The sequence below is a fragment of the Mytilus californianus genome, unplaced genomic scaffold (assembly GCF_021869535.1).
Source record: "Mytilus californianus isolate M0D057914Y unplaced genomic scaffold, xbMytCali1.0.p SCAF_6, whole genome shotgun sequence".
Lineage (NCBI taxonomy): Eukaryota > Metazoa > Mollusca > Bivalvia > Mytilida > Mytilidae > Mytilus > Mytilus californianus.
Window position 1 is genome coordinate 622,639 of NW_026262712.1, and position 72,089 is coordinate 694,727.

General features: G+C 33.6%; 2 protein-coding genes across 2 annotated transcripts in view; one reads left to right on the plus strand and one right to left on the minus strand.

Annotated features, from left to right (window-relative positions):
- Positions 1–232: 232 nt before the first annotated feature.
- LOC127705093 (membrane-associated tyrosine- and threonine-specific cdc2-inhibitory kinase-like) lies at positions 233–43,810 on the minus strand. The gene is made up of 16 exons (XM_052209362.1): positions 43,622–43,810; positions 41,741–41,876; positions 33,695–33,789; positions 32,520–32,602; positions 30,702–30,827; positions 29,666–29,741; positions 27,656–27,778; positions 25,399–25,493; positions 20,540–20,646; positions 18,920–19,023; positions 12,949–12,990; positions 12,296–12,464; positions 10,200–10,305; positions 9,052–9,159; positions 7,699–7,843; positions 233–3,275 (listed from the first exon to the last, which is right to left on the minus strand). The coding sequence occupies exons 1-16, from the start codon at positions 43,712–43,714 to the stop codon at positions 3,246–3,248; spliced, it is 1,638 nt and encodes a 545-aa protein (XP_052065322.1). The 5' UTR covers positions 43,715–43,810; the 3' UTR covers positions 233–3,245.
- A 4,759-nt stretch (positions 43,811–48,569) lies between these two features.
- Positions 48,570–72,089, plus strand: part of LOC127705094 (microfibrillar-associated protein 1-like) — a 38,318-nt gene continuing 14,798 nt past the window's right edge. The window contains exons 1-6 of the mRNA XM_052209363.1: positions 48,570–48,812; positions 55,635–55,686; positions 57,055–57,237; positions 62,263–62,392; positions 63,203–63,262; positions 66,804–66,928. Of these exons, the coding sequence (XP_052065323.1) occupies positions 48,752–48,812; positions 55,635–55,686; positions 57,055–57,237; positions 62,263–62,392; positions 63,203–63,262; positions 66,804–66,928 (611 nt within the window). The 5' untranslated portion in view covers positions 48,570–48,751. The remainder of the gene's footprint in view (positions 48,813–55,634; positions 55,687–57,054; positions 57,238–62,262; positions 62,393–63,202; positions 63,263–66,803; positions 66,929–72,089) is intronic.

Genomic DNA, 72,089 nt, shown 5'->3' on the forward strand with positions numbered 1-72,089 from the left:
AATTAGAAAGCCAAACAAGTATAAAGATGGAAGAGCAGTGAGGACCCAAAATTCCAAAAAGTTGTGCCAAATACGGCTAAGGTAATCTATGCCTGGGATAAAAAAATCCTTAGTATTTCGAATAATTTATACTTTTGCAAACAGTTAATTTGTAAAAGTTAGTCAGAATGTATGATTAATATGTCTAGCCTCTGGCACTATTGTTGCAGGCTTAGCAAAAAGGAATACAATATATGGTTTTATTTTTTTTATTTCAACATCCTGTTCTGCTCTATAAGTAAGAACACAAAGTGGTTTTAGTGTTTACATGAAACAATATATCAATGGCTTGCCCTATTGCATTATAAGTTTTCTGTAATCAGATTAAGGAACCTTCGATGGTATTTTTTAACTCAGCATTTACCACTGAAGGTGTATCAAAACAAATTCTTACATTTTGACAACAAACTATTTAGCTTTACAAATTGTCAATATCTATGCTGCAACATAACTAAAATCTCACTTTCTGAAGTATAGTATAATCTACCAGTATGGAAAGTTCTGAAGTATAGTATAATCTACCAGTATGGAAAGTTCTGAAGTATAGTATAATCTACCAGTATGGAAAGTTCTGAAGTATAGTATAATCTACCAGTATGGAAAGTTCTGAAGTATAGTATAATCTACCAGTATGGAAAGTTCTGAAGTATAGTATAATCTACCAGTATGGAAAGTTCTGAAGTATAGTATAATCTACCAGTATGGAAAGTTCTGAAGTATAGTATAATCTACCAGTATGGAAAGTTCTGAAGTATAGTATAATCTACCAGTATGGAAAGTTCTGAAGTATAGTATAATCTACAAGTATGGAAAGTTCTGAAGTATAGTATAATCTACCAGTATGGAAAGTTCTGAAGTATAGTATAATCTACCAGTATGGAAAGTTCTGAAGTATAGTATAATCTACCAGTATGGAAAGTTCTGAAGTATAGTATAATCTACCAGTATGGAAAGTTCTGAAGTATAGTATAATCTACCAGTATGGAAAGTTCTGAAGTATAGTATAATCTACCAGTATGGAAAGTTCTGAAGTATAGTATAATCTACCAGTATGGAAAGTTCTGAAGTATAGTATAATCTATTAGTATGGAAAGTTAATGTACATCATTACTGAAAGTAACATAATTTCCTACATCTATTATATGCAATTAAATTTTTAAGCCTGAAGTGTTTGCAGATTTTTTAAATCAACAATTTTCTGTGCATGAAGTTTTGCAACTTACAATTCCTATAGAAAAACAACTTAATACTTTGTGAGAAACCTACATTGATTTGACAAAACCATAAAATTACTCAGGTCAATAGGACTTCTTTGATTCTCACAGCTTAAGAGGGTCCTATCATGAATCATATAACTTGTAAACATGGTCTCATTAGTATGTTTACTTAGATAAACACAACTTGTAAAGTATGGTTTGCTTATCTCCTCTTTAAAATACAAATATCATAGGTTCAAATTAGGAATACCAGTTATCTTCTTTTTTCCTTCACAGAACCATAAAACTAATTGAGTCAATAGAAATTCTTTGATTCTCTAAGTTTAAAAGGGTTCTATAATAAATCACAAATGAGCAAATATTAATTCTGTACAATAAGTCATTTTGGATCAAAAAGCAATTAACAAAATCTGTGAATCCTGAATGAACTGAAAGCACTATTACAAAAAAAAAAAGAAGCAAAAACAAGATTAACTGAAGTACATAATTGTTATAGAAAAAGCACTGTATATTGTTAAAATAACGTTACTATTTTAAGGTTTTATCATACTGGAGTCACACTAACCTCATGCATAATTTCTAAACATTTTTATACATTTCATAACAATAAACAATTTATAAGTAAATATGCACAAAGAATTATTACACATTTGTAATTTCTATTAATCTGATTATCGCTAAGCCATACCTGGTTGTTAGAAGTATCTGAGTGGAAACATACATTGTAGTTCATAGTTCATGTAGAGGGAAACATAGTTCATAAAGATGTATTCTTTAACAGCAGCATATAAGAACACATGTCATAACAAAATACACCAAGAAAATAATAAAGACATTTTAAACTGTTCATAAAAAACAATACAATATATATACAAATGGTGAGCACTTAAACAAGTTTATATAATCAGCAGTTAAAGGGAAGAGAGAGGAAAGGCAGTGATTAATACAATACACTTCATAACTTAGGGAGGACAAAAATATACTCATACAATTACCATAACATGTCTTATTTTAAGACAGGCGAGACCTTTGGTTATCATCTGCCTAGTGGAGTTTTATGTACTTGGTCGCAATTTATCAGATAAATTTTGTTAAAGTATGGCATAATGAGGTTTGAACTTAGTACACTAATAAAGGTCGTAAATAAGTCAGATGACTAAATTTTTTTGGGGGGTTGCTGTCAGGTAGTTGTTTATTTTAAGACCTTTTTTGGTCACACAGATCTTCATGTGTTTTTACACCTTGTACTACATATGTTATTCACCTGACTTTTCATGATGATGGTAATTCTGAATTGTATATAAATCACAACAAAATTAATAATTATATGTGATCAACCTCTTAGCCTAAAAACAGTAGATATATAACAATGTGCTGCCCTTAAAGAGTGTGTAAGTTGTATGTATTTGATCCCTTGTCTAGGGCAAAACAAAGTCTTTAAAATTGGTAAATCAGATTCAGCAGTTTTATTGATAGAAGGATCCATATTTGTATCATAAATAAAGAGCCTCCACCATTGGGTTGATTATACTTTTTATATGGAGTAGCCCTTATCAACTACATATTCTCAAAAATCTCACCCATTGCTAATTACAGCACTTCATGTGTTCAAGTAAAATGTATACTATGTCAAGCAGTTCAAGAATGATATTCATTACATTAAACTCTAATACAAAAAATTTCTATCATTACATATGATCAGTACATGAAAAATAACAGAACATTTATTAAAAAATACAAAATTTGCAAGAAATATACAATATAAGTGGTTTACAAAATAGTTGCTGCATCTGATGTCTTCCTGAATAACAATCACTTAAGTCATCTTTCCATTTCAGCAGAAATTCCACATTTCAACAATAAATTCTTTTGTCTTTGTCAAATATGGTGATGTGATTAACACTTCAACAATAAATTCTTTTGTCTTTGTCAAATATGGTGATGTGATTACAGAATTCATCATAAATCAACAAAACATCATTATTACCATCAGTCTTCATCACTGGCAGCTTCAAACATCTGAAATCAATTTTTCACAATCAGTACTTAAATTTTTTAATACTTAAAGCATTAACTGTCCAATTCATCTTCACCGATTTGACCTAAATTCTCATATTTGATTAATAACATACTAAAAGGTATATTCAAATTACAAAAAGTCTAAAATCCGTGTTTCACTTTCAATGTTGACATTCTTTTTTTTTAATAGCTGAATATATACGAAACCCATCTCCAGCTAAGGGGTTAAATTAAAGGTCACATGAATACAGATTCAATGAGGTCGAATTATTAGCATGCAAGTGAATAATTCATCAGCAGTGTTTTTTGTCTCATTTTGACAAAATTTAACCAAAATGGCTGCTAAGAGCGAATTAGTATTTCGCTAAATCACTTTCATTTATGATTGAACATAAAAACTATATTTTAATTTTCTTTACATCTCGTAGCTAATGCCCCTTTAACACGATGAACATTACTATACCTCAGTATATATGTTAGACTCATATCGTCGTCCGCTCTATAATTGACCTCCTTTCCTCAAATCGAAGTCCAAATCTGACGTCATATTCTCAAATCAGTTACCAATATTTTTACTCTCTAATCGACATCCAATGTGACGTCATGTATTGCCAAAACAACGTCTGATTGATTGTAGTCTTCTCTAATCGATGCCCAATATCAATAAATAACAAATTGCAGCACGTATACATGTACAGGAATAAGACTTTGATTGATTTTGGAACATTCAAATTCGAAATAAAAGATGAATTTTAGTCTGTTTTGTAGGGTTCTTATAACAACTTCATTTTCAAACAGTTACAGACATAGAGATGTTTTCAACCCGAAAAAGGTAACAGATGCATTGTTATTCTCTTGCAGAAGGTCAATTTCTATCCGGCACAGCATTATTGTTATTACATTGATCTTTATTTATATCATCTCTAACGTTTTGCTGTTTTAAGAAACTAATTGTCTTTATACATTACAAATCGTAATGACTAAGAAGACCTATTAAAAGGAACAACAAAGTCAGTTACATCTCTTTCCAATGAATCAACTAAAACAATATAAACACATGATCATGATAAAAGGACTTACATTGATATTTCAATAAAATATAACATGTCGGCCCAAGATGTCTCAGCATTTGGATCTTTGCTTATTCCTTTTTCTCTCCTAAACATATCCTGCATTATGTATTGTGTCTTGTTCAATTGTTGAAGCCACCAACGACGTCATTTAATAAAGTTATGAGGTCATTGCGGCAAATCCATAAAACGGACGTCGATTAGAGAACAAAAAAAAAAAACGTCGATTTGGAATATTATTTTATTGTGACGTCAGATTTGCACGTCGATTAGAGACAAGACGTCGATCTGAGCCTAACATATATATTATAACATTTACATTGGTTTTTGCATAACACCCAGTTAAGGATTAGACAATACAATTGTCTACCTGTAGCCAATACTATTGTCCCAATGAAGGAGGGGAAATCATTCAAAAACAGATTCACATTTTTTGGCACTGGAAGCTATTTGAAGCCAGTTTATTGTAATAAATTTCTCTGTTATTATTAAGTATGATTCTGATGTGTACAAAAGACTGATACATCTGGTATTTACATTTGATGACAGAAGCTTTACTTTGACGTCAGATGGTTAAGGTGCCAAAGATGAAAAAGTTTTATTGATTTTTCTACTTGAATGAATTTTACACCACTGTTTTGTTTATTTTGCATAAGAATGGAGATAACCATATTGTATTTCAAGCTTGTCCTACATTAAAACTTGGTTTTATAAAAACTCTCTGAAAAACAGTTTGTTTTGTTGTAATTTACAATTATTTTTAAAAGAGGTTTCGGTAAAATAATTGTATATTGTTACACATTAAACTTACAACTACTACAACTCATAATAAAAATTCTCAGTATATGACAAAATTTAGTTCACAAGTAAATATTATACCTGTTACATTTTTTGTTACAAGCAGCAAAACAGTTGTTAACATATAAAATAACATAAGGGCTCTATAGACATATTAAGTTTTCACAACTAACGACTGATCGACTTTCATGCATATTCAGCATGAGAACAGATTAAACAGATCAATCAGATAGATTCTGCTAAGAGGGAAATTTGTAATACCACTGAAAAATAGAGGGAGCAGAAACTCTGACTTGCAATAGGTCGCATCTCATGTTGCAGGAGTTCATAAAGCTGCATAGAAAAAGGCTCCTTTGAGCTTACAGATAGATTCTGTCTATGTTCAAATTACATATGTCAGAATTAAGTCATCAGATTCTGTCTACACTCAGATTACATATGTCAGAATTCAGGCATCAGATTCTGCCTACGCTCAGATTACATATGTCAGAATTCAGGCATCAGATTCTGTCTACGTTCAAATTACATATGTCAGAATTCAGGCATCAGATTCTGTCTACGCTCAGATTACATATGTCGGAATTCAGGCATCAGATTCTGCCTACGCTCAGATTACATATGTCAGAATTCAGGCATCAGATTCTGTCTACATTCAGATTACATATGTCAGAATTAAGGCATCAGATTCTGTCTACGTTCAGATTACATATGTCAGAATTAAGGCATCAGATTCTGTCTACGTTCAGATTACATATGTCAGAATTAAGGCATCAGATTCTGTCTACGTTCAGATTACATATGTCAGAATTCAGGCATCAGATTCTGTCTATGCTCAGATTACATATGGCAGAATTAAGGCATCAGATTCTGTCTATGTTCAAATTACATATGTCAGAATTAAGGCATCAGATTCTGTCTACACTCAGATTACATATGTCAGAATTCAGGCATCAGATTCTGCCTACGCTCAGATTACATATGTCAGAGTTCAGGCATCAGAATTTGTCTACGCTCAGATTACATATGTCGGAATTAAGGCATCAGATTCTGTCTATGTTCAAGTTATATTTTTTTTTAGCAAAGGGATACAACATCTTAGTAGGACAATCATTGGATTAAATTCTTATTTTTCATATTTGGGCAAAAAAATTAAAATATATGTGAAGGTTTTCCCTACTGACCCCAACATTTTATGAGAATTTCTTCAAAATCTTTTCACCAGAATACAATTATTGAAACCAGTTAATTATTGCACCAAAATATGTGACAGAATTGATCAAAATCATCATTATGTGTAGGACATTTTATATAAGTGACCAAAAACAAACAATGCTGGAAACAAAGTCTGCTTAACTGGTAATATGTTTATTATTCATACAATTATGAGCATCATTAGAAGTTAGAATGAAATTTGTTAGATGTTTTGACAAGAACTTTCTTTTTAAGAGCCTACACATTTGCTAAAGCAGCATATAAATGTCAACAAGATTTTTCTTTTACAACACCTAGTTCAGACCAACAGTTTTATGACATTGCCAGTAACATTGTTATTGCCAACATGGAATAATTCATCAATAAGCCTAAACTTTCTTACAATATAAAAAAATGTGCTTCGCCAAGCGCAGCTGGATACGATCAACAGAAGTCCAACCCTGAACAGTTGGGGCAAAAATGGACACAATATTCAAGCGTGATACAGGTCTGAATTTGGATTGTAATTAAATATTTGACACATTATAGGATTCTGACACAGAATAAATGTAGTCAAAGAACTTAAAATTGGTTATATGATTTGAATTTATATTCAATTGAAGATTTCTTGCTGTTGTGCAATACACTGTGCTGTTGCGCAATACTTAGTAAATCTGTTTTCAGACAATATACAAAGAATTAGCAAAATAAATTGTGACCCCCAATTCTTTTTTACCTCCCCCCCCTCCTTTCCAAAAAAAATAATATTTGAAGAAATTTGCTTTTAGTAAAATGTGGTACAATTTAAGAGACATCCATACACTTAAACACAAGTTATTGTCTGAAAACTAGAAAAATGCTTGGTTTGGCCCCTTTTTGGCCCCTAATTCCTGAACGGTTTGGGAAATTACCCCCAAAATGAATCCCAACCTTCTACTTGTGGTTTTGATCCTTGTGGTACAATTTCAGAGCAATCAAAATACTTAAACACAAGTTATTGTCCTGAAACTAGAAAAATGCTTGTTTTGGACCCCTTTTTGGCCCCTAATTCCTAAATGGTTGGGACCATCACCCCAAAAAAACAATCCCAACCTTCCTTTTGTGGTATTGAACCTTTTGGTTAAATTTCATAGAGATCCATACACTTAAACTTAAGTTATTGTCCGGAAACCAAATGTCTTTGGACGACGACGTGATAGCAATATACGAACGCAAATTTTTTGCGTTCCTATAATAAAGAGATTTGGTATGATTGCCCATGAGACGACTATCCGCTCAAGTTCAAATGACGAAGATGTAAGCAATCATAGGTCACCAATGTTTAATGATTTTGAGAATTGCCTTTTAAGTCATGAGTAACTTACATTCATTAGATTCCTTGGACCAATACAAGGTTTGGCTAGTTCTTCTGTATCTAGTAAGCCATCTTTACTACTGTTTAATGTTGGTGTTGTACATCTTTCTTCATCAAAACTAGACTCAAAACTGGTGTTTGGACTGGATAATTTCCTGTTAATACATGTCAAATTCATTTCAAGCTATTCAAGTCCTTAAATAACATAATAATGTAGAATTGCAAGAATAATAATATTTGTTTTAACTTCAACCTTTTATAAGTTGGAACCAGAAATAGGGACTGGACTGTTTTTCAGGCTTTTTAATCCTATAAATGATGTGTCTAAATATTGACATTGAAAGATGAAAGTGTGCGTATGGTCTGTTGTACAGTCCAATATTGTTGGGGATTCTTTGGATGGATTTTGCGAACCCCCCCACCATATCTTTTATTCCAATCTGAACTGGATTCTATTTATTAAGACAAGGGATGATTTAGACATTGATAAGTATAATCCTTATTATTTCTCCCATTATCAACCTCCTTCAATAAAAAGATAAGGGATGTGGAAGGCAATTGGGTTTTTTTTTCACTAGTATTCTTACTATTAGTACTATAAATTTCAGAAACAGTTTTTTAAATGTAAAATAAAACATAAAAAGAATTTGTAATCAATTAGTGAGATTATAATTGAAATTTAAAGATTATAATTGAAATTAACAAAAATGCACTTGTAAGTTGTTGTGCTATTATATATAGGTTATCTGCACTCCTTATTGAAAACAAGAAGTAGGTGTCTGACAGAGTTTTAGAAAACACTCACAGAATTTGATGTGACTGTCATACAAGTGAGAGGTTTAGCTAGCTATAAAACCAGGTTCAATCCACCATTTTCTACATAACAAAATGCCTGTACCAAGTCAGGAATATGACAGTTGTTATCCATTCATTTGATGTGTTTGAGCTTTTGATTTTGCCATTTGATTAGGGACTTTCCTTTTTGAATTTTCCTCTGAGTTCAGTATTTTTGTGATTTTACTTTTCACACTAAATCACTGCCTAGCTGCTGTCAAAATACTTAATATGAAGTCATTCTGGGTTGAAGCACTGGAGAAATTTGTGATGGAATTATGTTTTAGTACTTCCAACATACAGAAAAAATTAGTACCAGCACAAAGGAAGTATGTTTCTGCCATCAGAAAAATGCTCACCCTTTATAAAATCACTGTTAAACTGCAGATCAAATATGAAGACAATCAGTTCAGTAGTTCCTTATAAAAATTGACTAAAATATGGACAAACAAAAAAGGCAAGAGCAATATAGCCCCTTGAGTGGGAGTATAATAATTTGATAAGGTCTTAAATCATTTGATTAGCCTACCTAATTCTGCCTGGTAAAACTGGTGATGAACTCATTGGTGCAGACATAAAACCTATAGACCTATGGCGTATGGCTGGAGTGGTGAATGCATGTCTTGGCATTGGTCGACTGAAAATATATATACATAATTTATGATTATGCTGGGCTGACTAGATTGCTCTCCTCCAGGCTATTCCAGAAAACACTGAAGTTATAAAAGTCAGAAGGAATTTCATAATAGGCAAAAAAATAAATTTCCTTTCCCTGCATCACTCCTTACCTAAAGTTTCATGCACAATTGTTGGTGTATGTTGAAATTGCTTATTATAAAATTTGGAAATAATTTAAAATTAAAAGAATATGTCTCCCTCATTCAAAGCTCCAATTACTTGTCTGGATATGGTATGCATATATTCATAATAACACTATTATATGGAACCTGCCAGATCAAATAAATGCCAAAGTCTGTTCTTGTTTATATAATAAACAGGATTGCTCTTCATAGATGTGAATATGAATTTGAAATCAAATATGACTATCTTTAGACAAGGGAGACAATTGAAACCAAATATAACTATCTTTAGACAAGGGAGACAATTGAAATCAAATGTGACTATCTTTAGACAAGGGAGACAATTGAAATCAAATATAACTATCTTTAGACAAGGGAGACAATTGAAATCAAATATGACTATCTTTAGACAACAATGGAGACAATTGAAATCAAATATGACTATTTTTAGACAAGGGTGACAATTGAAATCAAATGTGACTATCTTTAGACAAGGGAGACAATTGAAATCAAATATGACTATTTTTAGACAAGGGTGACAATTGAAATCAAATATGACTATCTTTAGACAAGGGTGACAATTGAAATCGTTTTCCATTTGTTATTTCGGGGCCTTTAATAGCTGACTATGCGGTATGGTTTTTGCTCAATGTTGAAGGTCGTATGGTTACCTATAGTTGTTAACTTTTATGTCATTTGGTCTCAGGTGGAGAGTTGTCTCATTGGCAACTATACCACATCTTCTCATTTCTTTAAGTTCTATGCACAGATTCTCTTCAGCAAATAAAAAAAACTAAGGACAAAAAATTAAAATACTGACACCTTATCTCTCACAATTTACTAAGCCAAACTACCATCTTTTGAAGTAATTTCTCACCTTGGCACTATAAATTCTGATGAGAATCCATCACTTGATGAAGAACTATCTAATGGAGCACCAACTGAGTTGTTATGAATACTAATGTCATCCTCAAAACATTCATCTGAAAATAAAAACTAACTTTAAAGAAAATAGAGCCATGGTCAACCACCGCCAATACAGCAAATCACCATGTCTGTTATTTTATTATAATTTTTATACCAATCCTATATAAGGTCTAGGTAAACTCATTAAAGTGTTGATCTCACATCTGTTATTTCATTATATTTTTTAATATACCAATCCTATATAAGGTCTAGGTAACCTCATTAAAGTGTTGATCTCACATCTGTTATTTCATTATATTTTTTAATATACCAATCCTAAATAATGTCTAGGTAACCTCATTAAAGTGTTGATCTCACATCTGTTATTTCATTATATTTTTTAATATACCAATCCTATATCAGGTTTAGGTAACCTCATTAAAGTGTTGATCTCACATCAGTAATTTCATTATATTTTTTAATATACCAATCCTAAAGAAGGTCTAGGTAACCTCATTAAAGTGTTGATCTCACATCTGTAATTTCATTATATTTTTTAATATACCAATCCTATATAAGGTCTAGGTAACCTCATTAAAGTGTTGATCTCACATCTGTTATTTCATTATATTTTTTAATATACCAATCCTAAAGAAGGTCTAGGTAACCTCATTAAAGTGTTGATCTCACATCTGTTATTTCATTATATTTTTTAATATACCAATCCTAAAGAAGGTCTTGGTAACCTCATTAAAGTGTTGATCTCATATCTGTTATTTCATATTATTTTTTAATATACCAATCCTAAAGAAGGTCTAGGTAACCTCATTAAAGTGTTGATCATCATTTATGAGAGCATCAAAAGTAATATAAAAATCTGTTATTTGCATATGTTAGTGTACAAAATATTTCAAATAAAAAACAATATATTGATGAGAAATTTCAAATTCATAAGGTTGGAATATGTAAAACCTAAAATACCAACCACAAGAAATATTAGTATCTGAACATGTACTATGAGTTATTGTTCACACATTATATTACCCATCAATGTTTTATTTACCAAATGAAACAAATTTTCAAATGTGTGAAACAAAATTGATACAAGCAAACAGGAAACTTCGAAGGAAAAGAAAATGCTTCATATGGTATGCTATATGAACCAGATAATGTCTGGTTCTATGTTCAAGAAGCATGAGAAGATGTCTGGCAGTTGCTGAGAGAAAATGTAACATAAATATGTTATGTACAGACAGTAGATGGACAGGGGTAAACCAGTATATCCCTATTCTTTGAAAGTGGGTATAAAAAACCCTGAGCTATACCTGGTACTAATACATACTATCAGAAATATTGTAATCAAGAGAAAACCCTGGGTTATACCTGGTACTAATACATACTATCAGAAATATTGTAATCAAGAGAAAACCCTGGGTTATACCTGGTACTAATACATACTATCAGAAATATTGTAATCAAGAGAAAACCCTGGGTTATACCTGGTACTAATACATACTATCAGAAATATTGTAATCAAGAGAAAACCCTGGGTTATACCTGGTACTAATACATACTATCAGAAATATTGTAATCAAGAGAAAACCCTGGGTTATACCTGGTACTAATACATACTATCAGAAATATTGTAATCAAGAGAATACCCTGGGCTTTAACTGGTATCAATATAAAAATGAAAGATGTGGTATGATTGCCAATCGGCTATATATTTTGTGACAATTCTCCAACAGAGACCAAAGGCTAACAGCCTGATTGATGTACAAAACAATAAACAATAAACAAATATGATATACAGAAACAAACGAAAACCTCTGAATTGTGTAAACAGGCTCCAGACTTGAGACAAGCACATACAGAATATGGCAGGGTTAAACTAGTTTGCTGGCACCGAACTCTCCCCCTAACCTTGGACAGAGGTGTAACAGTCCAACATAAGATCAAACTTTTAAAAAATGCTGAAAATGGCATCAGATCGATACACAGCACTTTAATTTCTAACACCTACCATCAAAAATACTATGATCGAGCTATTACTGGTATTATACATACCATCAGAAATACTATGATCGAGAGGATACCCTGAGCTATAACTGGTATTATGACTGCTTGAACTAGGCACTTGTCTTTCCCTGATCTTCTTCACAGGGAAGCTGAACACACTGGTTATCATGAACACAAATTGTAAGAGACGAAAGAACATGGCTTTAATGGAGTTAATCTGAAAATATACAAAAGTAGCTATTGTTACAGACAAAAGAAACAAGGCTTTAATGGAGTTAATCTTATAATAAACAAAAGTACTAACAATTGTTAGAGATGAAAAAAAAACAAGGCTTTGATGGAGTAAATCTTTAAAAAAAATAATTAATAGATTGTTAGATATGAGCAGACATTCTCACTGTCTACCAGAAAACAAACAAAGCAGAATTGTGTGAGATAAAAAAAATTTTTTTTTAGACTAACTCTCATCTAAATTTTAAGGAAGATATTTTTTAAACAGGAAAAAAGCAAAAAAATAAAATGGTTTAATATAAATCCAAACAGACCAGGTTTTTATTTCAAAACAGGTAACAAAAGATTTAAGTTGGAGTTGAAGTGGGAGGGTCAGCATCTGAAAACATTGTATTTCTCAGAGGCCTTCAGCTCCTTTTCTCTGTAAGACATTTGTGTTATGCAGTTATGAATGTTAGTAAGATACTTACAACACTTTTCATCACATATTCTCTTCTTCGTCTTTTCCACATCTAGAAAAGAATACAATCAATACTTTTAATGATTTTGATTAACATTTGTAAAAAGGAACGTAACAATGGTTACTGTTCAGTGTCAACCTTTTTTTCAGTTTCTTCTTTGATTTATTACAATTTATTGACAATGATAAAACTCTGTAGAAGTAATTTGATGCTATTTAAAAGGCTGTTCCATTAAAACATACATGGTACACAAGGACGGCACCTTAAAATTGAAGTAACTACCCATAGAAGCAATTTTGGAGGCCTGCATAAACTTGTACAACATATTTCAGACCTACCCATAGTATTCATGTTGCCTTCTCTGGTCCAATGCATGATCTTCAGGAACAGTCTTTTTGATAAATTATGCATAATTAATTTGAAATTTCTTGAAGATATAAATTTGAAGGTTCAAATTAAAACATAAAAAGTTACAACAAATAAAACATGAATATTTAGATATCACTCTCTCTCTTTACCTAAGGAAATGATAATACTTGGTCGACTAAATGTAATGTCTGCTTACCCTTCTAACATAAGGAAATACTAATACTTGGTCGACTAAATGTAATGTCTGCTTACCCTTCTAACATAAAGAAATGCTAATACTTGGTCTACTTAATGTAACGTCTACTTACCCTTCTAACATAAGGAAATGTTAATACTTGACCTACTCATTGTAATGTCAGCTTACCCTTCTAACATAAGGAAATGTTAATACTTGGTCTACTTTATTTAATGTCTACTTACCCTTCTAACATAAGGAAATGATAATACTTGGTCGACTAAATGTAATGTCTGCTTACCCTTCTAACATAAGGAAATACTAATACTTGGTCGACTAAATGTAACGTCTACTTACCCTTCTTACATAAGGAAATGTTAATACTTGACCTACTCATTGTAATGTCAGCTTACCCTTCTAACATAAGGAAATGTTAATACTTGGTCTACTTTATTTAATGTCTACTTACCCTTCTAACATAAGGAAATGCTAATACTTGGTCTACTCAATGTAATGTCTGCTTACCCTTCTTACATAAGGAAATGCTAATACTTGGTCTACTTAATGTAATTTCTACTTACCCTTCTAACATAAGGAAATGCTAATACTTGACCTACTCATTGTAATGTCAGCTTACCCTTCTAACATAAGGAAATGCTAATACTTGGTCGACTAAATGTAATGTCTGCTTACCCTTCTAACATAAAGAAATGCTAATACTTGGTCGACTTTATGTAACGTCTACTTACCCTTCTAACATAAGGAAATGTTAATACTTGACCTACTCATTGTAATGTCAGCTTACCCTTCTAACATAAGGAAATGTTAATACTTGGTCTACTTTATTTAATGTCTACTTACCCTTCTAACATAAGGAAATGCTAATACTTGGTCTACTTAATGTAATGTCTGCTTACCCTTCTAACATAAGGAAATGCTAATACTTGATCTACTCAATGTAATGTCTGCTTACCCTTCTATCATAAGGAGATGCTAATACTTCATCTACTCAATGTAATGTCTACTTACCCTTCTAACATAAGGAAATACTAATACTTGGTCGACTAAATGTAATCTCTGCTTACCCTTCTAACATAAGGAAATGCTAATACTTGGTCTACTCAATGTAATGTCTGCTTACCCTTCTAACATAAGGAAATGCTAATACTTGACCTTCTCATTGTAATGTCAGCTTACCCTTCTAACATAAGGAAATGTTAATACTTGGTCAACTTTATTTAATGTCTACTTATCCTTCTAACATAAGGAAATGCTAATACTTGGTCTGCTCAATGTAATGTCTGCTTACCCTTCTAACATAAGGAAATGCTAATACTTGATCTTCTCAATGTAATGTCTGCTTACCCTTCTTTCATAAGGAGATGCTAATACTTCATCTACTCAATGTTATGTCTGCTTACCCTTCTAACATAAGGAAATGCTAATACTTGGTCTACTCAATGTAATGTCTGCTTACTCTTCTAACATAAGGAAATGCTAATACTTGGTCTACTCAATTTAATGTCGACTTACCCTTCTAACATTAGGAAATGCTAATACTTGGTCTACTCATTGTAATCTTTACTTACCTTTCTAACATAAGGAAATGCTAATACTTGGTCTACTCAATTTAATGTTGACTTACCCTTCTAACATAAGGAAATGCTAATACTTGGTCTACTCAATGTAATGTCTACTTATCCTTCTAACATAAGAAAATGCTAATACTTGGTCTACTCAATGTAATGTCTACTTACCCTTCTAACATAAGAAAATTCTTATACTTGGTCTACTTAATGTAATGTCTATTTACCCTTCTAACATACGGAAATGCTAATACTTGGTCTACTCATTGTAATGTCTACTTACCCTTTTAACATAAGGAAATGCTAATACTTGGTCTACTCATTGTAATGTCTACTTACCCTTCTAACATAAGGAAATGCTAATACTTGGTCTACTCAATGTAATGTCTGCTTACCCTACTAACATAAGGAAATGCTAATACTTGGTGTACTTAATCTAATGTCTACTTACCCTTCTAACATAAGGAAATTCTAATACCTGATCTACTCATTGTAATGTCTGCTTACCCTTCTAACATAAGGAAATGCTAATACTTGGTCATCTTAATGTAATGTCTGCTTACCCTTCTAACATAAGGAAATGCTAATACTTGGTCTACTCAAAGTATAGTTTACTTACCCTTCTAACATAAGGAAATAATACTTGTACTTAATCTAATGTCTACTTACCCTTCTAACATAAGGAAATTCTAATACCTGATCTACTCATTGTAATGTCTGCTTACCCTTCTAACATAAGGAAATGCTAATACTTGGTCATCTTAATGTAATGTCTGCTTACCCTTCTAACATAAGGAAATGCTAATACTTGGTCTACTCAAAGTATAGTTTACTTACCCTTCTAACATAAGGAAATGATAATACTTGGTCTACTTAATCTAATGTCTGCTTACTCTTCTAACGTAAGCAAATGCTAATACTTGGTCTACTCAATGTAATGTCTGCTTACCCTTCTTACATAAGGAAATGCTAATACTTGGTCTACTCAATGTAATGTCTGTTTACTCTTCTAACATAAGGAAATGCTAATACTTGGTCTACTCAATGTAATGTCTGCTTACCCTTCTTACATAAGGAAATACTAATACTTGGTCTACTCAATGTAATGTCTGCTAATTCTAACATCAGGAAATGCTAAAATTTGGTCTACTCAATGTAATGTCTACTTACCCTTCTAACATAAGGAAATGCTAATACTTGGTCTAATCAATGTAATCTCTGCTTACCCTTCTAACATAAGGAAATGCTAATACTTGGTCTACTCAATGTAATGTCTGCTTACCCTTCTAACATAAGGAAATGCTAATACTTGACCTTCTCATTGTAATGTCAGCTTACCCTTCTAACATAAGGAAATGTTAATACTTGGTCTACTTTATTTAATGTCTGCTTATCCTTCTAACATAAGGAAATGCTAATACTTGGTCTACTCACTGTAATGTCTGCTTACCCTTCTAACATAAGGAAATGCTAATACTTGATCTTCTTAATGTAATGTCTGCTTACCCTTCTTTCATAAGGAGATGCTAATACTTGGTCTACTCAATGTAATGTCTGCTTACCCTTCTAACATAAGGAAATGCTAATACTTGGTCTACTCAATGTAATGTCTGCTTACTCTTCTAACATAAGGAAATGCTAATACTTGGTCTACTCAATTTAATGTCGACTTACCCTTCTAACATTAGGAAATGCTAATACTTGGTCTACTCATTGTAATCTTTACTTACCCTTCTAACATAAGGAAATGCTAATACTTGGTCTACTCAATGTAATGTCTACTTACCCTTCTAACATAAGAAAATGCTAATACTTGGTCTACTCAATGTAATGTCTACTTACCCTTCTAACATAAGAAAATGCTTATACTTGGTCTACTTAATGTAATGTCTATTTACCCTTCTAACATAGGGAAATGCTAATACTTGGTCTACTCATTGTAATGTCTACTTACCCTTTTAACATAAGGAAATGCTAATACTTGGTCTACTCATTGTAATGTCTACTTACCCTTTTAACATAAGGAAATGCTAATACTTGGTCTACTCATTGTAATGTCTGCTTACCCTTCTAACATAAGGAAATGCTAATACTTGGTCTACTCAATGTAATGTCTGCTTACCCTTCTAACATCAGAAAATGGCAATACTTGGTCTACTTAATCTAATGTCTGCTTACCCTTCTAACATAAGGAAATGCTAATACTTGGTCTACTCAATGTAATTTCTACTTACCCTACTAACATAAGGAAATGCTAATACTTGGTGTACTTAATCTAATGTCTACTTACCCTTCTTACATAAGGAAATTCTAATACCTGATCTACTCATTGTAATGTCTGCTTACCCTTCTAACATAAGGAAATGCTAATACTTGGTCATCTTAATGTAATGTCTGCTTACCCTTCTAACATAAGGAAATGCTAATACTTGGTCTACTCAAAGTATAGTTTACTTACCCTTCTAACATAAGGAAATGATAATACTTGGTGTACTTAATCTAATGTCTACTTACCCTTTTAACATAAGGAAATGCTAATACTTGGTCATCTTAATGTAATGTCTGCTTACCCTTCTAACATAAGGAAATGCTAATACTTGGTCTACTCAAAGTGTAGTTTACTTACCCTTCTAACATAAGGAAATGATAATACTTGGTCTACTTAATCTAATGTCTGCTTACTCTTCTTACATAAGCAAATGCTAACACTTGGTCTACTCAATGTAATGTCTGCTTACCCTTCTTACATAAGGAAATGCTAATACTTGGTCTACTCAATGTAATGTCTGTTTACTCTTCTAACAAAAGGAAATGCTAATACTTGGTCTACTCAATGTAATGTCTGCTTACCCTTCTTACATAAGGAAATACTAATACTTGGTCTACTCAATGTAATGTCTGCTAATTCTAACATCAGGAAATGCTAATATTTGGTCTACTCAATGTAATGTCTACTTACCCTTCTAACATAAGGAAATGCTAATACTTGGTGTCCTTAATCTAATGTCTACTTACCCTTCTAACATAACGAAATGCTTATACTTGGTCTACTCAATGTAATGTCTACTTACCCTTCTAACATAAGGAAATGCTAATACTTGGTGTACTTAATCTAATGTCTGCTTACCCTTCTTACATAAGGAAATGCTAATACTTGATCTTCTTAATGTAATGTCTGCTAACCTTTCTAACATAAGGAAATGCTAATACTTGGTCTACTCAATGTAATGTTTACTTACCCTTCTTACATAAGGAAATGATAATATTTGGTCTACTTAATCTAATGTCTGCTTACTCGTCTAACATAAGCAAATGCTAATACTTGGTTCATCAATGTAATGTCTGCTTACCCTTCTAACATAAGGAAATGCTAATACTTGGTCTACTCAATGTAATGTCTGTTTACTCTTCTAACATAAGGAAATGCTAATACTTGGTCTACTCAATGTAATGTCTGCTTACCCTTCTTACATAAGGAAATGCTAATACTTGGTCTACTCAATGTAATGTCTGCTAATTCTAACATCAGGAAATGCTAATATTTGGTCTACTCATTGTAATGTCTACTTACCCTTCTAACATAAGGAAATGCTAATACTTGGTGTACTTAATCTAATGTCTACTTACCCTTCTAACATAACGAAATGCTTATACTTGGTCTACTCAATGTAATGTCTACTTACCCTTCTAACATAAGGAAATGCTAATACTTGGTGTACTTAATCTAATGTCTGCTTACCCTTCTAACATAAGGAATTGTTAATACTTGGTCTACTTAATTTAATGTCTACTTACCCTTCTAACATAAGGAAATGCTAATACCTGATCTACTAAATGTAAAGTTACTTACCCTTCTAACATAAGGAAAAGCTAATACTTGGTCTACTGTAGGACGACTTCTAGGATCAGGATCCAACATTTGACGTATCACATACTTCAGATCAAAAGATTTATCTGCAAGAAGATAATTTAATATATTGCCATCACAAATTTACCAAATCTATATTGAAAATATATATATATTTATGTCCTGTCATGTGTCTTCTATTCAATATCATGATGTCAACATAATGTATTAATGTCAACATTATAATATATTAATGTCAACATAATGTATTGATGTCAACATTACAATGTACTGACATCAACATTACAATGTATTGATGTCAACAATATAATGTATTGACGTCAACATTACAATGTATTGATGTCAACATTAAAATTTATTGATGTCAACATTAAAATGTATTGATGTCAACATTAAAATGTATTGATGTCTACATTAAAATGTATTGATGTCTACATTGTAATGTATTGATGTTAACATTAAAATTTATTGATGTCAACATTATAATGTATTGATGTCAACATTATAAGGCATTGATGCTGAGTTCTCCTGGTGGTTATCTTTCCACCATATAGAGCTAGGATTAGAACATGTTAATTTGATATAGTATGAACATTATTTATGGGGCCCTTTATAGCTTACTGTTCGGTGTGAGCCAAGGCTCCGTGTTGAAGACCGTACTTTGACCTATAATGGTTTACTTTTATAAATTTTGACTTGGATGGAGAGTTGTCTCATTGGCACTCATACCACATCTTCTTATATCTATTATCAGCAGCAAAGAATTATGTTTTAACTTGTACCATGGAGTCTTGAACTTGGCATGATTCAAGAGTTTTTGCTCCATGCTGAAGGCCTCACTGGGACTTTGAGATGAAGAACAGATATTAAACAAAGCACTGCTGCATTGACAGTCTTTTTATGAAGCAATTTTGTACGATAAATTGATAAACTAGATATATCCTTTCAATTCCATCATGTTTATTATTGAATAAATTAACTAAAACAAATTCTTAATGTGCTTTGTAAAAGACTATTCTCAGACTCCACACCAACCAGTGTAGGAAATACTTATTTTTGTTTGTTTGACCCAATGCTATGCCATACTCATAGCAAGCAAATTAATTATACACAACAAATAGGATTCCTCGGCTTAGTGATGATCTTAATCACTGCCACAATTTTTCAACCATCAAAAGTCCAAGATTTTTTAAGTAAGAGTATTTGAAGAACTTTTGTAGAGAGCTATAATTAGTCTGGGGAAAAAACATAATCTTAACAATACAATTTTAAAGATGAGAATTTCAACAACAATCTTGTCCTCCTTCTTCGTGATTTCTGTCTCCAATAGAATGCACATCCAAATCACTTGCCTTTACATCATGCAGTTTTTCCCATTTCATCACAATTTCCACAAATCTACAGCCCAATTGTTATAAACTATCAACCAAGAATTTTTTTCTAGCACCACTGCTTAAAACTAAAGGGTTTCTAATTTAACACAATGCATTTTTCTATGACACTGCTAAATTCTAAAATGTTGTTAAATATTTGTTAACTGTGCCTTAGTATGTGATAGAAAAGTTGTATGCATTTAGTAACCTTAGAATCATCTCTTTTTACCTCTTAGAAATTCTTCTGGAATTGTACCAGACCTGAGTAAGTGCCAGCCTTCCTCTCCTCTTGGGAGGTCCAGGTCACCAGCCAATTCTAGTGTAGCCATTCCTAAACTGAAATTAAAAGATTTTCTTTTCATTCATTGTTGTCATAATACATTAAAGTGGTAACAAGAATGGTCAAAAACATTTCATAGTCATGATAGTACAACCAGACAACATCTACCATTAAAACAAGACTCCTAAACTAGAGGCTCTAAAGAGCCTGTGTCGCTCACCTTGGTCTATGTGCATATTAAACAAAGGACACAGATGGATTCATGACAAAATTGTGTTTTGGTGATGGTGATGTGTTTGTAGATCTTACTTTACTGAACATTCTTGCTCCTTACTATTATCTCTATCTATAATGAACTTGGCCCGGTAGTTACAGTGGAAAATACTTTGTAAAAATTTACAAAAATTTACAAAATTTATGAAAATTGTAAAAATTGACTATACAGGGCAATAACTCCTTAAGGGGTCAATTGACAATTTTAGTCATTTTGCCTTATTTGTAGATCTAACTTTGCTGTACATTATTGCTGTTTACAGTTTATCTCTATCTATAATAATATTCAAGATAATAACCAAAAGCTGCAAAATTTTCTTAAAATTACCAATTCAGGGGCAGCAACCCAACAATGTGTTGCCTGATTGGTCTGAAAATTTCAGGGCAGATAGATCTTGACCTAATGAACAATTGTACCCCATGTCAGATTTGCTCTAAATGCTTTGGTTTCAGAGATATGAGCCAAAAACTGCATTTTACCCTATGTACTATTTTTTAGCCATGTCGGCCATCTTGGTTGGTTGGCGGGGTCATCGGACACATTTTTTAAACAAGATACCCTAATGATGATTGTGGACAAGTTTGGTTAAATCTGTCTTAGTAGTTTCAGAGGAGAAGATTTTTGTAAAAGATTACAAAAATTTACGAAAAAAGGTTAAAAATTGACTATAAAGGGCAATAACTCCTTAAGGGGTCAACTGACCATTTTGGTCAAGTTGACTTATTTGTAGATCTTACTTTGCTGAACATTATTGCTGTTTACAGTTTATCTCTATCTATAATAATATTCAAGATAATAACCAAAAACAGCAAAATTTCCTTAAAATGACCAATTCAGGGGCAGCAACCCAACAACGGGTTGCCTGATTGGTCTGAAAATTTCAGGGCAGATAGATCTTGACCTAATGAACAATTTTATACCGACAGATTTGCTCTAAATGCTTTGGTTTCAGAGATATAAGCCAAAAACTGCATTTTACCCTATGTACTATTTTTTAGCCATGTCGGCCATCTTGGTTTTGCGGGCGGGGTCATTGGACACATTTTTTAAACTAGATACCCTAATGATGATTGTGGACAAGTTTGGTTAAATTTGTCTAATTAGTTTCAGAGGAGAAGATTTTTGTAAAAAATTACAAAAATTTACGAAAAATGGTTAAAAATTGACTACAAAGGGCAATAACTCCTTAAGGGGTCAACTGACAATTTTGGTCAAATTGACTTATTTGTAGATCTTACTTTGCTGAACATTATTGCTGTTTACAGTTTATCTCTATCTATAATAATATTCAAGATAATAACCAAAAACGACAAAACTTCCTTAAAATTACCAATTCAGGGGCAGCAACCCAACAACGGGTTGCCTGATTGGTAAGAAAATTTCAGGGCAGATAGATCTTGACCTAATGAACAATTTTATACTCATCAGATTTGCTCTAAATGCTTTGGTTTCAGAGATATGAGCCAAAAACTGCATTTTACCCTATGTACTATTTTTTAGCCATGTCGGCCATCTTGGTTCACGGGCGGGGTCATCGGACACATTTTTTAAACAAGATACCCTAATGATGATTGTGGACAAGTTTGGTTAAATTTGTCTTAGTAGTTTCAGAGGAGAAGATTTTTGTAAAAGATTACAAAAATTTACGAAAAATGGTTAAAAATTGACTATAAAGGGCAATAACTCCTTAAGGGGTCAACTGACCATTTTGGTCAAGTTGACTTATTTGTAGATCTTACTTTGCTGAACATTATTGCTGTTTACAGTTTATCTCTATCTATAATAATATTCAAGATGATAACCAAAAACAGCAAAATTTCCTTAAAATTACCAATTCAGGGGCAGCAACCCAACAACAGGTTGTCAGATTCATCTGAAAATTTCAGGGCAGATAGATCTTGACCTAATAAACAATTTTACCCCATGTCAGATTTGCTCTAAATGCTTTGGTTTCAGAGATATAAGCCAAAATCTACATTTTACCCCTATGTTCTATTTTTAGCCATGGCGGCCATCTTGGTTGGTTGGCTGGGTCACCGGACACATTTTTTAAACTAGATACCCCAATATTGATTGTGGCCAAGTTTGGTCAAATTTGGCCCAGTAGTTTCAGAGGAGAAGATTTTTGTAAAAGTTTACGGACGACGGACGACGGACGAAGGACGACGGACACAGGACGACGGACGATGGACGCAAAGTGATGAGAAAAGCTCACTTGACCTTTCAGGTCAGGTGAGCTAAAAAAACAGACAAATGACAAGGCATGATAGTACAATGTACAACCAGACAACATCTACCATTAAAACAAGACTCCTAAAATATAACCAGACATACAAAGACAAACAACACACAGTAAAGATAGCCAGACTTGTAACATGCACATAATGTATATGTTGTCATCTGACACAAAAATGAATCCAAAAAACCATAAAAAAAAGACAGTCACAGCCACAAAACGTACCTGATTATATCTGCAGGTTTACCAAATTTACCCAAATATATCCCCAGGTTTACCAAATAAACCTATTAAAATATATCAGCAAGTTTACCTGCAAATACCAGCAGATTAACCAAATTTACCAAAATAAATCAGCAAGTTAACCAAAATTACCTTCATATATCAGTATGTTTACCAAATTTACCTGCAAACATCAACAGATTAACCAAATTTACCTGAATATATCAGCAAGTTGACCAAAATTACCTATATCAGCAGTTTACTAAATTTACCTGAATACATCAGCAGGTTTACTAAATTGACCTGAATATATATACCAGAAGGTTTACTAATTTACCTGAATACATCAACAGGTTTACTAAACTCAGTCTTCACGCTGAACCACAGGCCCAGCAACCCAGGCTTGTAAAATTGCTCTCGGGCCTGTAAAAATCATATTTACAGGCCAACAGAATCTAACTAAAATTTTCCAAAAATTGAGCTCCGGGCCTGTAGATTTTAAAGTTCATCGTGAAGACTGTACACTGACCTGAATACACCAGCAGGTTTACTCATTTACCTGAATACACCAGCAGGTTTACAAATTTATCTGAATACATCAACAGGTTTACTTATTTACCTGAATACACCAGCAGGTTTACTAATTTACCTGAATACATCAACAGGTTTACTAAACTGACCTGAATACACCAGCAGGTTTACTCATTTACCTGAATACACCAGCAGGTTTACTAATTTACCTGAATACATCAACAAGTTTACTAAACTGACCTGAATACACCAGCAGGTTTACTCATTTACCTGAATACATCAGCAGGTTTACTAATTTACCTGAATACATCAGCAGGCTTACTAATTTACCTGAATACATCAACAGGTTTACTCATTTACCTGAATACATCAACAGGTTTACTAAACTGACCTGAATACACCAGCAGGTTTACTCATTTACCTGAATAGACCAGCAGGCTTACTAAACTGACCTGAATACACCAGCAGGTTTACTCATTTACCTGAATACACCAGCAGGCTTACTAATTTACCTGAATACATCAACAGGTTTACTCATTTACCTGAATACATCAACAGGTTTACTAAACTGACCTGAATACACCAGCAGGTTTACTCATTTACCTGAATACACCAGCAGGTTTACTAATTTACCTGAATACACCAGCAGGTTTACTAATTTACCTGAATACATCAACAGGTTTACTAAACTGACCTGAATACACCAGAAGGTTTACTCATTTACATGAATACATCAACAGGTTTACTAAACTGACCTGAATACACCAGCAGGTTTACTCATTTACCTGAATACATCAACAGATTTACTAAACTGACCTGAATACACCAGCAGGTTTACTCATTTACCTGAATACACCAGCAGGTTTACTTATTTACCTGAATACACCAGAAGGTTTACTTATTTACCTGAATACATCAGCAGGCTTACTAACTTACCTGAATACATCAACAGGTTTACTAAACTGACCTGAATACACCAGCAGGTTTACTCATTTACCTGAATACACCAGCAGGTTTACTAATTTACCTGAATACATCAACAGGTTTACTAAACTGACCTGAATACACCAGAAGGTTTACTCATTTACCTGAATACATCAACAGGTTTACTAAACTGACCTGAATACACCAGCAGGTTCACTCATTTACCTGAATACATCAACAGATTTACTAAACTGACCTGAATACACCAGCAGGTTTACTCATTTACCTGAATACACCAGCAGGTTTACTTATTTACCTGAATACACCAGAAGGTTTACTTATTTACCTGAATACATCAGCAGGCTTACTAACTTACCTGAATACATCAACAGGTTTACTAAACTGACCTGAATACACCAGCAGGTTTACTCATTTACCTGAATACACCAGCAGGTTTACTAATTTACCTGAATACACCAGCAGGTTTACTAATTTACCTGAATACACCAGCAGGTTTACTTATTTACCTGAATACACCAGAAGGTTTACTAATTTGAATACCTGAATACACCAGCAGGTTTACTTATTTACCTGAATACACCAGCAGGTTTACTTATTTACCTGAATACATCAGCAGGTTTACCAAATTTTCCATCCATCAGCTCAGGTGCTATATACTTTGGATCCCCTTCCTGGGCCTCAGATAAATCACATCCCTGTAACAGAACAATTATCTTTAAAACGTGTGTATAAAATTAATCTCCTGATGTATTTAGGAATTAGCATACATATCAGATTAACCTACATTTTGTATCTCAAAAATGTGTTTGTTTACAAGTACCAGAAAATCAACTCTGAAGTACAGCCAAAAATATATATATTGAGAGTGCAAAGCAGCATCATTTCATTAGGGTTCGTGTTGCCCAGTCTTTAGTTTTCTATGTTGTGTTTTGTGTACTGTTGTTTGTCTGTCTGTCTTTTTCTTTTTTAGCCATGGCGTTGTCAGATTATTTTCGACTTATGAGTTTTAATGTCCCTTTGGTATTTTTCGCCTCTATTTTTCAAATTCAGAAGATGTATTTTGAGCTAGCTCTAAGGTACTATGAGAGTGCAGGACATCATCATTTAAATCTTCAGATGTACTGCGAGCTTGCTCTAATGTACTGGGAGCAATCTTTGATACAGTACAGTTTATCATTGCTTTACTTGTTATCTAACTTACCTTTATTGTAGAGTTTTTTTTCTTTTCATACATTGATTTTTATTGTATTTCTTTTAAGAACCTTTTGTTTGTCCAATGAACGAGATTAAAAAAGGGAGAGTTGAGATTTCAAAAACATGTTTAAACCTCATAGATATGTAGGATTAGGAGGTGTGATTGTCACACAGAAGTGCGATAATCTACGCCGAAGTGCGATGGTCCGTTCGCTGATGTGGGATGGTCTATTTGATGCATGACGTCTAGTTTAAAATCTACAGATGTGTAATTATTATGAGAAGTACATGTAGATTTTTTGTAATAGTAAATAAATTTATATTCATTATTGTATATGTCTGTCCTTAATTACAGGTGCATACTAAATGAGGGATCGTGGACATAATTCTGCATAAATATTTTATCTTTACTTTGTTCCTCTTATGAGTTCCTCATTTACAATAATATCCTAATATGAAGAGTCTGTCTGCAGACCCATATGTATTTAAAGAATGTTGCACTCCATCGTACATAAAAATTCGTAAGGGTTCCACGGAACCCAGTGTCGCGCCTACTTTTGCTGTTAATCGCAGGCTCAACAAAAATGAGATGAGGAAAAAATTTAATAAAAATATTCCTCTCGATACAATTTTTTTATTGTAAGAAGCTTCTGTCCAAGTTTGGTAAAAATCCAGGATTTAACTGCAGAATGTATGTAACGTTAACTTGAAGAAAAACTAAGTCCATTTATAAGTAAAATATGGATAAACAAGTACAAAATTTTAATAAAAATTTCCTTCTAGATACTAGCTTTTGATCATAAACAAACTTCTGTCCATGTTTGGTACAAATCCAGGATAGTTTAAGAAAGTTATTAAAATTTTAAAAACTTTAACCACAGAGTGAATGTAATGTTTCCTGGCAGAAAAACTAAGTCCATTTATAAGTAAAATACGGAAAAACAGGAATTTTTTTTTTCAAATTTACTTCTGGATACTATCTTATGATCATAAACAAGCTTCTATCCAAGTTTGGTAGAAATCCAGGATAGTTTGAGAAAGTTATTAAAATTTTAAAAACTTTAACCACAGAGTGAATATTTGTGGACGCCGCCGCCGACGGAATGTAGGATCGCTATGGCTTGCTTTTTCGACAAAAATCGAATGGTCGACAAAAAAGAGCCTTTTGTAGATTTTTCTTAAAAATTCGCTACAGAAGGTTAACTTTCCCTCATACACAAATCTTCCACGTTTCTCTTAGAACTTAAAGTCATTAAGCCCCTTTTTAACTTAAAAACCTTGAAAACTGCTTCTAACATGCAAATTTACTTCTACATCGACATGCAAAGCATTGAAAATGTAGTTTGTGTAGACCATCACACTTCAGTTTTACAACAATGGCACTTCAGCGTAGTATCAACAAGATAGCATCAAAATGCCACCATCGCACTTCAGCATGAACAAAGACGCACTTCAGCTTCAAACCATCGCAGTTCTTAGTACCATCTCGGTTCAGAGTCCTACAAATGTATATACATATACAAAATGTCATAAAACCCTTACATTAAATTAAAGGATACCAGCCAAAAATCCCTTGCAAGACACCATCATTAAAACAGAATAATGGAATAATCCTAGGAGACTAGGAACCAGAACACATATATCTGTAATACTATATAATTACCTTTGATACATCCAGAACCAGACCAAAGTCTCCAAGTTTACAAATATTATCATATGATATGAATATGTTTTCAGGTTTTATATCCATGTGAACCAGGTTATGATCATGTAAATGTTTTACTGCCTGAAAATATAGAAAATATGTTCATTTTACCATGTTTACTACCAGTCTGCTATGATATCACTGTTCTCTGATTTTAGATCCAAGTTTACCACAAAATCCTGAAAGATTATAAGTTTTCTTAGAACCAGATTTACACAACACATCCAGTTATGGATGCATGCAAGATAGTATATTTGTAATTCCCCATGGTCTGACAATTATTTCCCCCTATTTTGATCGATATTACAAATTTGACTGAATAATCAAGCTGAAATAGGATACATAGTCTACTGAATTACACAACAAAAAACGCTTATTTATTGGAAAAAATTTGGAAAGGCAATAAAATCTTTACAGGTCAATAATCAAAATAACAGTCAGTCAATGAGGTACAATGTAACAGACATACATATTTGGCCTAGAACCTAGCTATAATTAGTGTACATTTTATTTCTGTTCAATGTTGAGGACTTTTCAACAACCACCAAGATTTATCTAAAGCCAAGTAAATCTCTGTATTGTATAATTTCTTTGTATTTCAAACATTTTCACTTATAAGTAAAATTTTCAGCTTGACCAATTTATTGTTGCTTATGTCCAGTGGCAAACATTTGAAGACACAAACAATTAGCCAGGAGTACTCCTTCAATATTATACAGAATAACTAACTTATACAAAATATGTCTTGTTTTCTTGTGTCCTTCAGTTGCTATCTCAGCAATTTTAATGCCTAATGTACGTATTAAACTCCAGTCAAAATTGTAAAGGTGCTAGTCCAGTTCTTGCAATTTAAATGTTATATACATAAATATTTTGTTATTGGTTGCTGCATGTACATGCGAGAAAACTACCCTTACATTTAATCAGTTGGGGCTTCTTTTTTTCCAACTGAACAACATATCTTCAAATATTATCAGATACTGTTCAAAGGGGAATAATCCTTGCATATCAATTGATTAACTTTTCTCTTCTGGTACCAGTCTTGTATTACAACTCTAGTTTCCGGTGCATGTCAAAACATGGAGGGAAATAAAATAGACCATTTTTTTCTGAATTTTTTTCTGGACTCAATTTTTTCTGTTTGATTAATAGTTTATACTGAATTGAAACATATATATAGATTTAAAAAAATCTTGCATCTTTTTGGGGATATCAATCCAGGAAAGTGGAAGGATATCATGTTTACTGGAAGTGGTGCGGCCTAGTAAAAACAGCAAACAGAAAGTAGAAAAAAATAGTTTTGACTTCAGGGTTACATAACTTTTTATTCTTCGTGGCATGACCCACTTTTTTTTCGATTAAATCACAATTTCACATTAGTACATACATAATATGAACATGAAAAAAATTTTCTATGTAGCATTTTTTATTTTTCTATTTTCAAAGATCAGCTGTTTAGCATGTAAGCCTATGGATCAGTCAATTACAAGACTGGAACCTGCATAATGTGCATGCACTAACTATTCACTGTTCTATTAGGTCGCATTTTATTATTTCATTGTCAAAAAAAATATCATTGTAATCATAGTATGAAATTTAAAACCCGCAAGGGTCCATAATTGGTCAAATAAAGAATTTCTATTTCTATACCCCAGATCTCTCACACTACAACTATAATTTTCATATGCAAGAATTAAACACAATCTTCTTTCTTTATCTTTTATCAGTTTGTTTTACACCTGTTTCTGTATCTTTAGGCTGTAGACAATATATTGATGTCAAAATGTGACTTGGTTTGTTTGTGACATTGGATTAGTGTCACATTGAAGTATACCCAATATGATAACCTTTTATTCATATAAGGGTGAGTGTGTCTTGCTTATTAGCTATATATAGTCAATGTATTCCAGACAATAAATACAAAGTAAACATTGGAATTCCTAAAATATTGAAGTTAATAATTCTCACCATTAATAAATCCACTAAGAAGTTCCAGATTCCCTCTTCTAACATCTCATGGTGCTGATCTGTATATTCTGAAAAACTGCATCAGAAAAACTCAACATTAAATCAGGAAAAATGCATCATATGTCAACTTAAAATCTGACAGATGGATAGATATTTAAATAAGAACTCAATGCTGTGATAAATATTTAAATAAGAACGTGTGATAAAAGCGGTTCTATTAAATCATACACAGTACACAGGAAAGGCAACATTAGGTGACCAGGCAGCTATAGAGACACCTTGAACATTGAGGTACTTTTAGATTTCTTTACGATGTACACTGTACAAAAATGTCTTTACACCAAAAATGCAACCCATAGATAAGATTTCTAAGTGCCTTCCATGGGTTCAGTGTCTGGTTTTGAGGTACAGAATATATATCTAGCTTTGCCTCAATCTATAATATAACATTTATGTGTTGTTTAATTGTTATCTTGATGACTTATATTCCACATCTTTTTTTAAAAATTAATTCTTGTACAACCTTGTCAGTGACTTAGGCAACTTTTTTGTATCCAAAAATCCAATAATATTTACAGTTATGTTTGTTTACTCAATCATCTTACAATTCTTATATTCTATTTTTTTTTATACACAATTTGAGTAATACAATCTTCACAATAAACTTTAGCAGCCACAGGCCCAAAGTTGTTGTCGTAGGTTCATGTCTGTCATATTTATTTTTTGTAAATTGTTTTGTTATAAATAAGGCTGTTAGTTTTCTCAAATGAATTGTTTTATAATTTTGAGGTGCCTATAATTGCTTACATCCATTTCATTTGAACTTTGGTGGATAGTAGTCTCATTGGCAACCACACCACATCTCCTTATTCTTATATAAGAGTAACCCCTATAGACTTGTACCTTATTTTACAGAGTTCAGCCTGTATATATAATTGTTGTCGTTCCTCCCATGCCCTGTAGAATGTAACAGTTAGGATGAAGTGGAACCACACCTCCTTATTCTTATATAAGAGTAACCCCTATAGACTTGTACCTTATTTTACAGAGTTCAGCCTGTATATATAATCGTTGTCGTTCCTCCCATGCCCTGTAGAATGTAACACAGTTAGGATGAGGTGGAAGTGTCTCATGCTTGGCTACTTCTTCTAGCTTCCTCCTTCTACAAAATAGCAATGCTATCTTAATGTTTAGTAAATCATTGTAAACATTGGTAAGATGAGATACTGATCAATCATTGGTAAGGTCAGAAACTAATCAATCATTAGTATGACGAGATACTGATCAATCATTAGAAAATGAGATACTGATCAATCATTAGTAAGATGAGATACCGATCAATCATTGGTAAGATGAGACACCGATCAATCATTGGTAAGATGAGATACCGATCAATCATTGGTAAGATGAGATACTGATCAATCATTAGAAAATGAGATACCGATCAATCATTGGTAAGATGAGATACCGATCAATCATTGGTAAGATGAGATACTGATCAATCATTGGTAAGATGAGATACCGATCAATCATTGGTAAGGTGAGATACCGATCAATCATTGGTAAGGTGAGATACCGATCAATCATTGGTAAGGTGAGATACCGATCAATCATTGGTAAGGTGAGATACCGATCAATCATTAGTAAGATGAGACACCGATCAATCATTAGTAAGATGAGATACTGATCAATCATTAGTAAGATGAGACACCCATCAATCATTGGTAAGATGAGACACCCATCAATGATTGGTAAGATGAGATACTGATCAATCATTGGTAAGATGAGATACTGATCAATAATTCAGTGGTTATATTTGTAATTCTGTTCTCTTCCAAGGTCTTGAAAAGAAATTTGTTTTACAGGACATTTGGACTGACCAAGTCTGAAAATGTGTCAGTCCAAAATACATGAAATACATTTTCATCAGTCCAATTCTTTATTTCTATCTAAATATTCAATACCTTGTGTCAGACATTTGGACTGACATGGAATATATGTCAGACATTTCAAAGGAGTAGGGGCAATTAGGCCCTTATTTGGTCCAAATATTACTGCAAATTTAAAAGTTATACATATTCTGAAATTTGTCGTTACTAGACTAAGGTACCAAGCATCCAGAAAATAAAAACAAATTTCACCTTTAATATATGGGTCAATATCCCTAATACCCTCAAAGTGAGGAACTCAAAAAAGTTGTTTGTAAACAAAAAATCTCTGTGTAGTGATATTGGACATGTTTCTATTTTTAACAAGTGACTGAACTTAGCCAATTTTGTTGATTTGGAAAGTAGAGGATCACAGACATGACAGAATAAAAGTGTAAAAACTATAGAGTTATTGGATGTATGAAAAGTATTAAATTTCAAAAGAACTTATTGTGTGAAAAAAGGGATTTTTTACCATGAGGAGCTGCATCACAAAAGGATTTTCGGGGCGTGTTAATTTATGGAAAATGATTCTCACTTCATACCCAGAAAATTTAACCATATATCTGAAAATGTCTCAGCTTCGAAACTAGCCATCATACATAACCAAGTTTACGATATGGACTGAGCTACAGAAGAAACCGTTACCATTACCGGCTGTGGGAAATCCTAACCCATATGTCAGACATTTCAAAATTTATCAGTCAAATGATTCAAACTGACACTTTTCAAGAACTCTAACTGGGCATGTTATTTTTCACATTTTATTTTGCTTCAGCTTTCTTACCAAAAACTAAGCTCAAGATCACACATTCAAAATAAAGGTTAAAACTTCCTCGGGCAAAGTTGACCAGAAGATTACATGTCTTTTTTGTTATTTGATAGACGCATAAAACATGCTAAGTAGTCTATATCTAATATAATACCTGTCAGCATCACCCCTAAATCTTTCATGGGACCTCTTCACAGCATACAGTTTGCCATCTTCTTTACTTTTGACTTTATATACCTGTAATCACATATGAATAAAAGGACGGGTATGGTACATGTCAATAAGACAGAAAACTAACAACTCAATAAATACAAAAGACACCAATGTCAATTTTGTATAAAGAGATATGATTAAAAGCACCGTTTCTAAAAATGATAAACAAGATTTAAAAATACTGGTTATAACAAGCCAGAATATTCAACTACTTCTGTCCACCTCTTAATATTGATAGCAGACTTCATGAGATTTTTTTCCCTGGTGGACCTTGAAGAAAATCTGCTATTAACCTATCTATTATTTCTACAGCAAAATACCAAAATGGTATCTGTCCTGTGCAAAATGTCTGTGGTCAAATCCCTCGGACCACCTCTTTTCGGGAACTCTGATTGATAGTCGCTATTTGTGTTGTTAAAGTCACATTTGTTTATTACTTAACTGATTAAAGCATTGTAAAATGACTTACTAAATCTACTCAATATACAGCATTTTGTACAGAAGTTAATTGTATGAATTCAAATAACTCTTTAAATTGCCCAATAAAACGAACATTATATATGACATCACTCGTTTTCCATACCTGCATGTCTGTAAAATTCAACTCAAATTACCAGCATTTTGAACAGATATATCATGTTAAGGAGGGGTATTTACGAAAAATACCAGTCGAGAGAATGTTAAATTTCGCAAGCCGTAAGGCGAGGGAAATTCATTCTCAAGACTGGTATTTTTTGCAAATACCCCTCAAGAACATGCTATATCTGTTTAATTACACCGAATGTTAATGTTCAAAAACGCATTGATGATCGTGACGTTACAAGCGTCCAGTCGGATAGAGTATTTTTTGGCAAATACCATGGCAGAGAGGGTAAAAAAGGCATATCCTTTTTGCATATACACCGGCGGCGTTAAAAAATGAACGATATTCATTTGATAACAGTAAATTGGTGAAAAATACACTGGTTATCAACCAATCAAAACCCAGGATTCTTACATAAGGTGTAATTAAAAATGAAAGATACATTATTGCAGTGTCAAATCGTTTTATACTTCCTATGCAGATGACCAGATCTGATTTCTCACGTTTAGAAAGTGGACATCTGTATGACTTACCTCTCCAAATGATCCCATACCAATCTTGCATATAATTTCAAACTCTTGCTCAAAATACAGATTTCTGTCATTGTTACTTGATTTACCAAGGAAAGCTGTGGAAATGTTAAGGTTACCGTAATGTTCTAGTTGTAAAATAAGGGGGAGAACTGCAACAATGTGTCACGATTAACCAGACTGATGTAGACTTTATATTGATTTTACTATAAATAAAAAGTTAAGCAGTCTTAGATGCATGATTTTTTTTATTAGCTGTTAGTGGCTTTGAACTAGCTGTCAGTAACTGCGAGTACTCTCAGATCTGTACTAAGTGTCTTTTTGTTGTTTGGATGTACAAGTACCCGGCCACGTCCACTTTTATTTGTAGTATTTGTATTTTTATCCATAACAAATTAAACAAAACAAGTCAGCTGAAAAGGAATCATATCCAACTACACATTTATTTTTTTATTGAATATTTCTGGCCATTAACCCTTTAGCCCCCAATCCCGCCTGTAGGCGTGATGGCGACAACCATTCTTTGATGGCCCGTATGACCCTCCATACCTTTTTTGAACTGCCCCAGCTGAACTGTCATGATAGCAGGGACTTCAACCAAGCAGTTCATGGTCCATAAACTCTTCTCAGATGTCTGTTCATGAAAATATGGCACTTTGAAAGCCGTTTAAGAGTTCAAAATCGGAAAAACGTAAAAAGTAGCCAAAATCAGGTGGGGGTGGGCATCTTTTGATGGCCACTACGTAACTGGTAGTGACTGTAGGTATAAACTATTATCATAAATGCATGCATAGGTGGTAAAGGAACACAACGAGGTATAATATGGCCAATAGGAATCTAGTCTGTAAAATCTAGGTCACCGTTTTGTCAAAAATCCGTAAAAACGGACATTTAGGCACACCTGACTTGACAATAATAATTCCCCAGCAAGACACTTAAGTCCAATATACTCCCAGTTAGCATGAATGGACTGCTGTAACTATAGGGTAATACTTGAATGACAAAGAAAAACAGTCTGGTCAATGTTCACCTCTCAAGGTCGTTTAAAAATCGGAAAATAGACGGAAAATTTACATTTTTCAGTGGGGGTGGGTTCAAACCCACGAGAAAATATTCCACCTCCCACCCCACCCCCCACCCATGCCATCCGCCCCCAAATCTCAATACATAGTTTAATAGATGAGCATCAGTTACAGCATCAAGAGTCTGCTAATTTGCATATAATTTGCATATGATTGCAAATTTTCGAAAATGCCTGATTTTCCAGAAATCTCTTGGGGGCGAATGAGTTAAACTAAAAATATTTTTTTCCCGATTTTCAACCTCTAAAGAGTGTTTTGGTCAGTTTTACACCCCAAAACGACCCTCAAACCCAACAGAAGTCAAATTTAAAAATTTTGATCAAATCGTTTAACCCTTTAGCCCCCAATCCCGCCTGTAGGCGTGATGGCGACAACCATTCTTTGATGGCCCGTATGACCCTCCATACCTTTTTTGAACTGCCCCAGCTGAACTGTCATGATAGCAGGGACTTCAACCAAGCAGTTCATGGTCCATAAACTCTTCTCAGATGTCTGTTCATGAAAATATGGCACTTTGAAAGCCGTTTAAGAGTTCAAAATCGGAAAAACGTAAAAAGTAGCCAAAATCAGGTGGGGGTGGGCATCTTTTGATGGCCACTACGTAACTGGTAGTGACTGTAGGTATAAACTATTATCATAAATGCATGCATAGGTGGTAAAGGAACACAACGAGGTATAATATGGCCAATAGGAATCTAGTCTGTAAAATCTAGGTCACCGTTTTGTCAAAAATCCGTAAAAACGGACATTTAGGCACACCTGACTTGACAATAATAATTCCCCAGCAAGACACTTAAGTCCAATATACTCCCAGTTAGCATGAATGGACTGCTGTAACTATAGGGTAATACTTGAATGACAAAGAAAAACAGTCTGGTCAATGTTCACCTCTCAAGGTCGTTTAAAAATCGGAAAATAGACGGAAAATTTACATTTTTCAGTGGGGGTGGGTTCAAACCCACGAGAAAATATTCCACCTCCCACCCCACCCCCCACCCATGCCATCCGCCCCCAAATCTCAATACATAGTTTAATAGATGAGCATCAGTTACAGCATCAAGAGTCTGCTAATTTGCATATAATTTGCATATGATTGCAAATTTTCGAAAATGCCTGATTTTCCAGAAATCTCTTGGGGGCGAATGAGTTAAACTAAAAATATTTTTTTCCCGATTTTCAACCTCTAAAGAGTGTTTTGGTCAGTTTTACACCCCAAAACGACCCTCAAACCCAACAGAAGTCAAATTTAAAAATTTTGATCAAATCGTTTAACCCTTTAGCCCCCAATCCCGCCTGTAGGCGTGATGGCGACAACCATTCTTTGATGGCCCGTATGACCCTCCATACCTTTTTTGAACTGCCCCAGCTGAACTGTCATGATAGCAGGGACTTCAACCAAGCAGTTCATGGTCCATAAACTCTTCTCAGATGTCTGTTCATGAAAATATGGCACTTTGAAAGCCGTTTAAGAGTTCAAAATCGGAAAAAACGTAAAAAGTAGCCAAAATCAGGTGGGGGTGGGCATCTTTTGATGGCCACTACGTAACTGGTAGTGACTGTAGGTATAAACTATTATCATAAATGCATGCATAGGTGGTAAAGGAACACAACGAGGTATAATATGGCCAATAGGAATCTAGTCTGTAAAATCTAGGTCACCGTTTTGTCAAAAATCCGTAAAAACGGACATTTAGGCACACCTGACTTGACAATAATAATTCCCCAGCAAGACACTTAAGTCCAATATACTCCCAGTTAGCATGAATGGACTGCTGTAACTATAGGGTAATACTTGAATGACAAAGAAAAACAGTCTGGTCAATGTTCACCTCTCAAGGTCGTTTAAAAATCGGAAAATAGACGGAAAATTTACATTTTTCAGTGGGGGTGGGTTCAAACCCACGAGAAAATATTCCACCTCCCACCCCACCCCCCACCCATGCCATCCGCCCCCAAATCTCAATACATAGTTTAATAGATGAGCATCAGTTACAGCATCAAGAGTCTGCTAATTTGCATATAATTTGCATATGATTGCAAATTTTCGAAAATGCCTGATTTTCCAGAAATCTCTTGGGGGCGAATGAGTTAAACTAAAAATATTTTTTTCCCGATTTTCAACCTCTAAAGAGTGTTTTGGTCAGTTTTACACCCCAAAACGACCCTCAAACCCAACAGAAGTCAAATTTAAAAATTTTGATCAAATCGTTTAACCCTTTAGCCCCCAATCCCGCCTGTAGGCGTGATGGCGACAACCATTCTTTGATGGCCCGTATGACCCTCCATACCTTTTTTGAACTGCCCCAGCTGAACTGTCATGATAGCAGGGACTTCAACCAAGCAGTTCATGGTCCATAAACTCTTCTCAGATGTCTGTTCATGAAAATATGGCACTTTGAAAGCCGTTTAAGAGTTCAAAATCGGAAAAACGTAAAAAGTAGCCAAAATCAGGTGGGGGTGGGCATCTTTTGATGGCCACTACGTAACTGGTAGTGACTGTAGGTATAAACTATTATCATAAATGCATGCATAGGTGGTAAAGGAACACAACGAGGTATAATATGGCCAATAGGAATCTAGTCTGTAAAATCTAGGTCACCGTTTTGTCAAAAATCCGTAAAAACGGACATTTAGGCACACCTGACTTGACAATAATAATTCCCCAGCAAGACACTTAAGTCCAATATACTCCCAGTTAGCATGAATGGACTGCTGTAACTATAGGGTAATACTTGAATGACAAAGAAAAACAGTCTGGTCAATGTTCACCTCTCAAGGTCGTTTAAAAATCGGAAAATAGACGGAAAATTTACATTTTTCAGTGGGGGTGGGTTCAAACCCACGAGAAAATATTCCACCTCCCACCCCACCCCCCACCCATGCCATCCGCCCCCAAATCTCAATACATAGTTTAATAGATGAGCATCAGTTACAGCATCAAGAGTCTGCTAATTTGCATATAATTTGCATATGATTGCAAATTTTCGAAAATGCCTGATTTTCCAGAAATCTCTTGGGGGCGAATGAGTTAAACTAAAAATATTTTTTTCCCGATTTTCAACCTCTAAAGAGTGTTTTGGTCAGTTTTACACCCCAAAACGACCCTCAAACCCAACAGAAGTCAAATTTAAAAATTTTGATCAAATCGTTTAACCCTTTAGCCCCCAATCCCGCCTGTAGGCGTGATGGCGACAACCATTCTTTGATGGCCCGTATGACCCTCCATACCTTTTTTGAACTGCCCCAGCTGAACTGTCATGATAGCAGGGACTTCAACCAAGCAGTTCATGGTCCATAAACTCTTCTCAGATGTCTGTTCATGAAAATATGGCACTTTGAAAGCCGTTTAAGAGTTCAAAATCGGAAAAACGTAAAAAGTAGCCAAAATCAGGTGGGGGTGGGCATCTTTTGATGGCCACTACGTAACTGGTAGTGACTGTAGGTATAAACTATTATCATAAATGCATGCATAGGTGGTAAAGGAACACAACGAGGTATAATATGGCCAATAGGAATCTAGTCTGTAAAATCTAGGTCACCGTTTTGTCAAAAATCCGTAAAAACGGACATTTAGGCACACCTGACTTGACAATAATAATTCCCCAGCAAGACACTTAAGTCCAATATACTCCCAGTTAGCATGAATGGACTGCTGTAACTATAGGGTAATACTTGAATGACAAAGAAAAACAGTCTGGTCAATGTTCACCTCTCAAGGTCGTTTAAAAATCGGAAAATAGACGGAAAATTTACATTTTTCAGTGGGGGTGGGTTCAAACCCACGAGAAAATATTCCACCTCCCACCCCACCCCCCACCCATGCCATCCGCCCCCAAATCTCAATACATAGTTTAATAGATGAGCATCAGTTACAGCATCAAGAGTCTGCTAATTTGCATATAATTTGCATATGATTGCAAATTTTCGAAAATGCCTGATTTTCCAGAAATCTCTTGGGGGCGAATGAGTTAAACTAAAAATATTTTTTTCCCGATTTTCAACCTCTAAAGAGTGTTTTGGTCAGTTTTACACCCCAAAACGACCCTCAAACCCAACAGAAGTCAAATTTAAAAATTTTGATCAAATCGTTTAACCCTTTAGCCCCCAATCCCGCCTGTAGGCGTGATGGCGACAACCATTCTTTGATGGCCCGTATGACCCTCCATACCTTTTTTGAACTGCCCCAGCTGAACTGTCATGATAGCAGGGACTTCAACCAAGCAGTTCATGGTCCATAAACTCTTCTCAGATGTCTGTTCATGAAAATATGGCACTTTGAAAGCCGTTTAAGAGTTCAAAATCGGAAAAACGTAAAAAGTAGCCAAAATCAGGTGGGGGTGGGCATCTTTTGATGGCCACTACGTAACTGGTAGTGACTGTAGGTATAAACTATTATCATAAATGCATGCATAGGTGGTAAAGGAACACAACGAGGTATAATATGGCCAATAGGAATCTAGTCTGTAAAATCTAGGTCACCGTTTTGTCAAAAATCCGTAAAAACGGACATTTAGGCACACCTGACTTGACAATAATAATTCCCCAGCAAGACACTTAAGTCCAATATACTCCCAGTTAGCATGAATGGACTGCTGTAACTATAGGGTAATACTTGAATGACAAAGAAAAACAGTCTGGTCAATGTTCACCTCTCAAGGTCGTTTAAAAATCGGAAAATAGACGGAAAATTTACATTTTTCAGTGGGGGTGGGTTCAAACCCACGAGAAAATATTCCACCTCCCACCCCACCCCCCACCCATGCCATCCGCCCCCAAATCTCAATACATAGTTTAATAGATGAGCATCAGTTACAGCATCAAGAGTCTGCTAATTTGCATATAATTTGCATATGATTGCAAATTTTCGAAAATGCCTGATTTTCCAGAAATCTCTTGGGGGCGAATGAGTTAAACTAAAAATATTTTTTTCCCGATTTTCAACCTCTAAAGAGTGTTTTGGTCAGTTTTACACCCCAAAACGACCCTCAAACCCAACAGAAGTCAAATTTAAAAATTTTGATCAAATCGTTTAACCCTTTAGCCCCCAATCCCGCCTGTAGGCGTGATGGCGACAACCATTCTTTGATGGCCCGTATGACCCTCCATACCTTTTTTGAACTGCCCCAGCTGAACTGTCATGATAGCAGGGACTTCAACCAAGCAGTTCATGGTCCATAAACTCTTCTCAGATGTCTGTTCATGAAAATATGGCACTTTGAAAGCCGTTTAAGAGTTCAAAATCGGAAAAACGTAAAAAGTAGCCAAAATCAGGTGGGGGTGGGCATCTTTTGATGGCCACTACGTAACTGGTAGTGACTGTAGGTATAAACTATTATCATAAATGCATGCATAGGTGGTAAAGGAACACAACGAGGTATAATATGGCCAATAGGAATCTAGTCTGTAAAATCTAGGTCACCGTTTTGTCAAAAATCCGTAAAAACGGACATTTAGGCACACCTGACTTGACAATAATAATTCCCCAGCAAGACACTTAAGTCCAATATACTCCCAGTTAGCATGAATGGACTGCTGTAACTATAGGGTAATACTTGAATGACAAAGAAAAACAGTCTGGTCAATGTTCACCTCTCAAGGTCGTTTAAAAATCGGAAAATAGACGGAAAATTTACATTTTTCAGTGGGGGTGGGTTCAAACCCACGAGAAAATATTCCACCTCCCACCCCACCCCCCACCCATGCCATCCGCCCCCAAATCTCAATACATAGTTTAATAGATGAGCATCAGTTACAGCATCAAGAGTCTGCTAATTTGCATATAATTTGCATATGATTGCAAATTTTCGAAAATGCCTGATTTTCCAGAAATCTCTTGGGGGCGAATGAGTTAAACTAAAAATATTTTTTTCCCGATTTTCAACCTCTAAAGAGTGTTTTGGTCAGTTTTACACCCCAAAACGACCCTCAAACCCAACAGAAGTCAAATTTAAAAATTTTGATCAAATCGTTTAACCCTTTAGCCCCCAATCCCGCCTGTAGGCGTGATGGCGACAACCATTCTTTGATGGCCCGTATGACCCTCCATACCTTTTTTGAACTGCCCCAGCTGAACTGTCATGATAGCAGGGACTTCAACCAAGCAGTTCATGGTCCATAAACTCTTCTCAGATGTCTGTTCATGAAAATATGGCACTTTGAAAGCCGTTTAAGAGTTCAAAATCGGAAAAACGTAAAAAGTAGCCAAAATCAGGTGGGGGTGGGCATCTTTTGATGGCCACTACGTAACTGGTAGTGACTGTAGGTATAAACTATTATCATAAATGCATGCATAGGTGGTAAAGGAACACAACGAGGTATAATATGGCCAATAGGAATCTAGTCTGTAAAATCTAGGTCACCGTTTTGTCAAAAATCCGTAAAAACGGACATTTAGGCACACCTGACTTGACAATAATAATTCCCCAGCAAGACACTTAAGTCCAATATACTCCCAGTTAGCATGAATGGACTGCTGTAACTATAGGGTAATACTTGAATGACAAAGAAAAACAGTCTGGTCAATGTTCACCTCTCAAGGTCGTTTAAAAATCGGAAAATAGACGGAAAATTTACATTTTTCAGTGGGGGTGGGTTCAAACCCACGAGAAAATATTCCACCTCCCACCCCACCCCCCACCCATGCCATCCGCCCCCAAATCTCAATACATAGTTTAATAGATGAGCATCAGTTACAGCATCAAGAGTCTGCTAATTTGCATATAATTTGCATATGATTGCAAATTTTCGAAAATGCCTGATTTTCCAGAAATCTCTTGGGGGCGAATGAGTTAAAGCCAAAAAATGTGGAAAAAGGTCATCTATCAAAGGATCAGTTCAATGGGAAACAGACATCTATTTCTTTTTGGCTTTAGAATAACACTTTCACATTACATTTACAATATAAATAAAAATAAAACTTGTATAAATAACTCTGACCAATGTCTGACAAAGATTGTAAAAAGGATACATCCATTGCTGTCTTGGCTTCTGAATGAGACAATCTGAGCTCTCTCCACTGGCCTATGAGGGAATATCCTACTAACTGGAGGTGCACTCTTCACTGGAGGTCTTGGTGGCAAGGAATCTCTAGGAGTCCCCTTTGCCTACAAGATAATGTCAATGAACATTTATACTACAGCCACAGTGGATTCACCATAATTCACAGAATACAATTTTTGTGGACTTTGTGGGTAAAGGTAAACCATGAAATTTTAAATGTTCAACAAAGTACAAATTTTCTTCAAGCTTGAATACAACTTTGGCAAAACCCAGAAGTTTCCGAATGACAGACATGACAGAGTTATCTTCCACTTCTTCTATGTTGTTGAAAAACGACACGTTTGCCAGTTACGCAGCTTACCGTAGAAAGGCTTGTATAGTTCGCACTGGTACATAGTCCGCACCCCCTTCTCCCCACAAAATTTTAGGTAAAAAAACTTTTTGTAACTGTTAGAAAAGGTCTAATGAAACTCCGGTAATTTCAAATCCTGTGCAGTCGTTTGCAGTATTTTCTTGGAAAAACCTGTTTTCCATCATCAAACAAGCTGAAACTGCTTGTAAATGATTCTAGAACACTTCACGATTGTTAAAATAAGTTTAATTCACTTAAAAAACAATTTAGAAACTTGTGTATGTTTAAACAGGAAGTTTAAAAAGCACGTGTAAAAGAAGAAATTAACCGGTGAGAGTCGAAATCCGTACATAACAGTTATCACTATAATACGACTTTGAAAGTAAAACAGTTCCATCCTTTTGTAAAACAGTCTTTAATATGTTTCTCTTATTTCTTGCTTATTGTACTCTATAGTCCGCACCCCGTCTGGAAGGTCCAATTTTGGAGAATAAAACCGTGGACTATACAAGCCTTTCTACGGTACGCTGATTTCACCGGGAAATTTGAATATTTTGACCTGAATGAAACGTTAGCCTGTCACGAAATAGAAGTTCCTTCATAATATTAGTTCCAAATGGAAAAAATATTCTGGAATATTATTTCCACTGGAATAAATATTACAGTATATGTTCCCAACGGAATAAATGGTATAGAATATTTGTTCCAACAGGAACAAATATTATGACATTGATTATGACAAAGTTTCCAGTGGAACTTCTGTTAGGCGGAACAAATATACGTTGACAGGCCAAGTATGAGTGTTGTGGATTGGAAAATCAATGCATACTTCTGATAGAAGAATCATTTAGGAAGGAAATGAGTGTCTTTGTAAGGTATAAAGTCACATAGAAATATTTTTAATTATTTTTTATTTAAAGATGGGTAAGCATGTAAGCTATTCAAAATGGCAACTTGGAACCTTTTGGATTTTTCAGTATACAGATATGGATAGTAAACTGCACATTGCTAGTAAACAAAGAAATATTTATGCCAACGTTACAAACTTGAGCAAAGTAATACAAATAGACTATTAATTTTACTTATACGAAAAGATTTGAAAAACATTGATAAATAAAATTTTAACCTGCTAACCGCATCCCCAAAATTGTTGTCAAAATTATGTTGTTGTTAAGGAATGGACAAACCTGAGAGTTTAATTATTGTGATTTCAGGAAAATCTGCATGCAGATATATGTGACAACAGAATGAGAGTTCTTATTATTGGATACTCACAGATTCACACAAGTCATTGTTCGCATAAATTTATGAAAACCTCACAATAATTTCAAAATTTACAGTCATCGTTAAGATAAAGAAAGAGACATATTAAAACATTTGTTTCCTGGATAAGATGTATTTGACAATAACCTGAATAGGTTGCCAAATTTAAATTAAGATATAGTGCTAATGCTAGTGCCCAGTTGTGGCTACACTGCATTTTTATTATTGGGTCACCTTTTTAGTGGAGAACGTTTGGACATCTTGAAAGAATCTTGGCGTTGGCCTTGGACTCGAAAATGCGTCCATAACGCCCTCTTTCTTAACCATAGTCGTAAAAACTTGTCATAGTTGCATGTCGACAATCTCAAATTTTAACTGATAAACACTGCACTTTCACATCACATCAAAACATTTCGCGGTATTTTGGTTATTGCAATCTGAAACGAGCACACCGATTGGATATTCTAAAATGTCAAAATTTAGCCCAAAAAATCTGAAGAAACAAACAAGCATATAGAGTGATAGAATACATTAAAGTTTTTTAATAATACAGTTGTCTTATATCGTTCAGTACTGAATGTCTTTTTCACAATTTCATTTTGCGAAACAATGAATACATTTTCCAGTAAAACTATTTATCCAATCAACTGCTTGCTTGTGGATTGCTCTTGGCCGGAAAATGGAAACGTGCCAAAATCTAAAAATAATTTAGACATATTCTAAAATGTTGACAATATTAATGGATTGGAACCAATAAAGTTTGCTGCGTGTCAAATTCACTGTGAACTTTTCAGACAAGACCCAAAACACAATTTAAGCGTATAGCATTTTTGTTTCATGAAATGTTGATGCAGACTGAGCATTTATATGTTACAGATTTTCAAACAATTTATAAAACTATGATGAATGTATAAGGCTTTGACAGGCATTATATAAAATGAATGAAAATACCTAGTATTAATTTGTTAAATGACTGAATTTTTTCAACAAATTGCCACGCGCGTACAGTTTCAGTCGGTAATTTGTAGAAAAATTGATTGACTGTAAATATATTTCGTGCATAGTTTAGGAGGAGAACAAATTGATAATAAATCAAATAAGTAAGTTCTGAAATGGATACCAATTATGAGGGGGGGGGGGCAAGGGTTTTAACTGTTATGCTGTTTTGGGGCAATTTAATTCTTTGTTATCTGTTATTCTGAAAATATATTTGCTGGTTAAATAATAGCTGTTATTGTCTTATTCCTTGTTGGCTGTTATTGGACTATTCAGTAGTTTTTTTGTTATCTGTTATTGTGAGAATGTATTTTCTGTTAACTGTTATTGAAAATTGGAATGTTAGCATTTTGACAGCCAATCTTCAGTAGAAATTGAATTGGGATCTTTCCACTAGTAACATTGTGATCCCGTATTCGGAGAAGGATTCAATTAACTTATAGACATTTGAATGGGTTTACAGTACACTAGTCATTTTTGGGGCCCTTTATGGCTTGCTGTTCGGTGTGAGCCAAGGCTCCGTGTTGAAGACCGTACTTTGACCTATATTAATGGTTTACTTTTACAAATTGTGACTTGGATTGAGAGTTGTCTCATTGGCACTCATACCACATCTTCTTATATTTAATCACAGACTCATCACATAAACATTTTAATATTAGTTGGGTCCAGGACCATTACAGTATTTTTACAAAATTTCCTTCTAGATACAAGCTTTTGATCATAAACAAGCTTTGGTCCAAGTTTGGTAAAAATCCAGGATATTTTAAGAAAGTTATTCAAATTTTAAAAACATTAACCACAGAGTGAATATTTGTGGATGCCCCTGGTGACGACGCCGCCGACGGAATGTGTGATCACTATGTCTCGCTTTTGCGACAAAAGTCGCAGACTCGACAAAAAGGAAAACATATGGCCAGGGATACCTGATGAGGATGGCAATTAAGTCCTAGTTCCATACGACCAGTTAACCTAAACACCTTTTATATAATAAGGAACACAGACTCAGCTCTATGATTCTTTTCTAAGAATAAACTCACTATCTAAATTACAAGCATGTGTGAGCTTCTTTAAAAGTACAAAAATAAATGCTGAAAAAAGTATTCTATAACAAAAAAATATTATCATACATTGAGTAAACCAATTCTAGATATATAACTCTAAAAACATGTTCATAGAAAATGGAATTCATTACAAAGGATTATAATAAGATATATACTGGATTTGTCCTGGACTCGACTGATTTTAATTATTCATTTACTGTTATCTGTTTTTATCCCTTTTCAATTCCTTGTTATCAGTTATAAGCCAAATCAATTTGCTGTTTTGCTGTTTTTGGAAACCCCCTTGCCCCCCCCCCCCCCCCTCAATTATGAACCATGACTTAAGATTAAATACAATGATTGATTTATTAGAAAACACTCAGACACATTTAAACGTGTAACATGAGGTCAAATATATAATACAATATATGTAAATAACATGACAGAAGAACAATTAAACATATTAAAGTCAATACACATAGCTCATTAGCATCAAACAGTGTGAATGATTATGCAGAAAGACAACAACACATATGGATCGAAATGACATATATCAAAGAAATACATTAACTTTTCTGATGAACAAGGATAGCTTTTTAATAAAAACATACACACACGCCAATCATTAAAACACCATTTACCAATTAAAAAAATACTATCAAGCTGGGAACAGTATATCTGAGAGGGTGGACAGGGGGGTACCCTTCTCCCAAACATTTAAATTACAATGATTAAATTTGTTTATATCATCATCTGTGGATTAAACAACAGCTGTGGTAATGGCTTTTATGCTTAATTAAACTTTTTTTAATTATAAAACATCAAAAACTACCTGAAAATGGTTAAAACAACAAACTGGTTATTGTATATAATCTGAGAGACTCCCTGATATCTCGGCCCATAACAAACTCTGACTATAACATAATCGGCCTCACAAAATCGGAATATAGCAAACTCGGACTATAACAAACTCGGACTACTAGAAGAATATAAGTATGATGTTGGATGTTATTTTCTATATTTGAAATTACTTATCAGTACTTAATTTTAAATTAATTATGATTTAGAATAATTAAACAATTTATTTTGAAAATTTTAAAAGCGAGAAATATAAATAACATTAACAAGATATAAAAAAAAGTAAGAATAAATTCATTTAATAATGAAAATCTACCACTTATTTGTCTTTTCTGTTATATTATTTTTATGTCCCTTCAAAATTATTGGATTGAACTGGAAATATGACATCATACTGCCATGTGTACTGTTGACACCTTATTAATCACCTTACTGATTAAAACTAATAACTGGCACATGTACTGTTGACAACTTTTAAATCACCCAAGTGAGAACAAAACTACGAAATTGTAATTAACTAAATATCCAGTAACTTCACAGTACCAGCTTGGGTCGCTATGTGTTTAACTGCATGGCGTTTTATGCCCTTTTTTGTAAGCAGACAGGAGCTGATATGAACATCAAAATTTGATTGATAGTCGATTTCAATGCCTAATAATTTTACTGTTTTTTCACATGTAAGGTTCGAATTTTGAATATGTATAGATGGGTTTTTTTTCAAAGGTCTTTTTGCCAACAGCCAAAACTTGAAACTTGTCGGGAATTGCTTGCATTTTATTCACCCGGAACCACGTAAAAAGTTTTTTTGACTCAGATTCAAAAGTTGAAATTATTAAATCAAAATCTGGATTACAAAAAGACAAAATATTGTCATCTGCATAGTTATATAAACTACCATTTTTAACAAAAAGAAAAATCTCATTTATAAATACGTTAAACAACAAAGGTCCTAGTATAGAACCCTGTGGTACGTCAATGCTTTCGTCATTCAATAATATTTAATAAAATACGAATACATATTCTATAAGACATCATGCAGAAATGTTAGAATTAATCGTATTTGTAGTTGTTGTAAAATGAATAATATGCTTATGCAATTAAGATTCTTTCAATTCAATTGGTGAATCCATTAATAAAGAATTACAGATTAATGAAATTGTTAACAAGCCATTCACTGTCAATCAAATTTCTCTTTGTTTTTACCAATTATGAACACCAAGGATTAAACACAATACAAATACATACACACGCCAATCATTAAAACATCTGTAATCAATAAAAAACATAAAAATACAAACGAAAAAATCACAATAATATTTCAAATAGAAGTTAATCAACCTCATTTAAAAATATCAAATTGTAACTTATATATCCCTTAAACTGTATCCCATATAAACACATATTTTATATGATGGATCTAAGTTTATTGTATATATACATTTCTTATATATATTTTTTCAAAAATATCTCATAAATTCGTATAGAATTTTTATATAATAATTAAATCTTTTTTAAAAGTAAAAAAAAAAACAGTTAACAACACAATCTACTAATCGTAGTCCGAGTTTGTTTAATTTATTTCTGCATATATATACATAATGGTAGGCCGAGTTTGTTATAGTCCGAGTTTGTGATAGTCCGAGTTTGTGATATGCCGATTTAATTTTCGTTTTAGTCCGAGTTATCCAGCAGCGATCTGAGACTACTATAACACATATATGTGTTATAGTGATAACACATATATGTGTTATAGTGGCTTAGATATAATTGATATAAGTTCATAAGCTTTTAAAAAGAAAACCAATTAAAACATTATTAAAAAATATTGAGAAAACTTGAAAATAGATTGATAAGATGTGGTATGAGTGCCAATGAGACAACTCTCCATCCAAGTCAAAATTTATAAAAGTAAACCATTATAGGTCAAAGTACGGTCTTCAACACGGAGCCCGGAAGTTGGCTTACACCGAACAGCAAGCTATAAAGGGCCCCAAAAATTACTAGCGTAAAACCATTCAAACGGGAAAACCAACAGTCAAATCTATATAAAAAACGAGAAACGAGAAAAATTTATGAACCACATCAACAAACGACAACTACTGAACATCAGATTCCTGACAAGGTTTAAAAAAGATAATTGGGGTGGGCTAGGCAAATTAAAAACGAACCATATCTTTGGATGAGACCATATTTTAGTATAAACCGCATTTTCCGGATACTGTTTAGTGTTTACTTTTATAAACAACGCTCATTCGAAACTATGCATTGTAGCTCTGTTTAATGGACGGTTATTCATGCGTTTTATAGAATGGAGCAATTAAAGGTTCAAACAAAAAAATATTTAACCTAGAAAAAGAGAAGAAATTACTATTCTGTTACAATTTTACTCCAAATTTTAACCATGCTGTTGTTTTTCTGAGCACTCGAATGCTGTAAATCCGTTGGAAAATCAAGAAATTCAGTTGAGATGTCGAGCAATGTGCCGATCCAGTCGACTGCCGGAGCAGTCCCTCTAAAAAATGAAAAAGGCAAGTATCCCCACAAGAAACGCAAGGCCAAGGGACTTACTTGTCTGCAGTGCAAATATATAGACTTTAAACGTCTACGTGCATTTCTAATTTCCAATAAATAAAACATGTACCACTGCTACTATGACTACTAATATGAGGCAGGCATTACCTGTGAAAGGGGACGAAGTCTGTATGATTTTTTTTTTTTTAATTCAAACATATTTTTACTTCAAAATCTGTTAAAAAAGAAACGGAAATACTGTAACGTTTCCGATTTCCGTTCTGTTGTGAGGGATTTTAGTTGTGACGTTATTTATGTTATAACGTCATATTCCAATGTAAACAAAGAAACGCTATCATCAGGTAACAGTTTTTCATATCAAGCCATAATTTCAAGGAATTAATATGAGGCAGGCATTATCTGTGAAAGGGGACGAAGTCTATATAAATTATTTTTTTTAATTCAAACATATTTTATGTTCTAAATCTGTTAAAAAAGAAACGGAAATACCGTAACGTTTCCGATTTTGGTACTGTTGTTAGGGATTTTAGTTGTGACGTTATTTTAGTTATGACGTCATATTTAATGTAAACAAAGAAACGCTATCATCAGGTAACGTTTTTTCATGTCAAAGAATAATTAGAAATGAAATTGTTATTGTGTTCCTTCCTATATTTTACTGGACTGATAAATATATACAGGGTTTAAGCTAGGATTTTGAGGGCTTTAGTCACTTTAGTGCGAGATTAAAATCAACATTATTTTGGGTAACAGCAAGGGACCAAGGATGTATGTTTATTACTAGCTATACATCTTTGTCAGACTTTGAAGGACTAAGGCATCAAATTACTAGGCAGTAATTGCATGATTTGACTGATGTGTCACTTAAATATGAAGATTAGGAAATAAGATCTGAAAATCTAGTTCAAAATTTTACTTGAATTAGTTTCAGGTGACATTCCTGTTCAACAAAAGTTGGGTTCTTATTGTTTAAAACAAGGAATAACTGAAAAAAAAGTCAGTATAAACAGGAACATATATAGACTAGATATACTGTTCCCAGGTATAAATGAACTTGTTGAACTTTGTAAGACTATTACACTGCATAATCATTATCCTTATAAGACATTTAAATCGATAATTTTGAAATAATTTCTATAAAGTTGGAACCAAGGATATGTACAAATTCACATGGGACGATTCAAATAAGTTAACTGTAAATTGTAAATTAATCAAGAATTTATCACATTTACTTTTGATTTCCAAATGAAATGTAAACGGGAAGTGACAAGTAGATAATAAATTCAGAATGAAACCGGATTCATCTATGGATTGGTTCGTTTTTAAAAAAAGGCAGGAAATAATCATTTTTTTATTTCAATTTGCTTAGTAAGAACTATATTTGTCTCTCTCATTAATATTGGCACTAAATTTATTTCGTATTTTATGTTTTAGCGTCTATAAATTCATAGGAAAACTTTCACGCATGCGCAGTATATCGTGAAGGAAGCACCTGTTTGACTCGTTGATGATGATGAAGTCTTTGACGTGAAAACATTTCTGAACGTTTTGAATAAAAGTTGTATCTTTTTAATCGAAATTGAACGTTTTATATTAAAGATGACGAAAATACGATCATTTGACGAAACTACGACAAACGAACTGCAAATTATGATTGTTTAAGAAATATTTGAAATTAAAAAGCGAACTGTCCGGGGGAAAACAATTCTGTTGAAATGACGAAATTACGACAAGCGAACTGCAAACTGTGGTCGTTGGACTTGAGAAATATTGAAATTAAAATGCGGACTGACTAATTTTACTGGGGAAAATAATTAACCGGATTAGTGACCCATCCGATGGTGATAAGCGGATTAGCTGTAATCACAACTTTATAACACCTGTTTTAAATGTTAATTAGCTGAGGGTCATAAACTTGTCAGAAACATGTAGACAGGTAGAATTATAGTATTTTCATGCGAAAATATTTTTACACTTTCAAAATTTAAGTGACGAAATTGATTTGAAATACTTTCGTCATTATGAAAACAGTTTCGTAAATTACGAAAGTGACGAGCGCTAGCAAAATCACTGAATATATATTTCACTCAAAGTCTAATGACAAACGAGACCGGAAGAAGGAAGTAGATTTCTGCGCAAATGCGGGAATTAAAAAAAGTTACAAAAGAAAAGTTAACAATTTTGAGTTCGTTAGTACAATGAAAATTTCGGGAAATTTTCCCGATTTTTTTTTTTTATTGATTTTTCTACTGTAATAGGGGACTTTGTCCCCTTATTAAAACTGAAACTGGTATTGCGTTCCTTCCTATATTTTACTAGACTGATAAATATATATTTTACTCAAAGACTCATACAAACGAGACCGGAAAAAGGAAGTAGATTTCTGCGCAAATGCGGGAAAACAAAAAAGTCTGAAAATAAAAAAGTTAACGATTTTGAGTTCATTAGTAGAATGAAAATTGATTTTTTTTTTTTTTTTTAATTTTATTGATTTTTCTACCGTAATAGGGGGACTTCGTCCCCTTATGAAACATCCACAAATTATGGTGGAAAGCTGATAATATTGAATCGGGACCCTGACTTAGTTCGCCCTGCCCTAAATTATAAGAGTGTTGCTTAAATTTTAGTTTTCCATGAAGACTAAAGTGTTAATACCTGCCAACTTTCAAAATCTACTGTTGATATATTTAGCACTTTTCAAAATATGTTTATAATGAAGAAGAAAAAAACAAGTAACTGTGAACAACTCTAACAATTCATGATTGATTGATTGATGTTGGTGTTAAACCCAACTTTCAGCACACTTGACTAAAATTTTGGTGGCCAGTATTTTTTTCATACGAAGGTAGTCCATGTAGTCGGAATATCCAAAGTGAAATATCTACCTTGACTGGTAAACTTTCAAGTGATTCCTAATCCATTCCATCAAGTTGACCATGCTGAGACAAATGTATGGAATTATAATAAATTTGATTTGGATCATCAGTTTTAGTAGATTTTTATGTTTTGGAAGAAAAAAATACATCGAAAGTAATAATGGCAGAGAGCATGCTGGGTTGGTGTGGCCTGTTTTCATTGTCATTCAATTTATCCTTTTATGTATCTTCTTCCACCTCAGAGCTATCAGCTCTTTGATTATTTTATTTTGTTGTCTTGTTGTGTAATGTAAATTATTTGAATAAAGTATGCGAAAGTTTGTTGAAAATTTCACCCAATATTTATTTTGTATTAGGGCACCTAAGACTTTTGGCTTCACTTTTGTAAACTCATGAAACCAATAATCTGATAATATTGTGTGAACAAATTCATAACACTTTAATTTCATGAAATCTTCTTTATGTATGGTTTCACCTTTGTGTAATGCGTGTCCAAACTAGGGAAACCTCTGTTTTGACAGTTCTTCAAATGTCAGGTGATTTCGTGCATGCCTTCTTAAAATAGCTAATTTGAATAAAGGATAGATTTTACACTACAAAATATAGTTCAGTTTGAACCAAACGGACTGCCAAGAATGCGGAGCAAATTGTATTTCATTTTGATTAAATTTGACTTAAAATGAAACCAATTTTATCTGTTGATAAAAGTTTTTGTAAAAAAAATGTCAAAATATGGTTAATCATGGTATTGCAAGATTTCATAAATTTATGCTTGAACTTATCAATGGAAATCTTTTCAGTCCGTTCGATGACAAACAATTACAAGAACGATTTTTCTTGTGTTACATTGCAGATTTGACGAAATCAGGTAATGCACGATATCACTGTACGCCTGGTCACAGGGTTGAACGCCTGGTCAGTGTGGTCACCATTGATTTTCCTACAAGAAATTGGTTTCTTCTGTTTGATAAACAGCTTGGTTTATTGCCTTCAGATGTTCAACTTTACACAACTAAGAACTTACATGTAGTAGAAGTAAATGAAGTTCTTGTAGATATGCAAATTCATGTCAATCTTACATCAGGAGAACAGGCCAACCTTGTTCTTTTTTTCTCATCACTTGGCTTCCATCGTCATCGTCAGTTAACTTTTACAAAAAAATTCTTCTCTGAAACTACTGGACCAAATTTAACCAAACTTGGCAGCAAGCATCATTGGGGTATCTAGTTTAAAAAATATGTCAGATGACCCAGCCTGCCAACCAAGATGGCTGTAATGGCTAAAAATAGAACAATAGGGTAAAATGCAAGTTTTGTCTATTATTTTGAAAATCGTTATAAATAGAGAAAATCTGACAGTAGCAAAAATGTTCAGAATGTTGAGTTCTACCTATTGTCCATATATATCAAAACTGTCAGACGACTTCTTATAGGAGTTATTGCCCATAAATGACAAATTTGACCATTTTTGTCTATTATCTTGAAAACAATAATAGATAGAGAGAAACTTTAAAGTGCAAAAATGATCAGCAAGACAGGTTCTACAAATAGGTTCCATGGACGAAATCATCAGTCGACTCCTTATTAGAGTTATTGCCCTTTGAAGACGATTTTTACCAATTTTTTGCTTTTTGCCTTATATCTTAAAAATTATAATAGATAGATAGAAACTTAAATAAGCAAAAATGATCAACAAGACAAGATCTACAATAAAGACAATATGGAGGAAATCATCCAACAACTCCTTATTGGAGTCATTGCCCTTTAATGACGATTTTTGCCATTTTTTTTGCGTTTTGTCATATATGAAAAAAATTATAATAGATAAACATGATAAATAGACACTTTTAAATAAAAAAAATTATCAGCGAGGCAAGATCTACTAACAAGTCAAATTTTGCTGATTTAATTAGTAGACTGTCACTCTTTATAGGAGTGATTGTCCTTAAATGAGGATTTTTTTACCCTCTTTTGTGTTTTGAGCAAAAACTAAAGAAGATATAGAGAAACTAAACAGACTAAACATGCTAAATGATCAGCAATACAAGATCATCAAAACAAAGATTTTTGTAATGAATTCTATTCTCGTCTATAATGTTGGAGAGTGTCCTTTGTTGAATATGCACATAGACCAAGGTGAGCAACACAGACTCTTTAGAGCCTCTAGTTTTGAATAGCTTTGACATTTAACATTACCCTTTCAAAGGAGCTGTAGACACACCTTTGATATCTGCATTTTTTGCGTCGTGAGATTTACAAAAAAATGCATAACACTATGAATTATGAAGATGTAACAGGCATTTGTTAATAAAGGTTAACAAAACACTAGCTGGTACATGTAACAAGCTTACATTTCCTCCCTAATAACAACTGTCTGATATATTATTTGTTATTTATCAACTCTAACTGTGTGTTCATGTACATAGGGTAATTGGAAGGTATAATATATATCAGTCTGGGGAATTACTGAAATAAGTAAATATAAATCACTCATTTAAGTAGCAAATAAGAGATTCTGTGATTTTGTAGTTTTACCAAAATTTTAAACATACAGGTTTAGATTATATCTAATAATTAGTAAAATAAAAAAAAAAAGAATCTTTTGCTTCTTTTACATTGTTTTAGTAGCAAGGTTTATGCCTTTGATGCAATCATTCATCTGTGAATCCAATATTTGTTGAAAAAAATGCTATAATGGAGGCTTTACATAATGAATTAATACTTTCTTATTTAAACAGATTTTTACTAGCAGTGGGAGTATTTTTCCTGTAAAATTCAAGGTTTCATATGCATCTTACAGATTATGTAATAAGATTTTACTGTTTGCGACCAAAATTTTACTGTTCAAGGGTGTTGAAATTAGTGGGGGTAATCAAAATAATAATTCTTAAACTCATTCTTAAAGAAGTGATTTTTTGGAAGAAAATAGAGGTATGATACATGTACTTAAGCAAGTGATTTTCATGTCATTATCCCAGATTCAGTACAAGGTCATCACCTGACATGACCTGTCATCCTATAAACATAGATGTTGGTTCTGATAATTTTAGCATCATAATTTGTCCTAGGATCATTAGTCATGTTAGTATTATAAATCAAATCAAATCTAATCAAATATTTTATTATTCCAATCAGGGTCCCACAGGGGGCATTTACAATTAACAATTATGATAGTATAAGCAACAAACATGAGACATTGTACAGTATATAACGTGACAGATATTATAATAGACAAATGGAAATAGCATTTATAACAAAAATACATTAAAAGTACTCTTGAGTATTTTTTTCCTTCCTTCCTTATTACCATTATCATTTCTATGTCCAGCAGTGTAAAAAAAAAAAAAAAAAAAAATGAATTCCACTTAACTTAGACCAGATAATTCTACAGGATATGAAGTTTTGCATCTGGCTGCTATTTTATTTTTTTATCTGCCTGAATTTGTGGTTTATTATACCTAAACATGACTTCACCATTTTTATGACCCCTCCGTTGGTAACGGGGGCATTTTAAGTGTTACCCTTGACCATCTGTCCATCCTCCTTTCCGTCCATCCCATTTTCGTTTCCACACTCCAACTTTAGATTGCCTCATGCAAATTTTATGAAACTCATGTACAATGCTAAGAACCACAACAGGCACACACATTTCGAATTTGGGTTGTGAGTCATTTACCGTTCTAGAGTTATGTCTCTTTTTAACTTCGAAAATTGCAAAGCTAGAATGGGGGCATTCATGTCCTCAGACACATTCTTCTTTTATTGTTAATATTATTTGGAGGCAGCATGCCACATATTTGAAAAATTCAGTTGACCCTTTTGCTGAAAAAAATCAGGAATAAGATCCTGTCAGGGCAAAAAAAGTATGGTGGCTTCCCAAAGAAGAAATATTGACATAATTGAATTTCATAAAAATGATTTAAATCATGAATACTTTTTACAGGTCAAGTTTATATGCAAAAGGTCAAAGTTAACAGATATGTAACCGGTAAAAGGTAAGTTAAATCAGAGGCAAAGTTTTCTAAATTTAATTTAAATTTGAATAATGTAGATATCTTTTTGAGCATTTATCTATGCATTGAGTGGTTATCCCAATCTTTTTTAAATCCATAATAGAAATAGAAATTCTTTATTCCCTCATCATGGACCCTTGCCAGTTTGAAATTTTGTTCTATGACAATACAGAATTATAGAACAATGAATAGTCAGTGTATGCACAGTCATGGGAGAGAAAATTTAATAGGGGAGACAATCATTTAATATTGTATGGATTATTTCCCTTTTAACAGTATCTAATAAAATTTCAAGATCTTGTATTTCAATTGCAAACATGTTATTGTTTGTTGCCCTGAAGTTTTATGACAAAAGATTAAAACAGTTTTCTTTTTGTTGATGTAAAGATATTTATCTCCCTGTTGTTTCCCTATAAATCTTCGTGTTTATATACGATTAATCTCTCTGTTAATGCACTCTTTATCTCTCTATTGACATAAAGTATCTCTATTGATACACTATTTACATGATTCATCTGCCTGATGATTTAGAGATAACTGTAATGTATTTGAAGCTTTGCGGACGTCCATCGGTAGTTTTACTGTCGCAAATTTAGTTTACCTGGTGACACGTAGCGGAGACAGGTAAACAGGTATTTGCGACAGTAAAACTACAGATGGACGTCCGCAAAGCTTCAAATACAATACAGTTATCTCTATTCTAATGCAAATTAAACAAATCATTCAATTTTAGTCATTATTTCAATGTAAATTTTTCATTCAACAAAAATTCCACGAAATGATGTTATCTTATTTTCCACCTAAACTACATGTAGGTGACGTCATAGGTGTGCTTCCAGCATCAAACGTAAACACCGGGCGTTTTCTGGCTTCTTGTCCGCTTCAAAATGTAATAAAATTTGATGAAAAGAAGATTTGTAGGTCCAAATGTGAGGTTTTTTTTGCTTATTATTGGAGAAATTACATGTCAATGTATTCCGGAATTCAAAATGTCTGCTTCCTTAGTTACAGACAGGGGAGATAGAGAATTTTACGCTTGTCTTCATCCAATCAGAGCCATTGACACAAAATAATTGCATTAGAATACAATATTCACTATTTATCTCTCATTTGATACACTATTTACATGATTTATCTGCCTGTTGATACAATGTTCACTATTTATCTCTCTATTGATACACTATTTACATGATTCATCTGCCTGATGATACAATATTCACTATTTATCTCTCAGTTGATACACTATTTACATTATTTATCTTCCTGTTGGTACAATGTTCATAATTTTTTGCTCAGTTGATACACTATCCCTCTTGATAAAATTGTATGTAAAGAATTGATATACTTCAGACCTGATTATGCAGCAGATTCCTCAAGTGAAGAAAGTGATGATGAGTTTGAACTTCAGCGACAGAAAAAAGCACCTAAGGAAGAACCAGTTGAACAAGAAGAAAAGGAACCAGAAGTGAAAGATCGTAGGTTAAGAAGATTACAGGACAGGGAGACAACTCAGGACAGTGATGAAGAGGACAGGTAAAGCCATTTATATGTGTTCACACTTTTTGTTTTTCTGGTATAGAACCACTAATTAAGGCCCGGTCGGAAAGAACATACAAGAAAGTAGTACATATTTTAAACAAAATAGTTCCTACACATAGCTGTATCTTTGTCAATAGGTGGAATATTTGGGTAGTTTTGGTATCAAATGAAAGCTTGGGGACTTGGGATCACTGTAGAACCCTTGTTGAAAGTTTCTTTTGAATAATAAAGAAGTATATACAATTTTTAATAGGAGGGCACATTTGCCCTGTTGTTCAGATCAGAAGTACCTGTTTTTGTACTATCAAACTTCCGGGAACCAGTACGCTCTAATATGCAATTAAAGGTATGTTAAATTTTTCAGCACAAGTCAGGATATGGTATAATTTTGACATGAAATAACTGCTACTTTATTTGAACTTAAGACAAAGTAGCCATCAATGCTTGAAATTGAAGAATTTAACATAGAAAGCAATGGGGCTATGAATTAGTGGTTTTATACCTTTCTCCTAGATTCCTATCAGATTTGATAAAAGTGGGATGTTGGCTAAAGAACAATGACCCAGCAACACAAGAGACAAAAGAACTAAAAAATATCTGCAAGACAACATACAGTATTTTTTTACAGTATTCAACAGCAGACACTATTTTGCATGTAGATCTTTTTAGCCAAATACAAGGGGATGTAATTCTGGTACAAGGGGATGTAATTCTGGTACACGGGGATGTAATTCTGGTACACAGGGATGTAATTCTGGTATATACTTACTTGCTGATGAGTGCATATATATATATGAGAGAAGAAACAAGTTTCACATACTAATTTTTTTCTACTTGCAAAAGTCATGTACATTTTGTAATTAATAATTCACAAAAACTAATTGGTTTACATGTACAATATTTGTGATTCTTTGACCCTTGACCGTGTTGATGAGTGATTTTGATTGGTTTACATGTACAATATTTGTGATTCTTTGACCCTTGACCGTGTTGATGTGAGATTTTGTGACAGTTGATCTATTAGCTGCAGACAACACTTACCCCGTCATATATTTTCTATTGTAACATAAAAAGTTAACAGGAACGTCTCAGTTGTTCTAGTTGTTGTGTAATGACTGACAAATAGAATTACAATTGCTAAGACAATTTATTGTACAACTTGTCCAAATCTCCCTGAGTAGAGAAAAGTTATTTGGAATGACTCAGTTGTACATGTATGTGATGTCCTGTAATAACAGACAAATAGCAATAAGATTGTCTAGTCAAATGACTGTAGAACTTGTCCATATCTCCCTGAGTAGAGAAAAGTTATTTGGAATGACTCAATTATACATGTATGTGATGTCCTGTAATAACAGACAAATAGCAATAAGATTGTCTAGTCAAATGACTATACAACTTGTCCATATCTACCCGAATAGAGAAAAGTTAATCGGAACAACTCAATTGTACATGTATGTGATGTCCTGTAATAACAGACAAATAGCAATAAGATTGTCTAGTCAAATGACTATACAACTTGTCCATATCTACCCGAGAAGAGAAAAGTTAATCGGAACAACTCAATTGTACATGTATGTGATGTCCTGTAATAACAGACAAATAGCAATAAGATTGTCTAGTCAAATGACTATACAACTTGTCCATATCTCCCTGAGTAGAGAAAAGTTATTTGGAACGACTCAATTGTACATGTATGTGATGTCCTGTAATAACAGACAAATAGCAATAAGATTGTCTAGTCAAATGACTATACAACTTGTCCATATCTCCCTGAGTAGAGAAAAGTTATTTGGAATGGCTCAGTTGTACATGTATGTGATGTCCTGTAATAACAGACAAATAGCAATAAGATTGTCTAGTCAAATGACTGTACAATTTGTCCATATCTCCCTGAGTAGAGAAAAGTTATTTGGAATGGCTCAGTTGTACATGTATGTGATGTCCTGTAATAACAGACAAATAGCAATAAGATTGTCTAGTCAAATGACTATACAACTTGTCCAAATCTCCCTGAGTAGAGAAAAGTTATTTGGAATGGCTCAGTTGTACATGTATGTGATGTCCTGTAATAACAGACAAATAGCAATAAGATTGTCTAGTCAAATGACTATACAACTTGTCCAAATCTCCCTGAGTAGAGAAAAGTTATTTGGAATGGCTCAGTTGTACATGTATGTGATGTCCTGTAATAACAGACAAATAGCAATAAGATTGTCTAGTCAAATGACTATACAACTTGTCCAAATCTCCCTGAGTAGAGAAAAGTTATTTGGAATGGCTCAGTTATACATATATGTGATGTCCTGTAATAACAGACAAATAGCAATAAGATTGTCTAGTCAAATGACTGTACAATTTGTCCATATCTCCCTGAGTAGAGAAAAGTTAATCGGAATGACTCAATTGTACATGTATGTGATGTCCTGTAATAACAGACAAATAGCAATAAGATTGTCTAGTCAAATGACTATACAACTTGTCCATATCTCCCTGAGTAGAGAAAAGTTATTTGGAATGACTCAATTATACATGTATGTGATGTCCTGTAATAACAGACAAATAGCAATAAGATTGTCTAGTCAAATGACTGTACAATTTGTCCATATCTCCCTGAGTAGAGAAAGGTTAATCGGAACAACTCAATTGTACATGTATGTGATGTCCTGTAATAACAGACAAATAGCAATAAGATTGTCTAGTCAAATGACTGTACAATTTGTCCATATCTCCCTGAGTAGAGAAAAGTTAATCGGAACAACTCAGTTATACATGTATGTGATGTCCTGTAATAACAGACAAATAGCAATAAGATTGTCTAGTCAAATGACTGTACAATTTGTCCATATCTCCCTGAGTAGAGAAAAGTTAATCGGAACAACTCAATTGTACATGTATGTGATGTCCTGTAATAACAGACAAATAGCAGTAAGATTGTCTAGTCAAATGACTGTACAATTTGTCCATATCTCCCTGAGTAGAGAAAAGTTAATCGGAACAACTCAATTGTACATGTATGTGATGTCCTGTAATAACAGACAAATAGCAGTAAGATTGTCTAGTCAAATGACTGTACAACTTGTCCATATCTACCCGAGTAGAGAAAAGTTATTTGGAATGGCTCAGTTGTACATGTATGTGATGTCCTGTAATAACAGACAAATAGCAATAAGATTGTCTAGTCAAATGACTGTACAATTTGTCCATATCTCCCTGAGTAGAGAAAAGTTATTTGGAATGGCTCAGTTGTACATGTATGTGATGTCCTGTAATAACAGACAAATAGCAATAAGATTGTCTAGTCAAATGACTATACAACTTGTCCAAATCTCCCTGAGTAGAGAAAAGTTATTTGGAATGGCTCAGTTGTACATGTATGTGATGTCCTGTAATAACAGACAAATAGCAATAAGATTGTCTAGTCAAATGACTATACAACTTGTCCAAATCTCCCTGAGTAGAGAAAAGTTATTTGGAATGGCTCAGTTATACATATATGTGATGTCCTGTAATAACAGACAAATAGCAATAAGATTGTCTAGTCAAATGACTGTACAATTTGTCCATATCTCCCTGAGTAGAGAAAAGTTAATCGGAATGACTCAATTGTACATGTATGTGATGTCCTGTAATAACAGACAAATAGCAGTAAGATTGTCTAGTCAAATGACTGTACAACTTGTCCATATCTACCCGAGAAGAGAAAGGAACAGGAACGTCTCAGTTGTATGTGATATCTTGTATTAATGGAAAACAAAAAGCAAAAGATTTGATTTTAAACATTTTATTAAGGTCTACAAGGATTAACAATTTATACATTTATATTTATATTTAGGACTATTCGATTAAAATGGATATGAGAGGGTTGGTTGACTTTCTGCAAATTTCCCCACAATCAACCTAATTTGCTTTGAGATCAAGTTTACACAATCATGACAATGATAACGTACAGTTTATAGAAGGTGGTTCAGTTAAAATCACTGGTGGTGTTTCACTGTTAAACAGGGTGATTGCTGGTGAGACGTGGGTGAAGGGTGAAACACTAATTAATATATTATTTATGGAACATACAGATCTAGAGTGAATCCCCAACTTACAACAGCATTCGCTTTAGAAATTCACTACCAGAGGCGGATTTAGAGGGTTTTTCAGGGGGCCAGGGCCCCCCCTTTTTTGGGAAAAAATTGGTTGATTATATAGGGAATCACTGAAGCATGACTGGAGCGGGCCCCCTCTTAGGCAGTCAGTGGGCCCCCACTTATGAAAAATTCTGGATCCGCCACTGACTACCAAGAATGCTTTAAACTGAATGACCTTTTTTTGTCATTAAATGGAAGTTCCATCATAATATAAGTTCCAAATGAAATATTCTGGACTATTATTTCCAGTGGAACAAATATTACAGTGAATGGAATAAATGGTCTAGCACATTTGTTCCAACAGGAACAGATATTATGGTATTGTTTATTACGTAGTTTCTAGGGGAACTTCAATAAGGCAAAACTAATATATGTTGACACAGTGTTCTGTACAACCATGGATATTACACATCCTATGTCCAATAAGATTCCTTTGCTACCATTTCACATGGTCATCTATAGATATAGTCAATGATACATAGAAAGGATAATTAGCAAATACCAAAAAATATTTGATAGTTCAACAGACCACAACAACTGACAACACCAAACTCAAACTGTCGAACAACAACGAAGAACACATCATCAATGCCGAACATCAACTAAGAACACATCATCAATGCCGAACAACAAGGAAGAACACATCATCCTTCTAGCCTGACTCACTTTTATGTTTTGCCTATTAAGTTTGGTCATTTAAACATTTGATATGTTTTTATTATTGTTAAAATTGTGATAGGATATTTCTCACATTTTTGTAATAACAATAATTGTTTATGACAAATAAAATCACTAGACAGCATTTTACTACCTGCATTCAGTCAAGTTCATGTTGTTGAATCTTATTTTTATATTTTCACCAAATAAATTAATATTTCAGAGTAACCAGACACAGAAGAGAAGTTATTGAACCAGAATTAATACAGGAAGGATCAGATTCTGAGACTGAGGCTAGAGGTCGCAGGGATGAAGAAGACAGTGATGCTGAAAATGAAGATATAGATGAAGAGGTTTGTCATTAGGCTTGAAATTAATTGGGGTAAAGGAAGGATGAATTAAATACTGACACAAGAGGTTAGAGTTTAAGGGAAGAGAAGGTCAGTAATTCACAAAATGAATATTTAGACCAAAAAGTTTGTCATAAGGTTTAATGTCAATTTGTGTTAAGGATAGATTAAATACTGAGACAGAGGTCATAGGGAGGAGGGGGTCAGTTGTTCACAAAATAAAGGTTTGGATGAAGAGGTTTACAATTAGGCTTGAGGTAAATTATTGTTAAGGAAGGATTAATTACTGAAACAGAAGTAAAAGGGGGCAGTAATTAAAAAAAATGATAATTAGACAAAGAGGTCTGTGGTTAGGCTTTAGGTTAATTAATCTGATGATGGGTTTTAAATTGTTAAGTTTACATGTTAGATTGATAGATTTTATAAATAGATGTATTTACACTTGTATGCAAATTTTTCCGCCATTGCTAAAAATCAAACAAGTTCAGACAAAAGATTACATCACAATTTAAAAAAATTGACATCATAATAAAATAGAGATTGTTGCATGACGTCAGAAGGTCAGTCGGAGACAGATCTAGGGTCATTCAGAGACCAAGTTCAGCTAAATACCCAAAAGTGTAAATACGTCTGTTCTAATGTAGACTTCAGAAGAAAAGCAGTTTTTGATATGTACAATGTATAACTTAATAGTCAGATAAAAAAAGTAAACTTGAAGCACTTTCTCTGAGTCTAATTCTTCAGCAATATCATGAAATAAAGATAATATTACACAAAAAAAGTAGTTTTTAAACCATGAATATTTATTTCCAGGAAATAGAGAGAAGAAGAGCTTTACTGAGACAGAGGGCATTGCAAAGACAGGAAGAAGAGGTGAGGGAGATAACTCAATAATAATTTTATTGAAAATCAATATTTTTGAAATATCAAGGACTATATATATGTATACATTAGCCACACATGCTTGTATTTAGTGAATCCCAACAAAACACTGTAATTGATGGTCGTTTATGTGATAAGATTTCCAACTAAATATTCAAAAGAGATATTTCATCAGATTTATTCACTCACAAAATTGCAATCACCCACATTCACTGGTTAACCTAGCATATTAAAGTTTTAAAAAATTACCTACCACAAGTGGATAATAATAGTAATTAACAGGATTATGGGGTAAAATTTTTATTTATTTATGTTTTTAGGCAAGATAAAAATAATTCAGCTTATCTGAACCTTCTTCGTCTACAGGTATTCAAAACCAGTCTCAATATAAAAATAAGATGTGGTATGAACCAGTCATTTTTGTGTAATATTTCAGTTATCATGGTTAATCAGATAAAAAATTTTAGATGGAAAATAAAAAAAGTTCCTTCCTTCCCTATCTATAATTAGACACATTCGTCATACATTTTAAGATGTATCTATACTCATCAACAATTACAGGCTTATAATTTGGTAAGCCAGACAGACACAAGTCTACATAAGACTCATTGGTGACCTTCAAGGGAGAACAAGTGGAAGGCCAAACCATATATGAGCATTCATAATTAAAAAAAATTGCCATATTTTAAGTTAAAATTTCAAATTAAGATTGATTTAATACCAATATCACAATGGATTACTCTGGATTAAGTATTTTTCGTTGGATACCAATTTTCTTGGATTTCGTGGGTACAGTTGAACCACAAATTTAAATGTTCAACGAATTATAAATTTTCCATAGACTTGTATGCAGACTTTAGCAAAACCACGAAATTAAATATCCACGACAGTGTAATTTTTGGCCTAAATTAAAATATTGTTTGTTTGCCCCAATAAATTCGTTCCGACTGAAAATCTTTTATTTGTATTTACTGGCAATTTTTTTTATTCAAATTGATTTTTTGTTCCTGCGGAAAATCTTGTATTTGTATTTACGGCTCAAAACTTTTTTACCAGAATCCTCAGGTTTTATCTTTCCTGTATAAGGTTTAATCCGTTAAGTATCACGGGAGCGTTTGACATGATCACTGGCATTTTGAGATTCAAAGCATTGGTTTGAAATTGACGTTGAAAGTTTGGAAAGCATCTGTGTGTCAAAAGATCAGGGTTCATTCAAGAAAATGTTGGTCCAAAACAAAAATTAAATTTTGTACAAAGGAAATTTGGGAAGATGTTGTAGGGGTGGCTTTTTGTGATCCGTAGATCAGGATGACCATGTAAACGATGCCTTTGACAGGGGTCGCGTCACCGTGAAATTGCTCAGTGGTGGATCACAGTAAATGTTTGAGGCAGATTTTAATAATACTGCTTCCACGGTTCTCAACTTCAATAATAACTTGAAAAATTGTAACCATGACTGTTAAAACTTCTGAGAGAGAGTTTTTTTTTTTGGGGGGGGGGGGGGGGGGGAGTGTTTCCATTCCCAAAATCCTGGCATTTCCCAAGCTTAAATTTTTCCCATTTTTCCCACCTCAAAATGTCTAGATCCCGAATCCATGTTTAATAATTTTACCCCTATTTCACGAATTCCTGGACCTAAAAAGGGTCAATTAAGGAGTCTCAATAAAAGGACTACCCCTCGTCAGTCCTCCTCCCCCTCCCCGGCCAGTCCTGTTCTCGTCAAATTTAAGTCAATTCTGGGTATATATTTCCCATGAAAGGTGATAAAAAAAACTATATTTCGAATTCCAATTAAAAAAGAAACACTTACAGTAACTCAACATATTATTTATATCATGAACCAAAGGCCTAAAAAGTGGAGATTAAGTTTTTCCATACAGACCATTTATAAATGTCATGTAAAATACAAGTTTCAAGTCTTGTAGAATTTTTATATGGAACAGACCCAGGATACTTCTAAACACTCTAGAGTTAACCCACTCTCAATGGATTTAAAGAGGGGGAATGCACTGCTTGGCAGTGGCTTTATATTCTAGTCAAATATTGAGATTCTTTTGATTTCACAGATATGTCTCAGGTAATTTTAGTTCAGGTTCTGTTAAAATTGTAAGTATGTGAATAAAACATGCTTCAGATATATCTTATACTTGTTTTCATTTCTGACAGGAATTGAAAAATCATTCTGTATATTATTTTAGTCTACCAATAATATAGAAAGATTATGATAAACAATAAGTTATTGAAATCTAAAATATATATATATATGACTTTGAAATTAGTGAATCTTGCAATGCCTTTCTCTTTTCTTACACTTCAATCAGGAGCAGAATAATTCTTCAAGCCCTCTGTTTGGTCTGCAGCACTAGTTAGAACCCCCAGTTTCTATGTGCTTAGAGAGAGTGGTTATTGATCCATTGTGCTATTTTGCACTGTGACTCCCAACATGCAGATACGTTATAAACTAACTAGTGGTCTACTGTGATTGGTTAAGGAACATAGGGTGCATATACTGCAGTGTGCATTTAAGCCGTGCAGGTATATGTGCTTACTAAAAAGTTAAATGCAGATGATGCATATGAAAGGATCTAAAGATATTTTAAAGAAGATACCAAACAGAGCATACATAAACAAAAGCAGTACAGACAAAAACGATATCATGCAGATTTCATATCTATCAAATAAAATAAAATATTTTACCTACCTGCCTACCCATGACAAAAAATGTACCATGCCAAGTTATTTTTTGGCAAAGAAAAATAAAATATTTTACCTACCTACCTAACCTGTTTCAAAAAATAGAGTAGGAAAAGGGCAAACAAACAATATTTTAATTTAGGCCTTTCCTTAATCCACAAAAACTGGTAATCACGAAAATAAATATCCACGAGAGTGTGTTTTCCTTAATCCACAAAAACTGGTAATCACGAAAATAAATATCCACGAGAGTGTGTTTTCCTTAATCCACAAAAATTGGTAATCACGAAAATAAATATCCACGAGAGTGTGTTTTCCTTAATCCACAAAAATTGGTAATCACGAAAATAAATATCCACGAGAGTGTAAGTTTTCCTTAATCCACAAAAATTGGTAACCACGAAAATAAATATCCACGAGAGTGTGTTTTCCTTAATCCACAAAAATTGGTAACCAAGAAAATAAATATCCACGAGAGTGTGTTTTCCTTAATCCACAAAAATTGGTAACCACGAAAATAAATCCACAGTACAGCTAAAACTATGACTAGATAGGAAAAATGTTTTTGTTGACAATTTAGGTTTCAGCATTCTTTTCATGATGTCACAAATAGAACTAAAAATTAATGAAAACAGGTCAATTTATATTGATTTGTAGGACAGGAAACATAAAGCACATTCGTCAACAAAAAAGATTTTTTTTTACATTTTGCTTCTTATAACAAATTACATATCTGACTTGAATATTTGGTTTTTCTAAGCCTGTATATGGCCCTTACCATACATTCCTTAATAGAAGCGTATAATTGATATTTCGTGTCAACAAATATTTATTACAGGAAATTTTAGATGTAGAAGAAGAAAAAGATGATGCTGAGAGTGATGAAGAATCATCAGAATACGAAGAATACTCTGATTCTGAGGAAGAAACAGGTCCTCGTCTGAAACCTGTCTTTGTCAGAAAGTAAGTGATAACATGTCATGTAAACTGAGTGGCAGTAGAAATGTAGCACCATAAGGTATTTTTCATTTAATAATTATTAGCTGAGTTGGTTAACCGTTATGGATTATTTGTTTTACAGATGACGAGGGATATGTTACAATTGTCGTAACCACAATCTCGTCCTCTTTTCACTGAATGTGACCTACCAAATTAGACTTATCACAGGGTTTGTACTTACATAAGCAACACGACAGGTACCACATGTGTATGGAAAGCCAACAGGGTCAAAATTCTTAATTTGTAACTTGTCAATTCGTAACTTGTATCTGTGTAATTTCTAAATTCGTAATTCGTAAATTGTTAATTTGTAACTTGTTACTGTGAAATTTCATAATGCTTAATTCGTAACTTGTTGATTTGTAACTTGTATCTTTGTAATTTCAAAATTCTTAATTGGTAAATTGTCAGTTTGTAACTTGTAACTGTGTAATTTCATAATGCTTAATTCGTAAATTGTCAATTTGTAACTTGTATCTTTGTAATTTCAAAATTCTTTATTGGTAAATTGTCAATTTGTATATTGATGTTTTGTAACTTGTAACATGTCGATTCGTGAAATGTCGATGTGTTAAATGTCATCGTTGTTGTATTATGCTAACGATCATTATGACGACAGATGGCGATCTGTTTCTTCTTTGGTGTATAAGCCTCCTGTAAGTAGGAGCACCTTCATATGGAATATAAATATTTAGTAATTTAAATCAATTATGTACAGCAAAGCAAAATTATTCGTCTAAAAGAAAGCAAAACCAAAAAATTGCATGTTTACAGGATCCCAGTTTTTAGCTCACTGGGGCCCGAAGGGCCACATGTGAGCTTATGCCATCACTTGGCGTCCGTCGTCGTCCGTCGTCTGTCGTTGTTGTCTGTTGTCGTCATAAACTATTTCAAAAATCTTCTCCTCTGAAACTACTAGGCCAAATACCTTCAAACTTTAACTTAATGTTCCTTAGGGTATCTAGTTTATAAATTGTATCCGAAGTTGTGATCCATCGACAAACATGGCCGCAATGGCTAAAAATAGAACATAGGGGTCAAATGCAGTTTTTTGCTTATATCTCAAAAACTACAGCTTTTAGAGCAAATCTGACATGGGGTAAAATTGTTCAATTGGTCAAGATCTATCAGCCCTGAAATTTTCAGACGAATCAAACAACTCATTGTTGGGTTGCTGTCACTAAATTGGTAGTTTTAAGGAAATTTTGCAGTTTTTTGTTATTATCTTGAATATTATTATAGATAGATATAAACTGTAAAAAGCAATAATGTCCAGCAAAGTAAGATCTACAAAAAAGTTTATATGACCAAAATTGTCAACTAACCCCTTAAGGAGTTATTGCCCTTTAAAGACAATTTTACACAATTTGTTCATCAAGTTTGCTAACATTTAAAAATCTTCTCCTCTGAAACTACTTGGCCAAATACCTTCAAACTTCATCTAAATGTTCCTTATGATATCTAGTTTATAAATTGTATCCCAAGTTTTAATCCATCGACAAACATGGCCGCCATGGCTAAAAATAGAACATAGGGGTCAAATGCTATTTTTGGCTTATATCTCCAAAACTAAAGCTTTTAGAGCAAATCTGACATGGGGTAAAATTGTTCAATTGGTGAAGATCTATCAGCCCTGAAATTTTCAGACAAATCGAACAACCCATTATTGGGTTGCTAACACTTAATTGGTAGTTTTGAGGAAATTTTGCAGTTTTTTGTTATTATCTTGAATATTATTATAGATAGATATAAACTGTAAACAGCAATAATGTTCAGCAAAGTAAGATCTACAGAAAAGTTAAATGACCAAATTTGTCAATTGACCCCTTAAGGAGTTATTGCCCTTTAAAGACAATTTTACGCAATGTGTTCATCAAGTTTGCTAACATTTAAAAATCTTCTCTTCTGAAACTATTGTGCCTAATACTTCTTAACTTTGAATGAATGTTCCTATAGGAATCTAGTTTATGAATTGTATCCGAAATTTTGATCCATCAGCAAACATGGCCGCCATGGCTAAAAATAGAACATAGGGGTGAAATGCAGTTTTTGGCTTATATCTCAGAAACTAAAGCATTTAGAGCAAATCTGACATGGGGTAAGATGTTCAAAAGGTCAAGATCTATCAGCCCTGAAATTTCCAGACACACCTAACAACCCATTGTTGGGTTGCTGCCACTAAATTGGTTGTTTTAAGGAAATTTTGCAGTTTTTGGTTATTATCTTGAATATTATTGAAGATAAAGATAAACTGTAAACAGCAAAAATGTTCAGCAAAGTAAGATCTTCAAAAAAGTTTAATATGACCATAATTGTCAATTGACCCCTTAAGGAGTTATTGCCCTTTAAGGAGAATTTTACACAAGTTGTTTTATGTTTTTTAACTTTAAAAATCTTCTCAAATAAATCTAGTATAAATTTTGTATTTCATTTCCTTGTACCTCAAGAAACATATACACTATGGCTAAAATGGAACATATGGGTAAAAAGCAAAAATAATCATTGATGAAAGATTTAAGCAAAAAAAATAACAGGTGAGCGATTCAGGCTCTTGAGAGCCTCTTGTTTGTTTACTGAAGACGACAGGTGGCGTTTCGAGAACAGAAACTATATAAAACACATCCCGAATAGGTTCAGTCCCTCCATGTAATCGATCTCTCCTAATTGCGAGGTTAATGAAATAGTCGTTGGTCAGCGGAATACAACGACTGAATTATTCAGGTGAATACAATAAAGGTGATAAACCGTTTGATTGCCAATGAGACAACTATCCACCAAAGTTCAAATAAAGTCGATGTAAGCAAGTATAGGCAACTTACGGCGGCCCTTCAACAATGAGAAAACCCAATACCATATAGTCGTCCATAAAAGGCTACATCACTACTGAAAAACCCTGGGTACTAGTAATAAACGATTTCTATTAATCCTAAAATGCTATATCCATGATATCGGACCATTAGTTCTGACAGGAGGGAAAGGGCTGACAGACATATATATATATATATATATATATATATATATATATATATGTGTGACCAGTGTATATACATTAATATACAAGCTTAAGAATTGCCGCTACCTTTTTTTTAGTTCTATAAAAATTTACAACCCAAAAAACCAAAATATTCCCGATTCCTTCTCAACTGCTGCTAAACTCCCAGTACTCCTGGTATATACCCCACCCGGTGCAACCCCTCTTCTTCTTTACGTTTCTAGCGATCCTTCAATTATTGAAGATTATTCGCTGGCCGTCGACTATAAAATTTTATAATTTACATTGTAGTAAGAAAAATAAAAAGAAACTAAATCAAAAATCAAAATAATGTATGTACATTCGAAAAATTTCATTTAGATAAAACTATATACATTTGATAACAAAATATTTAGGGATAGAAAATGGGGATGAGAGCAGATTCTGAGATCATACTCTTGAATCCCTGTACTGTACTGCATGATACTATTTGTTGTGGCAGATGATTCCAATTTATAACTGTTCGTGGATAAAATGAATATTTATAACTGTCTTTAGATGTTTGTATTTGCCTAAATGAGTGTGGATTGCTATTGTCTAGTGGGATCAAAAGGTTATATGTAGGGACTGCAACGATTTCGTGTATAATTTTGTAAAAGAAGACAAGTCTGTACCGTAAACGCCTAATTTCAAGTGGGTCATTTCAGTAACCGATCTGGTGTTATGGAAGCGGTTGCATGAGAAGCGCACTGCTCTTCTCTGAAATTTCTCAATTTGTGAAATTTGCTGTTTTTGATGTGGATCCCAAATAGTTGATCAATACTCTAGTTTTGGTCGGCAACCTGACCAAATCTAATATTTCGTCGATTTGATTCACGATGTTAATTAATAAAGCTTTTTTTTTTTAATTAACATTTCATATGAAATTAAAAATAGTTTGCAATGAATTCGTAACAATATAAATATTTCCCGACATATGTCAAGAAATGACGCTATCCCACGATGCATCATCCTAATACCCAATTGATGAAACCATGTTGTATTCCGCCTGGCTCTTCTGTCGAGCAGTGAGCCAGGACCTAGCTACCAATTTTCTCTCCAAAATAACTCAAGACATACTCCCTCCCCCACCCGGGCCAAACCCCAAATCATGTGCAAATACTTTTATGGAGAAATAAAATAAGGGTAAGCGTATTGGAGATAATTGCTTCTGTCATGCAAATAGTGAGATGGCAAGATTTTCTCTCTGACAAGTCAAAGTGGTAGGGTGTCACTTTGGTTAAAAGTGGGTGTAGGTGATGTGTGTAGTAAAAAATAGACAGTTTCATAGTTTTACAATCATGGTCATTGACAAAATATCCAGAGGGCGGGACACCTCCTAGTATATGTCGATCTAATACGGTAACTATGATCATTCTAGATATATATCTGTAGGAATATGTTGTGGATACCAATACTGGCTTTAATACAATGGTAGAGCGAGCGCCGTGACGGTCGATGTATTGACGGTGCAAGCCGAGAGCAGTTTCTGAACGGCAATCAACGCTAGGTGTGCGCACTACAGTGTCTTCAAGTTGGTTCCACTCGATTACTGTTTTTACGAAAAAGGAGTTAGAATATTGTGGTATTTTGCTCGTTGAGATCTCAAAACACTTTGTGTAGTTTTTGATCTGCATGTTTTTTCACAACATTTCTTGACTGATAATTGTTAAATCGGGCCTTTGGCAGCAATTCAGTGTTCTTTTTGGACGAGCTTTTTTTTAAAAAATTGTCTGGTTCTATAGCACTGAGAAACCAGCCCCTCGACCACCTCATACAGAAATATTAGCTTCTGGCTTGAGCGTCTTGTCTGTATGTCTTGTAGTTTCAGTTTGGTGAGCGTGTTTAAGACGCAACCAACTTCTCTGGATTTGTAGTCTCCTGTTATAAATCACGCAGGTTGTCGCTGTATTCTTTCAAGCTTATTGATGTTTGTAGATGTGTACTGGTCCCATACTATTGACCATATGATATCCCATTATTGACCTGACCATTGAAATATATGCGGTTTTCTTGCATTCCGATGGACAATATCTCAAATTTCTTATCAGGAATGCTAGTGTTAATTTTGCCTTCTTGGCTACGTTGGAAATATTGGTAGTTCATTTTAGGTCC

Excerpts from the sequence above, each read along its gene's own strand:
- LOC127705093 (XM_052209362.1), bottom strand. The coding sequence starts at position 43,714 with ATGGTTAAGAAAGAGGGCGTTATGGACGCATTTTCGAGTCCAAGGCCA. Across the intron at positions 33,790-41,740 it reads AAGCCAAGACAGCAATGGAT|CTTTCCTTGGTAAATCAAGT; the intron begins GTATCCTTTTTA and ends ACATTTCCACAG. Across the intron at positions 19,024-20,539 it reads TCCAGAAGAATTTCTAAGAG|ATAAATCTTTTGATCTGAAG; the intron begins GTAAAAAGAGAT and ends ATCTTCTTGCAG.